Source organism: Sycon ciliatum, chromosome 2 (assembly GCF_964019385.1).
Source record: "Sycon ciliatum chromosome 2, ocSycCili1.1, whole genome shotgun sequence".
Lineage (NCBI taxonomy): Eukaryota > Metazoa > Porifera > Calcarea > Leucosolenida > Sycettidae > Sycon > Sycon ciliatum.
Window position 1 is genome coordinate 12,722,166 of NC_088644.1, and position 71,353 is coordinate 12,793,518.

At 48.4% G+C, this 71,353-nt stretch overlaps 3 protein-coding genes, 1 long non-coding RNA gene and 2 other non-coding genes across 7 annotated transcripts in view; 1 reads left to right on the forward strand and 5 right to left on the reverse strand.

Moving 5' to 3' along the window:
• Window positions 1–6,972: 6,972 nt before the first annotated feature.
• Window positions 6,973–40,855, reverse strand: LOC135808778 (DNA topoisomerase 3-like). 2 transcript variants are annotated; one of them, XM_065322006.1, is made up of 35 exons: window positions 40,512–40,855; window positions 38,333–38,392; window positions 38,088–38,161; window positions 37,048–37,123; window positions 36,839–36,947; window positions 35,343–35,394; window positions 33,170–33,261; window positions 32,517–32,600; window positions 30,993–31,033; window positions 30,404–30,452; window positions 30,068–30,113; window positions 27,930–27,984; window positions 26,757–26,831; window positions 25,994–26,076; window positions 25,401–25,498; window positions 24,993–25,105; window positions 24,166–24,225; window positions 23,323–23,502; window positions 22,698–22,776; window positions 22,150–22,263; window positions 21,630–21,699; window positions 17,670–17,698; window positions 17,341–17,399; window positions 15,747–15,813; window positions 15,195–15,363; window positions 14,463–14,562; window positions 13,429–13,505; window positions 12,954–13,054; window positions 11,584–12,303; window positions 10,650–10,781; window positions 9,727–9,751; window positions 9,341–9,448; window positions 8,344–8,555; window positions 8,110–8,313; window positions 6,973–7,790 (listed from the first exon to the last, which is right to left on the reverse strand). In XM_065322006.1, exons 1-35 carry the CDS (start codon window positions 40,590–40,592, stop codon window positions 7,747–7,749), a joined length of 3,738 nt encoding a protein of 1,245 aa, XP_065178078.1. In that variant the 5' UTR covers window positions 40,593–40,855; the 3' UTR covers window positions 6,973–7,746. The 2 variants fall into 2 exon arrangements, with proteins under 2 accessions (XP_065178078.1, XP_065178079.1); XM_065322007.1 differs by lacking the exons at window positions 35,343–35,394; window positions 36,839–36,947; window positions 37,048–37,123; ... (1 more) ...; window positions 38,333–38,392; window positions 40,512–40,855 and adding an exon at window positions 33,537–33,825.
• On the reverse strand, window positions 21,346–21,417 carry Trnah-gug (transfer RNA histidin (anticodon GUG)). The gene has a single exon. It is a non-coding gene; the product is annotated as a tRNA-His (tRNA).
• On the reverse strand, window positions 32,135–32,208 carry Trnai-aau (transfer RNA isoleucine (anticodon AAU)). The gene has a single exon. It is a non-coding gene; the product is annotated as a tRNA-Ile (tRNA).
• A 1,441-nt stretch (window positions 40,856–42,296) lies between the features above and the next one.
• On the reverse strand, window positions 42,297–44,410 carry LOC135808779 (histone H3.3A). Its single transcript, XM_065322008.1, has 2 exons — window positions 44,042–44,410; window positions 42,297–42,763 (listed from the first exon to the last, which is right to left on the reverse strand). The coding sequence occupies exons 1-2, from the start codon at window positions 44,321–44,323 to the stop codon at window positions 42,635–42,637; spliced, it is 411 nt and encodes a 136-aa protein (XP_065178080.1). The 5' UTR covers window positions 44,324–44,410; the 3' UTR covers window positions 42,297–42,634.
• A 2,056-nt stretch (window positions 44,411–46,466) lies between these two features.
• LOC135808780 (uncharacterized) lies at window positions 46,467–58,488 on the reverse strand. The gene is made up of 2 exons (XR_010552124.1): window positions 57,611–58,488; window positions 46,467–46,795 (listed from the first exon to the last, which is right to left on the reverse strand). It is a non-coding gene; the product is annotated as an uncharacterized LOC135808780 (long non-coding RNA).
• A 1,020-nt stretch (window positions 58,489–59,508) lies between these two features.
• LOC135808781 (ceramide kinase-like) overlaps window positions 59,509–71,353 on the forward strand; it is an 11,902-nt gene continuing 57 nt past the window's right edge. The window contains exons 1-12 of the mRNA XM_065322009.1: window positions 59,509–59,883; window positions 59,995–60,228; window positions 60,538–60,879; window positions 61,346–61,420; window positions 62,894–63,071; window positions 64,528–64,608; window positions 64,977–65,077; window positions 65,811–66,016; window positions 66,578–66,720; window positions 67,004–67,119; window positions 67,420–67,537; window positions 70,065–71,353. The exon at window positions 70,065–71,353 is cut by the window's right edge and continues 57 nt beyond it. Coding sequence (XP_065178081.1) covers window positions 59,760–59,883; window positions 59,995–60,228; window positions 60,538–60,879; window positions 61,346–61,420; window positions 62,894–63,071; window positions 64,528–64,608; window positions 64,977–65,077; window positions 65,811–66,016; window positions 66,578–66,720; window positions 67,004–67,119; window positions 67,420–67,537; window positions 70,065–70,179 — 1,833 coding nt within the window. The 5' untranslated portion in view covers window positions 59,509–59,759 and the 3' untranslated portion in view covers window positions 70,180–71,353. The remainder of the gene's footprint in view (window positions 59,884–59,994; window positions 60,229–60,537; window positions 60,880–61,345; window positions 61,421–62,893; window positions 63,072–64,527; window positions 64,609–64,976; window positions 65,078–65,810; window positions 66,017–66,577; window positions 66,721–67,003; window positions 67,120–67,419; window positions 67,538–70,064) is intronic.

Below are 71,353 nucleotides of genomic sequence, written 5' to 3' on the forward strand. Positions count from 1 at the left end.
ACGCCGTTTTTGACTTCTTTGAGGCCAAAGCTGATTGAAACTTGGCAAGGACACTAAAATTTGCAAGAATCCGTTGTCAACTGAGATTTGTGATGGATCACCATACATTTGGGTGGGTCAAAACTTATGGCCACGTGACCAAATTTTGCTCTACCGTACCGTACGGTTTCAAAAAAGTTGTCAGGCTGATGCACGTGCCGGGAAAGTTGAAAATCAACACTTGACTTCTCACTTCGAGAGTTTGCGATATCAAACTAACTTGATTATTTTGACGACGGAGATGGTATTTTCAGCCAATTTAGTGAACCGAGGTCAGATTAGCAAGGATGTGAGGGAAATGGTCGTGAAGCTGAGTGTTGACGGTCTCTTTTGGCGTGGTATCGCTCCTCTGTTGGATTTGAGTAATCCTACGATACGTAGAATTGTCAGGAAACAAAAATTGACTACATTTCACCACGATCAGACCGACCAAGAGAGACCAGTGCAAGACAAGATCGCCACCATATCATGAAGTCAATGGCGAATCGCCTCAAATCCGTCACTGCCTGCGAGCTGAGATGGTGAGCGACGGTGATAACGCGATTTCTGTGCGTTCTGTGAGACGCAAGTTGCAGAGAGCAGGCCTACGTGGCTGTATGGCCATCAAATGGCCCTTCATCAGTGCTGTGAATAAGGCGAAACGCCTTAAATTTGTATAGACGCACAAGGACTGGAGCAGTGATGACTGGTGGTAATTTCTGTGGACTGATGAGTCTAAAATCAACCTCAAGGGCTCTGGTGATGCAGTTTACGTCAGGAGGTGGACAGGATAGGCTCTGGCTGGCACATGCACCCGCAAAACTGTGAAGCGCCGCGACGGCAATATCAATGTATGGGAGCCATGGCCAGCAACGGCGTAGCGCGCATTTGCCGGGTGATGGATACGATGAATGTGGACCAGTACCTCGCATCATCCGAAAACATGTTGTTGCTGAGCATGATGCAGCTTGTGGGTGGTGTGGGTGGTGTCTTATGGCCGCAAACGCTCCGCAAACAGAACGGAGGCGCGGCGGACGGTGAACGGCATCACCGTCCTGACATGGCCCCTGCAGCCACCTGACCTCAATCCAACTGAGAATCTCTGCAAAATTGCTGGGCTGAAGCAGCACGATGTCGAAATCACCCCCAGAAACCAGTATGAGCTGTGGCGAGTGTGCCGGGAGGCATAGAAGTTGATTTCTCCTCACGAGCGCAAGAAGATCGTCGATTCAATGCGGCAGTGTATGCAAGCGATCATCAAGGCCAATGGAGGGGTTACAAAGTGGTGGATGTATCTGGAATAGGCCGGGACTGACTTCTAGACTTTAGTTTAGTTGAATACTTTTTAGAAATCACACTATTTCGTGTATCCTGTTGGCGGTTTATGATAGTGCGGGCGTTGGCCATAAGTTTTGACCCACCTTTTACATATACTTGACCACAGTAGTCCCCAGATGACTCCGTGTTTCAGCATTTTTCATTTCTACTTCACTATTCAGCCTGATTCAGAGGTCCTCAACCAAAAATTTAGTAGCTTACAGCCCAAACCTTCAGAATTCGAAAAATCTGCATGGTGGGTCAAAACTTTTGACCACCACTGTAGTAGGGCGCAGTCACCCAGTTTCGGTGGAAGTGCGCGAGTTCGATTGGGATTCAAGTAGGAAGGGAGCGTCTCAGCTTCCTCGGACCAAGACCATTCGACTCAGCACCCCGAAGACTACAACTGGTGAAATTTAAATTTTTGCCTTAACTTCCCCTTTAACATTTTACAGGTGATGTTATTATTACCAAGTTTTCCTCTTGTCTCTTGTTGTGTATTTTCCACAATATGGTGTTGAATGGTATTTGAAAAAAACAACGTCTGTGGTGCCACATTTTTACCACTATCAGTACCTATGGTGCACAGCAAGATCACTTCAGACAGAGGCTTCACGTGCAAGTTTTGTGGGAACATCCTCTTGGCCTGTTTCTTTGCTTGATTGTACATGTACCAATATTGCAACCGCGGGCTTATGCACTCAAGCAGACGCTAGGCCATTCAATCCTTAGGCTGTGTAGCTGTAAGTCTAACTTTCACGCATCTCAGAGATCATCAGACAGCGGTACTTGGCATTTGGCATTCACCAAATATCGCTGTCTGATGATCGCTGAAATGGGTGAAACTCCAAGTTACAGCTACACAGCCTTTCGCCGCTCTGTTGACAGTGTTGTACATTGTATGTGCAATGCCATTATTATTATTATTATTATTATTTAAAAATTCGACGAGGAGACAATAATTTTAATATGGCAATAAGTAGGACGAGCTGAAGCGACATGTGGACTACTTTATTAACAATGTAAGCGATGGAGACGATGCAAGAAACAACCTAAAGGGTAAGGAAAAATACATGTAAGAAGAAAAAGGGCAATGGAAAAAAAAAAGATGATTCGAACAAGTTTTCGTACAACACTCTTCAGGAATCACCGTTGTACTAAAGAACAAAATGAGAACAAAGGAAATAATATAGCAATCAAGGTAGGGTGACACGATACAATGACAGCACTAGAATATCGAGGTGCGATTTCTCACAAAAGTGTGCAGAAAACAAGGGTATACAAGTAAGAACTAAGCGTGACAAGTGTGTATCAGCAACAAAAAACAAAAAAAAGTGAGAACGAATGATAATAATAACAATAATAAACAAGAAGGTGACAAAACACATTTAGGCACAAGTGGCAACAACGTTGCCACACTACACAACAGAACATTATTTGAACAATTTTAAGGTAATAACACTATCTTTCTGGACACACAAATTCGGCTTATGAATGCGCTGACAAACAGCTTCCAAAACTTGTAACTGCAAAAGATAACCATGACGAGCACGGCACAAAACAGAAAAACAGGAATCAGAATAAGTACGACAACAGTCAGTACTAGAAACCAAATGATTGTATACTGAAGACTTGTTATTACGAGACGGACGCACACAATCTCGACTCACGCGCACACCCTCACACTCACTCTCACCCTCACTCAGCTCACCTTCTCCCTCACTGTCCGAATCAGAACCTGCTCCGTCATCCACCGCGGTTTGACTCTCCTCCTCACTTGCATCGTCCTGCGTCTCACCTTCACCACCCACGCCAACCCTGAATGCCGTTGCCTTCACGTCAGTCGTCGTCCTTTCCGATTGTTTCCTTTGTATTTTTACCGTGAATTCATAGGTCCGGTTGTAATCTGCTGTAGATCTCCGTGGTCTGTCATTTGCTGCTTTGTTTTGTGGATTAGTTGTTGTTGTTGTTGGATGTGAACCTGGTGTTGTTGTTGGATGTGCAGCTGGTGTTGTTGTTGCAGCCATGGTTGTTGGTCTTTCTGTTGGATCCAGCTCTGGTTCCGGTGGGACAAATCGACCGCCGCGGGTGCTCCCCACCAACACAGACCTCGAAGGAGGAGGGTCAGGGGGAGGCAGAGGTGCTGTCACCACTCGAGGCACAGCCCCATGCAAAGCACCCAGAGACACAGACTTAGGCACACCCGAGGGCTGCACCAATGGCGGTTCCGCACGCACCTCCAAAGAGCTGCCAAGCTCCAGCCCGTCCAACACAGATGTCAGAGGGGGAGCGGCAGACAGCGGCAGGGAACTATCCTGCCGTCTAGGTGATGGGTTTTTCCTAGGCCTCCCGCGTTTGGGCCTCTCAGATTGCGCACTGGGTGGAAGGATGTGAAGTGGAGTGTGTTGTTTGATACGTGCGTTCAGGTGCTGAACAGTCCTACCAACATACCGACTAGCACAATGTCGGCATTCGAAGTTGTAGATAACATGACTGAGGTGGAGGGTTGGTAGGACGTCCTTCCGCACCGTGAACGCACGCATTGTTGTGAAGACTGGCACAAAATGTACTGCATAATAAGTACGACGGACGATAGACTTGACTGCGTGACACACTTTGACCGATTCCTGCCCCTTCCATGGCAAACATAGATAGACGGGACAGCGAGGTGGACCAATCAGCACCGATTTCGGTTTCTGCTCCATGGACAGAAACTTACGCAACAAGAATTCCGGATAGCCATTCTTCAAGAAAACAGATCGAAGAAAATCGAGCTCGGCCTGCAGCTTACTGGGCGAACAAATACGTTCCGCACGGTCCACGAGGTTACGAACTAAGTTGACCTTGTATTGAGACGAACAATATGAATCGAAGGCAATGTACTGACCGGTGAACGTAGGCTTACGATACACAGAAGTCAACATTTCACAGCCAGTCTTCTCTACAAGCACGTCTAGAAATGACAACTTACTAGACTGCTCGTGCTCACAAGTAAAGCGGAGGGAAGGATGTAGGCTGTTGAGCACATCGAGAAACAATTCACTGCTCTCAACACTGTCAAAATGCGTGAACGAATCGTCAACAAAACGCACGTAGAACGCGGGCCAAAGCGACTCATCAATCTTGCACTCACAATAACCAACGAATATATTGGCGAGGACGGGACCAAGAGGAGATCCCATCGCCACACCATCTACTTGCTTGTACATCACATCGTTGAACGAAAATTCGACACCAGTTGTAACTGACAGCATCAAATGACGAAACGCCGCTTCCGATACCCATGGAGTATCAACATCATCGTTACGGTACAATACATCCATACAGATGTCAACAGTCTCATCAATAGGAACATTCGTAAAGAGACTTACAACATCGAAGGAACACATGTGTGCATTGAGAGGGACCGGACTATCACGAAGCCTCGCAACAAAGTCGAAGCTATCCTTCACAGTGCGTTTGCAATAGTAATCTTGAACAGGCTGTAGGTAGATGCACAGCCATTTCGAGATAGAGTATTGAGGGGAGGCGGTCATGGATACTATTGGTCTAACAGGGCATGTAGGTTTATGAATTTTAGGAAGGCCATAGAGTCTAGGACGAAGGGTACCAGTCGGTTTGATGCGATCGAATTCATGTTTTGATATTTGTTCTTCATTCTTTAGCTTCTTAAGGTAAGTTACAAGATCCTTTTCTACTTTTTCAGTTCGATCACAGGTCTTGACCGGACCAAGTGTACGGAACTTTGATGTGTCATTTAGGATAACGGACATCTTCTCGATGTAGTCAGTTTTATTCATTAAAACAGTTGCACGACCCTTATCAGGGCGCGTGACAATAATGTCTTTGTTATTGCGTAGCTCATGCAGGGCTTTGAGATGTTCGCGTTTCAATGAAAACGTTCTTCTATCCGGTAATGCATCAGCGTGTTCCTCGGCCTCTGCCCGGATCTTTGCGGCGCCAATGGACTGTTGTGACTCGGACACCGGTCTGAAGCGTAATAACTTGCGGTAAAAGAGCTCAAACTCGGTCATGATTACTTCCTTCTTGTTTGATTTTGGTGGAATCCCGAAATCGGTTCCACGACAGAGGAGCTCTTTCTGAAGAGTGGTCAACTCTAGTGATGTCATGTTAATTATGGTGGTATCAGGATCGATGGTGACATGTCCATATCTTTTCTGTCTTAGCCAATTGTAGGTCTTGTCATGTTTTGTGATTAGATGGATACGTTGTTTCTGGTCATTTTCCGAAAGGAGCATAGAGAATCTCAAGAAGTCGTGAGAGGAGAGAAAGCAGCGTGCACGATCATACAAATACCTAAACCGCGAACGTGACTTTGACAAAGTGTCGCAGGACCGGGCAATCTCGTCTTTCATGAATACGCGTTCGATGTTTAACGTGTGAGGGAGAAGGTGAGCTGAGTGAGGGTGAGAGTGAGTGTGAGGGTGTGCGCGTGAGTCGAGATTGTGTGCGTCCGTCTCGTAATAACAAGTCTTCAGTATACAATCATTTGGTTTCTAGTACTGACTGTTGTCGTACTTATTCTGATTCCTGTTTTTCTGTTTTGTGCCGTGCTCGTCATGGTTATCTTTTGCAGTTACAAGTTTTGGAAGCTGTTTGTCAGCGCATTCATAAGCCGAATTTGTGTGTCCAGAAAGATAGTGTTATTACCTTAAAATTGTTCAAATAATGTTCTGTTGTGTAGTGTGGCAACGTTGTTGCCACTTGTGCCTAAATGTGTTTTGTCACCTTCTTGTTTATTATTGTTATTATTATCATTCGTTCTCACTTTTTTTTGTTTTTTGTTGCTGATACACACTTGTCACGCTTAGTTCTTACTTGTATACCCTTGTTTTCTGCACACTTTTGTGAGAAATCGCACCTCGATATTCTAGTGCTGTCATTGTATCGTGTCACCCTACCTTGATTGCTATATTATTTCCTTTGTTCTCATTTTGTTCTTTAGTACAACGGTGATTCCTGAAGAGTGTTGTACGAAAACTTGTTCGAATCATCTTTTTTTTTCCATTGCCCTTTTTCTTCTTACATGTATTTTTCCTTACCCTTTAGGTTGTTTCTTGCATCGTCTCCATCGCTTACATTGTTAATAAAGTAGTCCACATGTCGCTTCAGCTCGTCCTACTTATTGCCATATTAAAATTATTATTATTATTATTATTTTTTTTTTTGCAAAGCATCAGTCTCAAGTGATGACATGAAAAGATGCTGATGTAAAGACCTCTAGCCTGATCAGAGCTGGATATCTTCACACGGAGCCTCACAACTGCTTTGTTTCAACTCGGAAGAAACTGCTGACACCCTCAATGCTAACAAGTAACAAGTACTAACAACCTCCTAAGGACATTAGGTATTAGCATTTGAAATGCCGAACCTCTCCACTATGAGAATAGATCCACCCTTGTTGCGATAAAAAAACTCACTGTGTAAGTTAGTGCTGCAGTGCTACTCCCACTAGCAAGAGAAAATAGTCAAAATAAGCTGCCTGGGAGCTTTTACTCTTCTTAACAGTTAGTACACGTAGTACTGTAGAAGTATAGAGGTTGAAAGTGACGTTGCCAAGAAGTCAACAAGTAACAACACTCTCCCGTTGTTCACATTCCATTCTTTGTGCATGCCACTAAGACCGAAGCGTCACGTTTTTTAAATGTTCCTTTTCTGGGAATCTGCTTGAGCAGGGCAAAAGATCTGCAATACGAGTCGGAGAAGAAGGCTTTTTGAATAAATTACAGTGAGTGTCTGCACAGCAGAAGAGGGCAGGGAGCACCACGAAAGACCGCCGTGTGCTCAATAACTGGAATATTGAATAGGGCTGAGCTGGCGCATAACAAGTTACATGTACACACACACGGACACGCACGCACGGACACACACACACACACGCGCATGCAAAAGTTCGAAAGAGCTGGAGCTGTGTGACCTTCTGAAAGGGACAGTGGGTCTTTACTATCAAGGCGCCGTAGATTCCAGTTTCGCGGAGAAAGCCACATGGAACAGGGGGAGTTGTGTGCAAATGATACCATGGACCAGCCTGCTGGATATGTTATAACCACTTACATGAGGATCAATCAAAGGTGCCGTAGGGCCAGATGGGGGAGTGCAGCAACGTATTACAAGACAAAAAACCGATGTGAACTAGGAATATTGCCAGTACTTGACTGCAGTATAAAAGTGAATATTTGGTACCTTGAGGAATGGCACGTGGCTATAGAAGTACGACAAACACATTCTAAAAAGTGACACACCCTGGGTATGGTACAAACTTAGCAGTGTAGGCAATCCGCTAGACAGAGCGGTGTGACATCATCATCATAGCAACTAGCGCTGGATGACAGCATGCGTACCGTTGTGCAATGGTGGAATGCGATCACACCTGTACCGCCTAGCTGACAATCATGAATACTGCTTGACCATGGGACAGGAGCGTTTGGTGTGTCCTGCAGGCCGTAATCACACACAAAAAGATGCCAACAGTCACTACACCACATATAGTACTTGTACACTGTACAATGATGAGATACTCAGTTTCTCAATTTCACCATAATGATGGAATACCCAACGCATGCTACGACTCCCAGATGCACATGTAAGCCAGCGCTTTCTACACAGAACAGTAGAATGCTGTGCTGCCACTCAGAGGCTCACATCAAATCACGATCATCAGGTATTGTACATAGTTACTTGCAAGTAGACTTCAGACAGTACTTGTAAGTCTCAACTACGGTGCTGTCGGCAGAGTTTGAATACAGCGCTTACCTGGCTTTCGGCACACACTGCACGCTGGTGGCTTGCGTTTCTTGGCAGTGCCAGCACCAGCACCGGTACCAGCACCACCTCCGGCACCAGCATACCCATCATCACCTGTTGATGATTGCATAGCGTATGCTCTCTTCTGACCGCGACCAGGAGCACCCAGCATACCCGGAGCACTGTTGTAACCAGATGAAGTGTTTGTTTGACCTCCTCCACCTCCACCTCCTCCACCTCCACCTCCTCCACCTCCACCTCCACCTCCCCATCCTCTTGTGCTGCTACTGCCAAAACCACCAGCGGATGTTGCTGCAGAGTTGGAGGTAGAGGATGCACCGTCCGTAGTGACTTCGTCGACCCACTTGAAGAACGAGCACTGGCTCTCCCGCTGTGCCTTGCCGCACTTGTAGAACAGGCGACCCTGGTTTGGACCTTCCTTCCTCACTGCATACCTGCAGACAAACACGCATGCACGCACACACACACACAGACACAGACACAGACACAGACACAGACACACACACGGACACACACACACACACGACAATACACTGGGTCCATCTAGAGATGATAGCATTTCCCAGAGTGTTCAAGTCACCAGCAGAATCAGGCGTCACGAGTCAAGTTCTGACGCTGCCGATATCTTCTGCAACAATGTCACACCACCCAAAATGAGGCCAACAGAAAGACTGGGCGGATGGCAGATGGCCAAACACCATCTACTTCGGCACTCGAGAACAGTCATCGGGAGCGAGGTGACCTATCTCCTCCAGACACACATACACAGACATGGACACAGACACGGTCACGCGCAGACACCAACACAGACACCCACACCTCAGACCTGCGCGTCGCGGAAGCGATGATAGCGAACAGCTATGTTAGACATAGCAACTTGTGCTGGGATTACACCATTCAACAGCTTGCAAGGCTGGTGAATTGACCGCCACTAATTTTAGCCTGGTATCCACCACACAGCTGATTGAAGTGGCTTTTTCTGGCCAGTGAATCCCTATTTTTCATTTTTTCATTTTTCTTCTTTTTTATACACCCACATGCCACACCACATACTCCGGCATACACTGGCTGTTGGTAACCACCCAGGAGAATGAAAGAAGAGCTAGGAGACACACACACACAACACACACACACAACACGCACACAACACACAAACTCCTCCAATTACCAGCATGTATTGCCAGTGCATACGCATAGTAAACCTCACACATTGACTTACTGGGCACACGCCAAGTCACAATTGCATCGTACAGTACCACCACCATCACCACCACCGCTGCCACCACCGCCGGCTTGATTGGAGTATCCGGAAACACCATCACTTGACCTGGAAGAAACCCGAATAGAGAACAACACAACAGCATAACGGCACACAGTCCACATTGAATACCAACTAATACCAACACATTGCATACCCACAAATAATTCCCAGTGTCAAGGCTGGGTATATTCTGGTGCCGAATACCACATACAAGAGTACTTAGAACTTAGTTAGAAGCACAAGCGGCGACACCACAGCCCTATGAACCATTGAAGGCCAAACACATGTGCACCAAGAAACCATCTCTTGTAGATTAAAAAAACCCCAGCTGTACTGGTACTTACCGGCGAGATTCGTACGATGTACCAGCTGTTATGAATTGGCAAATGGTGAGTTCACCAGACAAACACAGAGACAAAGCAAGAACAACAAGCCATTACATTCATACGCCAAGAACACATTCATACTCACTGTAGTGGTAGTAATGTTATGTGTGTACCCCCCCCCCCCCCCCGCCCCCCCCCCCCCCCCGCCCACACACACACATCACTCTGTTTGGCCAAATTCGAACCACGCACGGTATATTTCTATCGCACATTTCATATAAAGGGGTAAGCAGCAGCATTCGGCCCTGTACAGATTTTTCCATCAACCACCACACTATAACTGCACTTTCCAGCCGACCTCGACACATTGCTACAGCACACCACCAGCAAAGCCGGCAACACATCCATTGATACTGAATTCCTTCATACAGCAACGTGTCGAGGTCGGCTGCAGAGCGCAGTTATGGTGTGATGGTTGATGGAAAAAAATCTGCACATTTCACATCCTCAATATAATGCACACCTGGGATGTACGATACTCGTAAAAAAAATCCGGCCAATACTGCACATGGTAGTCGACTATGATGCATGTAGCATTGGCCGGATTTTTTTGGCAAATACCGTAAGTGCTGAGACAGTGCATTCAAAGTGCACTGTCTCGGCATACCGCTAGCCTGGCAGTGATCACACTCATCAAAGACCTAACCATCCAGCCAGTGACACACCGGGGTGTCAGAAACACCTCACCCCACAGCATACCCTAGAAACGTACAAGCATGCTGACGGTGATGTGTTCATGAAGACCGAGCATACACACAGTGTCACCAAGATTAGAGAGTACCGGTAGACATGATCACAAAGCATACCACTTCTGATTTGAAGTTCTGAATAGCTGCACACCACTAGAAGCCGGCTATTCCGTAAGGTTCCACGAGACTTACTGCCATTGCCTCGACCACCACCTCCTCCTCCGAAACCACCTCCACCTCCACCACTGGTAGCAGTATCATCGGCCCATTGAAAGAAGTCACAACCTTCCTTGTACGGCTTGGGGCAGCCGTAGAACTCCCGACCTGAGAGCAACAGCAAAGGGCACGGTGCAGAAAACTCACAAAAAGCTGCACAAGAAGTGTCACACAGTGAGTACACAGGCTAGACCGTGTTCTCTGCTGGGTACTACTTGTAGCACTAGTACATGTAGTACAGTTGCGCTCACTGAAATCCAATCCAAAGTGCAACGCTGGTGCCCTGGACCAGTTCCGGTTACATCACTGTATGTGTACATGTGTACGTCGGTCCTGCCGCATTCGTGCCACTTCCAGGGCATCAAGGGCCGTGCCAGGTGAGAGTGCCAGCTTTGCACTGTGGGTCGGATTTCAGTGAGCGCAACTGCAGTACTAGACAGAATCAGCAGTACTAAGTTTAGTGCAGTAAGACCCAGGGTACACACATACAGTGCTGCCAAACCGTCCGATTTTTGAGGGCTCTTCCGAAAACCGGTCCGAAAAAGGAAACGTCCGAAAAGCAGCCAAAAATATCAGGGATCAGTACTTTCCTATGCAGAAGTCCTGTATTTTCACTTTTCAGCGCAACTGAAGGCACAAATCACTGTACATGTGCTTCTAAAAAGGCTGGCGATGGGCTGTGAAACTAACTTGAAGTGCAAAGAAGTAACACGCCTGGATGGCATGTACACTGTACAGTGTGTGACCACATTCATACATTAGAAAACTCATGACAACTTCGGGGTGCACATAGCCAGCAAGACCCAGGGTACACTCAGCATACACAGGCCAGGACGACATGCTAATCAACCGTCATGTACATGCACACATACAAACACATACCCGTCACTACTGCACTGCCGCCACTGACCTTGATTGGGGCCTTCTTTACGCACAGTCTTGACAACCGCCCGTTGTTCACAGCGGCACAGCACTACGGGTGCCTCACCCGCTCCAGTGGACGTAGTGCCATCATCACCAAAGTCACCAATTCCCTCCAGCAACATCTCTTCGTCTAGTCCTTCAAAGCCATCACCACCAAATGAGTTAGACTGGTTGGATTCGCCCTGCTGACCTCTTGCTGTTGACGACAATGAGTGCTGTCCACCTGCTGCTGTAGTGCTGGAGTACGGGTTATGTGATGGCGGGTTGTAAGCGCCATTTGAGCTGCTCGATTGCGCTGGGCGGGCCGAAGATTGATGATGCCCGGCAGAGTAGGAATGATGTGATGATGACGTCATAGAGTGGTGTGATGACGTCGTGGCGGCGCCGTGATCAAAGACATGCGACTGGTTGTCATTAGAGAAAGCGCTAATGTGACGTTGTGCACCGCTGCCAGCAGCAGAAGCACCTTGAGCTGACCTACCGGCAGCTGAGCTGGAAACATGGCTGCCGCCGCCGGCGCCACCACTACCACCACCACCGCGTGTAGCAGATGAGCTCGATGAGAAGGTGCCACCACTCACGTTGCTAGATCGTGGGTGCTCTCTGCTGTTTGCACTATGTGTGTTGGCAGCTGCTGTGCTACTCGCCAGAGATTGAGCTGGTGCCGGCGGCCTGGATCCGGCCGACACACTGCTAGCGGCACCTCCTAAGAAACAATACAGGAATCATGGCAGCAACAATTCAGGCAAGAATGCCTTAAAACGCACAACCAAAGCAAGCAGGCAATGCCACCTCTGCTAAGCCACTATCACTACTCATCAACCTCTGCTAAGCCACTATCACTACTCATCAACCTCTGCTAAGCCACTATCACTACTCATCAACCTCTGCTAAGCCACTATCACTACTCATCAACCGATGCTGGCCCATGCACTACATGTAGTCTTTTGGACGATGAGTCGACTGGTTTTGGTCCGGAAAGGCTGCGATGCAGCGTTCGGCCCTTATTCCCAATCGAACACGGGTGAGTAAGCGGTCACGCGCTCGTGCGTACACCAGTCGCCTGGCCACCATGCCTGCAGGCTACAATTTTCACACCAAGGTTCAACTCGAGTGACAGGAACGCTGTAAAAGTTGTAGCCTGCGGGCACGGTGACCAGGTGACTGGTGTACGCATGAGCACGTGACCGCTTACTCACCCGTCTTTGATTGGGAATAAGGGCCGAACGCTGCATCGCAGCCTTTTCGGACCAAAACCAGTCGATTTAGCGTCCAAAAGACTACAACATATGGACCAATCGCGGTCATCCGTACATATACACGTACAAACACACACACAGTACCCAGTCAACAAACCTGTAGTGGCAGGACGGGACCTCGACAAATTGCGCATTCGATCAGTCAGCTTGAGTGCCGAGGCAAACATTGCATCGCAGCCTCGGTAGCAGCCTTCATAACTACGAAGAAAACACAAAACCACCCAAAAGTCACTCATGAGAGCTGCCGAAATCACTGGCTCACAGTAATAAGATCACCGATACAGAACATTGGACATGTTTTCCTTAGGTGAGGGTGGGGAGTTGAAGGGTGAAGGGTCTTTCGGATCACACACTGCAAGGGCAGTAGTATACACTGCTCGGGAGTACAATGTACTTTCAAAGTTGGTGCAGAGAGAAAGAGGTCAATGAATGGTGATATTACATTAAAAAAAGGTTGCCATGTTCAGTTGCTCCCATTGTCCATGGAGGGGTAAAATACATCCGGGGGAAGGAGGGGAAGGAATGGCGGATATACTCAGGGGAAGGGGAATGAACCCAATTTTCGTGCTCACCCCTGCTTCAATCCAGTTGGTGCACCACCTCTCTTGAACTTCACCTTCACCTTGAATACAGCACCAGGAGGTTTACACTGCACACAACACAATCAGAACATAACACAACACACCACATCACAACACATCACAACACAACACATCACATCACATCACATCAGAACACAGCACATCACACCACACCACACCACATCCTCGCACTAATGATAAGCTCAAGGCGACGACCATGGTCATCGTCAAGTAGCTAGCACTAGGCAATTACACTACTACAACTCCTGTCTAGTCTAGACTTTGTTGTTCATATAACTCCTGACGGAAGTTGATAACCCAAAACGAGTCGGTGCGGCTTACGCTACGATGGTGAAATACATGTAGACGGCGATACACCGGGTAGATAGACACCCTTAGCAAAAAACGTTATGTTGTAACGGTATTATCGTAAGGGGGAAAATACCGTGATTTGGTTTGGACCTTTAGCAAGATGCACGCTATTTTTAGTACGCTGTTGCCACGAGAATAGCTTTGATTTCGCGCGGTACAACCACTTTTGTCACCATATACGCGATACAAGGTGAAATGCGTACGGACTATGCAATATTTGGCCAAAACACGTACCGTTGGTCACAACGATAAATCAGCCCCCATAACGTTTATACGCTGCAGCTTCAACGCTATTTGGGTGATCAAGGTACGAGTACCGTAAAAAATAGCGTTACCGTTGTTTGCTAAGGGTGTCTGATGTCTGCATTTCGTGACTAAAAACTGGGTGCGGTTTACACTAGTACATGTATACTAGTACTCCAGTGCGGCTTATACTCCGGAAAATACGGTACTTGTCACCTGCAACGGAGGAGAGCGACCGCATCCAGTATGAAATCCCCCCCCCCCCCCCCACACACACACTGTCACACATACATGCCCCCCCCCCCCCCAACATGCATATGACCAGGGCAAAGATAGTAGAAACATCAGCAGCAGCAGCACTGCCATCGCTGACAGCAAAACTTCATTACATGCCAAGTAACTTAGCTCACCTGATCGCATTTCTTCTTTGCCGCTGTGAGCCCAGTGACGATCTCCGGGAAGAATATCGAGGCTCTACAACCAGGGTAACAGTTGCAGCCTATCATGAATCTGAATAGCATAGCAACAGCAGCAAACAGCACACACACATACGTTGATGGTGGGCTACTCTGAGTGATATGCTGACAGCTACACATATTCTGGTTTTCTGCCTCATCCACTCGACCAGCGTTCATCAGTACATGTACTTGGGAGGGGGGACATAAGCCAAAATTAGCAATGGTCTTACTTATACATAAACCAGACACACACACACACCTCAGACCTCATGCCCATCGCGGAAGCGATGATAGCGAACAGCTATGTTAGACATAGCAACTTGTGCTGGGATTACACCATTCAACAGCTTGCAAGGCTGATGAATTGACCGCCACTATTTTTAGCCTGGTATCCACCACACAGCTGTTTGAAGTGACTTTTTCTGGCCAGTGAATCCCTATTTTTCATTTTTCCATTTTTTTCTTTTCTTTTTTTCTACACACACCACACCACATACTCCGGCATACACTGGCTGTTGGTAACCACCCAGGAGAATGAAAAAAGTCAGGAAGAGTCTGAGAAAGAGAAGAAAGACGTGTGCGACCATAATCGTCGGGAATTGAACCCGCAACATATGAACACACACACACACACACACACACACACACACACACACACACACACACGCACACGCACACACTTACCCTCCAGCTTTTTTCTCACGGATGCACATCTGCCCAACACCGCACTGTGGACACGGCCCAGCCGGCTCTCCTGCATTAGGATTAGGGTGCAAACCACCGCCACCACCACCACCGCCGCCGTCAAACCCTCCACCACCACCACCACCTGGACCTCCTGGACCTCCACCACCTGCAAGACACCCCATGAGCCATGAGCCACATATTTTAATTTTTCAAACTAAAATCGTAATACGAACAGCAGAGAACTTACTAGCCTTACAACCATACACACATGCACAAGCACAATCACAAGTGACATGCACGCATACACATCCGAGGCACACGTATACACACACGTACACACAGACACACACACAAACACACACACACACACACATGTGCATGCACACAGACGTGGACACAGACACACACACATACACACACACACACAGACAGAGACACAGCCAGAGACACAGACACACACACACACATCCACTCTCAGTCCATGTGCTATATTTAAGATGTAATGAGGTTGTACAAATTGAAGACTTCAACAGCATGTATATAACATACCAGGTGGCGGAGGTTGGTTAGTCGGGTCTCCAAAGTACACTGAGAGAGCGTTCTCCAGAAGATTCTTCTGCAAAGGCCAGAGACAGCAATGTTCCAGCATGATGCTAACAACATAATGCTACTAAATTCTACGCACAATTAGGAATCGCCACAGAATGATCCCATAGCCGATTTTTCATAGCAAAGTAGTCTCCAATGCAGTAAACTAAAGTGATAAACGTACAGGCAATGCAAGGAAGTTCTAGTGCCCTAGTACCCTAGTGTCCTAGTACCCTAGTGTCCTAGTGCCCTAGTGTCCTAGTGCCCTAGTGTCCTAGTGCCCTAGTGTCCTAGTGCCCTAGTACCCTAGTGTCCTAGTGCCCTAGTGCCCTAGTGTCCTAGTGCCCTAGACAAGCTATACACCACTCTACAGATACACCCATCTTGTCATTGTGTGCCTTTCTTTAAAGGGGAAGCTCACCCTAAAAATGAATAGAATAGGCTAGATCTGGGAGGTCACAGAGAGACACTTTGGAAGTGGATGGGGGAATAACCAATTTCTTTCTTGTTTCTCTACAACAACGACCTTCTTGCGTGACCTTTTTTTCCAGTCGGGATACCGGTAAGGTGCCATACGTCTTCAAGAACTCTGTTCGAATGCTTTTTTTACCCGTAGTCCCTCTCCCTCAACATGAGGAGGGAGCAGCAACCTGCTCATCATTCCTGTGCACACCACTGCATCCTCAGCTAAGCGTATCAGTCATGCTGGAGCTATCCTGTGGAACCAGCGCCCACACACTTGAACAAAAAGTGCTCCACTTTGAAGTCACTAAGCTTGGCTTATCTATTAGGTAGTGCCCTCGACTTCAATTGTAGTACACATCTGATTCATCTCTCTCTCTAGATCCCTCCCTCTCACCCCCTCCCTCTCTCCCCTCCCCCTCAAGACCTTTCCAGCTGTGTATCGATTGTCGCAATGGACCTATTTCGAACGGAGTTATGGAAGTTTGCACCCTGATCTATGCCCTGCAATATACTGTGCAAATAAGTATAATGACGTCTATAGACGTCATTAGTCCTCTAGCGTATAGCGTGCATGATGTCTATGGACGTCATTAGCACGAAAAGGGTTAATGACGTTACCATGAAGTCACCAAATTTTGTGAAAACTTCCAGCTGTTGAAACTCCGGAAAGGCTGCTCCGATCGACCCGGGACCTTCACAATTGGAATCAATGCATTTTCACAAGTTCTGAAGTTTTCATTTAGGGTGAACTTCCCAACCAGGCTAAGCAGTAAGCTGCTGCATCAACAGCAAGTTCAGCAAAGTGTGCCCGCCACTGAATCATGTTATTGCCCGTTTGAGTGAGGTCACTGCACGGAGCAGATACTTGTAAGTCCAACTGAGAGGGCAAGACTTGGTTCGAAGATCTCAGCATTGTGCAGAGAACGTCAACTCCTCCATAGCATGGCACTGCCCATTACTGGTAGACTAGATAGCATTCACAATTACACATAAACTGCTGACACGGCCAGTCACCATATAGCACAGATTGAGTATAATATGACCAGTCACCATACGGCACAGATTGAGTATCCAGGACCAGTCACCATACCTGCGCTAATGCCTGTTCAAAGACATGGCGGTACCTCTGCAGCATATCCCTGACAACATCTAAACAAGAGAAACAACACCACACATCACCACACATCAGTGTACAACGCCCACACTCGCACAAGGCCAGTTAGTCAAACTCAGGGCGGAAGAGGGTAAGCAGGGCACATCGAACAGCCAAAGCATCATTCAGAAGAAGACATGTATCTGTCGAAATACTGCTATAATATCAGCACGGGACATGGTTGTAAGTTAGAGATATCAAACAGGACAAACAGTAAGCAGAGACTACTAATCACATGTTTTCAGAGAGAACACCATGTCTCTTACCATTCTTCTGCTTTCGCCTCTCACAAATTCTGAATGAAAAGAAAGGGAACATGACAAAACAAAACAACATAAGAACCCTACATAACCAATAGTACTCTTGACAATAGAGTCTGATTAGTTTTGCCCTCAATCTTGGCGACAAAATATGCGTGACGAGTACGTGACGTACGCAATACGCATCCTGTGGCAGGAGGAGCCATGCAGCTTCCGTCAGATGGACCAAGTGGAGGTGTCCTTCAGTTGGATGGCCAATTCAATGGCTGCACTGTTCGGGAGGCCCTGAAGATGAAGCACCCAGAGTCCACACCTCCTCACCCGGATGCCATCACAGGGCCTGCTGGAGAGCCGGGTCACGCGCCCGGCTGGGGAACTGCACGACCTGGCTGAACAGATAACACCGGGTCCAGTCTGACCCGGCCGAAAAATGTCTCAAACTGACAGAGGATTCCTAAAATACCGGTACTTTACGACTCGCAGACCCCATCTATCTGTTGCAAATTAATCTAGCGCAACCGTAGGTCTACACCCTGATCTACACACTACACTACACTACAGTCTATGAGCGACAGAAACTCGGCTAGGGTCAACTGGTCTGGGGTCAACAGGTCCGAGCGCGATCTGGCCAGCGGCGAGCAGGAAGTCAGGACATTCAAAGTCGATGGGGCAGGCAGTCAAAAGCGTAACTAACGTTACGTTGGCTATAGCTTTTGACACAGTTGCAAGTAAGTTAGTTTAGTTTTCAGCCGACTGGTGATTTGGACGATGGAGCCCGCAGCGAAGAGAAAAAGAACTCACGCTTTCCAAGACTCTTGGAAGAAAGGTCGACCTGGCTGGACTACGACCATGCCAGTCTATCCATGTCATGCGCTTTGTGCAAGACGCATTTCCAAAGGAAGACGAGCGGCGGTGGATTTGGTCGCGATGACGTTCCTGCCGTCGCCGACTTCAACTACGACAAGGCTATGGCTGCATGGCATTCTGAGGTGACTCGGCGCACTACGACTGCAACGTCAACCTCGTCTGAAAGAAGGGACCTGGCCCGCACATCCAGAGCAGCAGCGGCAGCAGCAACGCCAGCAGCAGCAGCAGCAGTTGCAACTCCACCAGTTCTCCAGTCTGCTGAAGCCTTTCAGCAGATGGTGCAGCAGATGCCAGTCGGCTTGGCCATGCGGGTGATGCAATGGCAGCAAGCAGCTACTCCACAAGGTGCTGCAGGCACCCCCCCCATGACATTGCCAACTGTGCACGCCGTCTTGCAAGTAGCCACGTCGACCCTGCATCCCTGGGTGCGTATGTGGCCAGTCGGCTGATCCCACTTGACAAGCGACCTGGGGTTCGACCAATAGGAGTTGGCGAAGTACTGCGGTGGATTGTTGGAAAGGCTATACTGTCCATCGTCGTCAGCGACATCCAGGAAGCAGCAGGCAGCTCGCAACTGCGTGCTGGGCAAGAATGTGGCATTGAATCCGCCATCCATGCCATGCGTGAAGTGTTCGACAACAGCGATCGCGAGTACACACCTCTTGGTGATGCAACGAATGCTTTCAACAGCATCAACAGAGAGGTTTGCCTACGCAATATCCAGCACCTTTGTCCAGCCCTGGCTCAGATTGCTATGGACTGCTACCGCGACCCATCTCATCTCTTTGTTGGCGGTGAATCCCTGTTTTCCAGCGAAAGAACCAAGCAAGATGACCATGATGACCCCATTGCCATGCCACTGTATGCCATCGCTGTCCTTCCGCTCAATCTCGCTGTTGCTACGGAGGGGTCCACCCAGGCACTGTATGCCGATGCTGCTGCATGGTGCTGGTGGCAAGGTTGCAAGCGTCCGCTGCTAGTGGGACGGTTTTACGAGTACTTGCAAGGGTCCGCAGTTTGGCAATCTCCCAAACCCGGCAAAGTCCGTTCTGCTTGCAAAGCCAGATCATGCAGAGGAAGGCAAGAATTTGAATGTGGCGTGTCTTTCTCGATTAGAGAGCGAACAAATGCCTGCTCCAGATTGGGAAAATTTGAATGCACCAGCCTAATGGCCACAGCCAAAAAAAAGCTGAGAGACATCACAGCAAGCCTCCTGAAGAAGGTCATTACCAATGTAGCCATTGAGCCTGGCTTCCAACATGTCATTGGGGAACACTTTGCCCACCGCACTGCTATCGCCGATGAGCAGACCCAGCTGCACATAGCCGTCAACAGCATTTGGGCTGGTCGATTTGAGCGCACTGCCATAGATGTAGGACAGTAAGAGTATTTGACCATCATGCGTCCTCAAATCGTACCGCCTCACTTGCCTTGGCCTACGTCCGCCAGAAAAAGGAGTAGCGGCGAAAAGTATGAGCTACGGGTTCGGGACATCGAACATGCCTCATTTGTGCCAGCAGTTTTCTCTACTACTGGAGACATGGGTCACCACTGCAGCTCTGCCCTCTACATACGCATCGCCACCTTGACAGCTGAGAAGACCTGTGAGCCGTACAGCGTAGTCATGGCCTGAGCTAGGTGCCGCCTCAGTTTGGCTCTCCTGAGGTCGAGCATCATGTGTATTCGTGGTGCCCGCAACCTTCGATCCTGCGGTGATCCTCTCTCGCAGTAGTAGCAGAGGAAGCCATCCAGCAGCTGTAGAGACAGTGTAGCACATCCCCATGCTTATTAGTATTATTATTGCTAACGGATGGGACAGAGGCATTGTACAGACCCCGTGCATTTAGCACTTATCATCGACCATGAGCTACAAACCTATCGTCGTTGTCTGTTATTCTTGTTTTATTTTTTTGATCTTTCGAATAGATCCCGTGCATTGAGCACCTATCATCGAACATGAGTTATGTGCCTGTCGCCTGCTGTCTTACATTTATTTTGTACTCTTGTTTATTTTTGTTTTCCTCCCTGCCCACTCTGCCTGTCTTCTGGCACATGCGAATACGTGGACTTACTGTTGACGTAAACGCGGACGTGCGTATAATAATAATAATAATTGCTATTGTTTGTTTCAATATTTGCTCAGAGGTGGCTCCCCCCCCCCCACACCTTTTCATTAAGACAATAAAACCCGTATATGCCGTACTACGCATCCTAGTATTATTATTATTATTATGGTGTCCGGATTGCAAAAAAGGGCGCAACTCATCACGAGTAGACGGTATTCAAAGTTTCAAACCCTTAGCCTGGTGTGCACAGTGATGGTACAGCCTTACTGGTGTCATGCAGCAATGTACCAAAAGGTCCCAAACATGTGTTCCCTCCTCAATGATCTCTGAGCCTGGTAGATGTACAGTGCTGCTCAATGAAATCCAGTCGCGTCACTCAGTTTGCGCCTAGCATCATTTCGTAGCCCAGTGTTCGTAGGTCTAGAGCTGTGCAACGCCCGGCGCGGACTTGAGTGATACGACTGGATTTCATAGTGCGCACTACGCACTATTTGGCCAAAAACGTACCGTTTGTGACAACGATAAATCAGCCCCCATAACGGTTTTACGCTACAGCTTCAACGCTACGTGGGTGATCAAGGTACGAGTACTGTAAAAAATAAATAGCACTACCGTTGTATGCTAAGGGTGTCTAATTATAATTTGAGCTGAAAACTCGTGTTCTCACGTACCTTTTCTAACAGCATGAAACAAACGGAAGTGCAGTGCTCCTCTGTAGCTCGGGTTATGATGAAAAAAGGGAAAAAGTGTGCTGTGACCAGGATTCGAACCTGGGTTACTACGGCCACAACGTAGGGTCCTAACCACTAGACGATCACAGCATGCTACAGAGGCACACGATCCTAGGTGAAAACACCGGAGGTTATGAGAGAGTTACCAATGTACCTGTACGACAAAGCGTACAAACAAGAGTATAGCTCCCAAGAGTGTGCAGCTGTCATCACAAAAAGACTAAACACACAGAACAAGCAGTGCCGTGCCAGCAACCTGCTGCATCAAGACTACAGACTACAGATAGCATGCGATAACATACGATTTCAGATCGGACTCGAGCTCAGCCCGCAGGTCTGGCTTGGACATCTGAAAGCCCATGCTGTCATAACCTGGAAGCATACCATAAGAGAAGGAAGTGAAAAAGTAACAACACTAACAGTTAGTTCAACACGTGATAAAAATAACCCAAGCACAACAGAGAAGAGTCGTGAAGACTACCGAGAGAGAGCAAGGACAGTCGGCCATGCACACCGAATTGGAATCACAACAGGAGATGGCTGCAGTAGTGATTCTTTAAGCTTCACGGCTAGCCTATCAACACTCAGTGCTTTATGGGCTGTTGTTCCTTTGACCTATGCTCCGACACCAGGTCTATCACAGCATTTTTTGTGCCGTTTTTTGTTGTTGTTGTTGTCGAAAAGCTAAGTTTAGTGACTCTAGAAGGATCAGAAAAGTGCCCAGCAGACGGGAGTGCCCGCGTTCGGGGAGCTTTACTGCATTACACAGTACACACTCACTGCAAGAAAGACTATGGTCTTAAAAGAAAGCCGGTAACGTACCATCGACAAGACCCATGCCAAGTTCTCCAGGAACAAATGAGCCATCTGGCTGGACACCCACATAGAGCCGGTTCTTGATTGTCTCAATGTGCTCAGCGTGGGTTGCATCAGTGCCTAGAACAGAACAACATAAGATGGAAGAAGGAGAGACAGAACAAGCTGACTTGGATGAGCAAATATCCTTTCGTCAAAGCGAGTACTCACGTCGACTAGCATTCGTCCTTGGCTAAGGATGAGACGAGTATCCTACACAGCAACGGTGCATAATGAATGTGTGATAACGTGTGCACAGTACTACAACAGCACAGGTACCTACGGAATACTAACATTATTAATGTGTGCAAGTTCCACTGCAGCCACTTTATAAGCAAGGAAAACCCCACACCATCACCAATCCAAGTGGCCTCTTTGCTGCAAAATTAGATTGAAATTACGAATTTGTGCAGCAAAAGAGACAACGTGCGCCGGTGATGGCGTGGGGTTTCCGTGTTCTTAATACTAACGTTAAAGCAGTTTTAAAAGCTCTGAGCTAATTCTTCATCACTGACCGATGCCGTGTTTGTCCATAAGAGCGATCAAGTCAGCTTCCTTCAGCAACGGCGGTGCACTTGTCTCACCCTCGATCAGCTAAAACACACACACACACACACGCACGCACACACACACACACACACACGCGCACACACACACACAACAAAAGCAAACGGATGGGAGGGGCGGCATGGTCAAGAAACAGGCTGGTATGCAGGTTTACATTGACCGCAGAAAACACCACAGAGACGACACCGTCACCACCTTTGCCGTGTACTGTGGACACGGCCATATACAGTGAATATGGGAAAGAACGACATACTGCCTCTGTAACAACATTTCGCTGATGGCGACATTCCTTCATGCCCACAATTCTATGATACTGTGTATACAAATATGTGTGGATCTAACGACAACTTGGATAACGACAGTTCGAGAACGTCGACCCACTTTCGGAGCTCCGCTGTCTAGTTAGCATCCTGTGCTCACAAGGGACAATGCTGGGTGTGCTGTTGCAGAAGCAGTGTGGCATTTCGAGCAGGGTGATTGTCACTGGAGCGCCGTTCTACGCAATATTCACTAATTGAAGCGACTACAATCATGTACATGTACACCAAAGAGTAATAACAAAGTATAACGTACGTCTATGCTGGTCGGCTGAAAGGTGTCGTTGACTTCAAAGTGCTGCGGCATGATTCGATCACTCCACCGCTCGTACGGGTAAACGTCAAGGAAGTGCCGCTGCAGAATCTCCAGACCCTTCGCTGTGAACTTCTCCTCGGCGATCTCAATCTCGACGTTGGTCTCATGTCCTTGTGCGTCCTACAAATGCATACGCAAAAACAGCATACAAGCCGACATATGTATGCGTATTGCTAAAAGACGGGATCTGTGATCTGTGGCATAGTGGCACAGTGGTGACTTGCCAAGAACCTCAAGGCAGAATAAGTAAGCACACTTGTGCTGTACTTAAGTACTAAAACGTGCCATGGTTAGTAGAAGTATTCTAGTTCAACATACACACAACCATACACACCACCATACACACCACCATACACACCACCATGCACACCAATATGCACACTACATGCTGTGCCTCTCTGTCCAGTGCCCTGCCTTATGACTACGAGTACAACGACATGACAACACATTAATTCCTATGTAACACTGCTAAACAGTGCAAGAGAGACTATTAAAGTAAGGGCAATGCTGATGTTCTTATTCGTAGTAGTGCAATATCTGAATCTGAATGCAACGGAGTGAAGGAAGCAACTCTGTGTACTTCCGAAGTACTAAGGTCAGGCCAACATTGTTTTGGAACCCCTATCGAATTAGGTATCTATGGAAAGCTCAGGACGTCAGTACTCTAAAATTGGGGCTAAATGGGGAGGGGGCACACGTTGGTGTGTGTGCATGGGTGAGATATAGGAATTTTGAAGAAGTCACTTGGTACATGCGAGAAATGACAGACATACATGCAAGTACCTTTGACACGCATGCCAGGAAGTGACGCACCACAAACTCATACACCGTCTTTTCATTGCCCTGCAGCACAGCACACAGCACACAGCAGGCAGCACAATATAACCAAAACCAGCCAAAGGACAGAAGAGTAACAGCTAAAATCCAACACAGCTGATCTTCACAAATCCTATCACACTGTTGCACTAAGTCTTGCTTGGTTCTCATGAACTCTGGACATGCACAGTATAGACAAGCACACACGATGTACATGTACCAAACTGAAGTCAGACTGAAGAACAGAACATCTTTTGGTCCCTAGGAAACTACTTACTAGTAATAGTTTCCTAGGAGACCAAAATACGTTCTGCTCTTCAGTCTGTGGCATTTGATAAACTTTATCAAATCGGCGCAAAGTATGCCTGTCAAGGTTTGTGCAAAGCTTTCGAATTTAGTGGTCACGCCCGTACTAACTTTCGGGCAGGTACCAACTTTCGGGCACGAACTAACTTTCGGACCTGACTTGTATGCAGTAGAGAAGTCATCTTTCAAGTAGATATACATGTACATGCTACACGCTGCATGTGTGAAGCGCACCGGTACTTATTTCGGGCAGTATGTTTATCAGACCTAACTTGACTTCAGCAGAAGGAGTCAAAAGAATGAAGGGGTATTTACTATTTATTTTGGGCAGGTACTTATTTACGGACGTTTACGGTAGTTTGGTTTGTGGGTGCACTTATACCAACTAGGTGTGGGTGTGTTGCTGTGCAGGCGGGTGTGCGCAACCACCAGTAGAGCCACACACCCACACGTAGTGAGGACCAGGCTAGAACATTACAACGACGTACTGCCAAAGTGTTGGTGAACTTGGTTGGGTGAATGGGAGGATGGGCGTTGTCAGACTTGCGACCGTTGCGCGCATTAGGGCCGCCGTATACATTGAGGATGCGCTGCGCAAACTCTAAGCACAAAAACGAGAAAAAGAAACAGAGGAGTAGATACCAGTGCTGCATTGCACAGTGAGCATTTCAGTTATGTGTGCACGGGGAAAGGCTCTTCATTCCACACTCAATCCTCTAGTTGTATCACATGCCAGATGCGGTCAGTAAGTGTGTGAGGACAAGGTGCAGAAAAAGGATTGACGGCATCAGGGTATCCGTCCCGGGATCAAACTGCATTTACTGGTACCCCATGCCCCAGTGAAGGTAATACTTGCACACGCACACACATACACGCACGCAGCACAGGGCCTGTACCTCCCCACTGGTGATCCTGCGTCTGCATTTCCACAAGAGGCGTCAGGTTGAGTGACTTTGGAAAGATGTTTGTCTCGGTACGGGGATAGCTGATGAACCTGACACAAGCAAACATCAAAAACAGCGTCAGCACTCCTCTTCAACTTCAGGTACAGAACAACACAAAGTTACAAACACAAATAATCAACCATATCTGCACAGCATGTAAAAAGACTCAGTCTCTCTCGAATGTATAGCACAAAATCATCCTAGCCATAACAATAAGAACACGAGCCATGTCCAATGTAGTGTCACTAAACGTACTGCAGTTGTGGCAACCCAAATCTGACCTCACAAATAGAATAGAACAGGCCGGGGGGGGGGGGGGGGGAGGGGAGGGGAGGGGAGAGGAGTACATAACCAAGAGTGTGTAACTCGACGATCCCCCAGCCCGAGGTGGTTATGTACTCTCGAGGATATGCAACACTGAACACCAAGGCTGAGCCATGAATGCTGCATTGCTGCTGCAGTCACAAAATCGGAATCGTCTCCTAGTAGTAGCAGTGCACTAGTAGTGTATCATACATGTACATAGAGACCTCAGGCAATCTCACCCTGAAGTGTAGAGCTTCTCAGCCACGCGCATGGCCTCCTTGGCGTTGATACGCAGCTTGCGTGATGCCAGCTTCTCAAATTCCTACCCAAGCAGAATGTGTAATTGGCACGAAAACAGCAGAAACATTAGCTTAGATCACGGATAGATCTACCAGTCGCGGTACATGTACATGCACATGTACCGTATTTTCCGGAGTACAAACCGCACTGGAGGTGAACTACAGGCGTTTAAAGTGCGGCTTATACTCCGGAAAAATACGGTATACGGCTGCAGTCACATACACATCTACACTGGTATAGGTGAGTCCAGGTCACACAAGTACAATTATCACACTAGTACTTCACGTACAAAGATGTGGTACAGGGGATATCCCATATCCATGGGGTGTACTGAATATTCAGATGCACAGTTCTGGGTTCAATACTCTGGATAAGAAGTCTTACGTATGTATGGCATCACAGTGTACCCTGAGAGGTTCAAGTTTAAGTTGAATAATGAAGTACATGTATTGAATTACTGGTACATGTAGAGCGCACTGCACCCCCAGGGAGGAGAGTAAAACCTGGTGTAAGCGACCTCTGGGTTTAGCGACCACCTGCTCTTAATGACCGTTTTTCCATGCACCGACAGTTCTACACAGACACATGTGGGACCTGGCTCTAAAGACCACCTGGCTGAGAACGACCGCTTTTGCTTGCACAGTGGGGTGGTTGCTTAAACCAGGTTTTACTGTACTGCATAGTACTGCGTAGTGTACTCACCACTGTATCCAGAGCTACTGGCCGGTACTTGGTCGTATTGGACCCACGCACCGATGTCACTTTGGCTGTGGGTTGCTGCACATTCAGCATGGCAGGGAACACACACACACACACACACACACACACACACACACACACACACACACACACACACACACACACACACACACACACACACACAAAGATGACCTTCACTACCACAGTAGCTACAGAGCTGACAGGAATATTGCACAACTAATTACTTTCACAACCATCAAGAGTGGGCAGCCGTAGATAGGGTGTACGGCAGCAAAGTTTCAAAAAATCACGATGCATTTAATTTACAGCTACACCATAGCTCACTGGTTAGACGATCGCTGGCCTCAAGCAAAGGCCCCTGGTTCGAGTCCTGGTGGTGACAGTCTGTTCTGCGGCAGCTAGACACCAAACTGATGGAGCACCGAGACACTCGACGACCTCATACCTACATGTAACTCCAGCACATCTCTCATGTGCAAACCAACAGCCTTCCAACGTGCGCTGAAATTACCTTCCCCGAGACACTCCGACAGTTGTACTGTAGACCTGACAACAGCTCATGCACTTGATGCACACAATGTCATCCCACAGGTTAACCCTAGTTGCCCAAGTCACTAAAGCTATACCATACAGATAGCTATACCATACAGATAGCTATACCATACAGATAGCTATACCACACAGATAGCTATACCATACAGATAGCTATACCATACAGATAGCTATACCATACAGATAGCTATACCATACAGATAGCTATACCATACAGATAGCTATACCATACAGATAGCTATACCATACAGATAGCTATACCATACAGATAGCTATACCATACAGATAGCTATACCATACAGATAGCTATACCATACAGATAGCTATACCATACAGATAGCTATACCATACAGATAGCTATACCATACAGATAGCTATACCATACAGATAGCTATACCATACAGATAGCTATACCATACAGATAGCTATACCATACAGATAGCTATACCATACAGATAGCTATACCATACAGATAGCTATACCATACAGATAGCTATACCATACAGATAGCTATACCATACAGATAGCTATACCATACAGATAGCTATACCATACAGATAGCTATACCATACAGATAGCTATACCATACAGATAATATCTTACCTCCTGACAGAGTCCCAGGATGATTTCCGCCGGCAAGCGATGGAAGACACGAAAACTGCCAAAAACGCAGACACATACACAAGCACACAGGGCAAAGACCAACAGACAGATAGTGTCCAATAATACTCATAAAAAAGGACACACTTCAGGCTCTTTACGAACATCTTGTGCATCTCAGCATAGTGTCCAATGCTTGCACTTTCGTCACGAGAAGCATTCAGTGATATATACACACACTCACGCATACCCCCCAAACACCCACCCACCCGTCACAATGACCATTCCTTCCATTTACTTGCCATGTACTAGCATTGCGTGTTACTATTTTGGCATACTGTAAATAGAGAGCGTGTGTGGGCAGGCGTGTTTTTACCGCCATATCGCCAGGTGTGTCTTTACCACCATATTTATCAACCATAAGTACAGCTGCAGTGGTGTCTTCAACTTCATTCTCCCGAGTCAAGCTCCGTATGAAGACATCCAAGAAGAAGATTGCCTGATGAGTCCAGCGGGGACGAACGTACGTCGCAATCGAGCTATGTCGTTGCTGTGTCATCTTCTATGTGCCATGCGCTACTTGATGTACCAGCCTGCTATACCGGATACCACCAACCATGCATCGACCAGGCGCCAGGCGCAAACTGATGGTGGTGGTGGTGAGAAGGAGAGCTCTGTGCCAGAACTTTGCAGCCTAGAGAGCGTGTGTGGGCAGGCGTGTTTTTACCACCATATTGCCAGGTGTGTCTTTACCACCATATTTATCAACAATACTGTAAATAAGTATATGTTATCGCATGGTTGCAAGGGCCTTATGGCATATTATTGCCCCGAGAGGTTAGCCCGAGGGCCGTAGGCCCGAGGGCTAACCTCGAGGGGCAATAATATGCCATAAGGCCCGCAGCAACCATGCGATAACAAATTTATCACATGGCCCACAGAGCAGACCATTGGGCTGCTGTTGAAATTAGCCCAAATGCCAACACATTATGACCACAATGTATATTGATGTGCTATCATTATCAAAACAGGAAAAATGAAGATATTTCTCCTACACCCTAACAAAAGGTCTGCTACGGGCCATCAGAGAGTATACAGTACTGAAAGACGGAGACAGAAAAAAAGTGCCGGCACCGCATCGTCATAGCAATAGACATGGCAACGACAATAAAATACAGCAGAATCATAATTTCAGTTGAAAAATTAAGAGTGCTACCACAAAGAGTTTCTTCATGTTTACATGTGTATCAGGAAGTTGTCAAATACAGTACTGCAACAAGTGCAAGGATTTGTCGACTCCCTGGTGTGTAATTCTGAGGACAATTTTTCTTCTTTTTTTCAGCTCCAGATATAGCTGTATTTTTCATTGCAAAACATTCCTGAATTGTTGTGTTTGTTGTTCAAGCAAAGGTGAAGGCAGAGGACAGATGAGCCTGGTAAGAGTTTTGCGTGGCACATGAAGACCACACACAGGCAGTGACTTTGCGAGGATTTGAAAACGCACGACGCTGAGTTGAATTTGTGTTATTTCAAATAATTGTTTGTGATCACAGTACCACTTCGAGCAGAACTGAATCTTATCCACAAGCTTACCGACGGTCAGGCTGCCAACATGACTGAACAAATGATCCCTGCAAGCACCACACGGCAGACGTCCGAGGCCATGTCCATTGCCGGGATGTCCATCTCCATCTTCGTCTCAATGCTACACTGCGACTCGTCGTAGAGTCGTACAGTCTACAGAGTCGTCGTAGTCACGCGATCACTGAAATAAACTATTTTTTTGCGGGCAATATCGCATATTATTGCCCGCGGCGCGAAAGGTGCTGATTCGCTGGAGTACGGGCAACAATCACGTGCCATGTGATAATACTAAAATTAATAATAATACAAAATTTCGGCATCTCACGGTTTTTGACATATCAGCAAGTATTTATTTTCGGCACGGGTTTAGTACATCACCAAAGCCGATGTGAACAATTTCATCTGTGTTTTATTTTCGGCACTTTGGGTCGGTGCCGAATATAGCCGAAATAATAGCTGCCGAAATTTTGTATATTGACAGTAGTATCCAGATAGTGTGTGAGCAACGGGTACACTGATCAGTCAGCTTAATTTACCCAATCTACTGATCTACTTACCGCTTCCAGGCAAACTCCATGCGCCCTCCTTCAGTCTCGTATGTCACTGCAACGCACGGTGGCGGGACAGAATGGAGCAGGCCACACGAGACAAACAGATGAGCAAAGGCACACACAGGGGCTGGGACGCAACGCACGCATCTACAGTGCTAGCAATGGAAAATAAATCCAACCCCATGAATATACTTCAAAAGAGTAACGTCCCGGAACTGAGATGCAGATGCAGCGCTGCACTGGGCTTGTGTGCATACATGTGTATGTGCCCGGATGGGTTTTAAAGTGACACATGCATGCACCGATCCCCTTCCATGACAGAAACCAACAAAAACCTCTCACCTTTTAGCTTGAAGAAACCTTCTGGTATGAATGCCTGCACTTGCTTGTACTACGCAGAAGAAAACGAATGCAGAAAGGGAAATGGTCACAAAAACAAAGTTCACTGCAAAGTACGTTGAGGTAGTCTACAGCAATGTACAATGCGGTACACACAGTAACCATGGTAACAGAGCTTGCTTGGCTGTGCACTGCTATCCAGTACAGTAGGTATCGGAGATGGCGTGGGTGTCGAAAACGGCTTTTATTCCTTCAGTATTTCCAATATTTCTTACACACGATAAATCAAGTGTGACATAATTATCACATGCAATGTTCCCTCGAAAAATGTTATGATTACGAAAATATGACAGTTCATTCTTGAAGGCAGTATATTCTTTTACACGACCACACTATAACCGATACACACTGTTACTACATGTGCGTGTGCGTGTGTGTGTATGTATGTGTGTGTATGTGTATGTGTATTGTGTGTGTGTGCGTGTGTGTTCTTCGTACGCAATGCGATACTGGCTTGTACTGTAAACCAACAGAATTGCAGCTCAGTAAATATTTGCCACGGGGCACTAATGGGCATTTCAGCACCACTCACCCTGTCAACAACGAATCCAAGAGTTGGAAATTGACACGGGCCTGCCAGAAATGCACAGAAGAAAAGTGGATAGGCCAAGCAGATACAAACAGGAAAACAGATGGAAATAGAAAGAGAGAGAGAGAGAGAGAGAGAGAGAGAGAGAGAGAGAGAGAGAGAGAGAGAGAGAGAGAGAGAGAGAGAGAGAGAGAGAGAGAGAGAGAGAGAGAGAGAGAGAGAGAGAGAGAGAGAGAGAGAGAGAGAGAGAGAGAGAGAGATTCAGATGTGTATCAGACACGTCAGGCAGACATGTGTGTGTGCGTGCATGTGTGTGTGTGAGTGAAAATTGAAAAAGCCCAAGGTCCAGCCACACAAGGGAAGTGCCTCACTCGCGTACGGGTCTACCTGTGTGTATTTGACATTGCGCGGAGCATTTTTTTCCTCTGTGTTGTGTACATGTTGCTGAGCAAAATGCAAAATACAGTACGGACGGGCACTGAAGAACGATGTGCCGAAGAAAGAACAGGCTAGAAATTTGCCAGTCACATGATACCTGCCTGTACATGGTGGCTCAGCCATGTATAGAGATTTTTAGATGAAGAATTTAGAACGGCCTAGGCCATGACTCTGAACCCCCAGTTCTTTGGCACCAGACTTTAAGGGGTAGTCGCAAAAGCTTTTTGTCGTTCCTGAAACTAACAGCGTTCATTTCGTACTCGGACCCCTCCCTCCCTCTGAAATGAACGCAGCGTGCTATGCTGGACATAATACAAAACGTGCAACCCGTGTGACGTGTTCACTTGGGTACACAGCTACACGCGCTCACGTTCACGTCAAATAAAAAAGCACACTTTCCCTATGCTTGGAAACTAACTTTCAGATTGAAGTGAAGTTAGTGCGTCCACAATTCACGGATCCTACTTAGATTCGGAATCAAGCCAAACCAGGTGTGTTGGTATGAGAGATCGTGGTGCTTCAGCGCATGAGTACAGTTGTGACGCAAACAAGTGACATTATATTGAAGTATTGAAGGCGACGTGCAGTGAGCTGAACCAAAATCACAGTTGCATACTCTTGATTCGGCACTATTTGCCTATGAACTCTTGCTACAATAGGCACAGTACGGTGCTCCTGTGTAAAAAAAAGAAAAGAAAAAAAGAGCGTGCTCCCAGCAGGGCTCGAACCTGCGACATTCGCGTTATTAGCACGACGCTCTAACCGACTGAGCTATGGGAGCTCACGTGAGCAATTTGAAACAAGACATTCTATCATCAAGAACAACTGCATAGCAAGTGTGTGTGCATGCGTGCGTGTGTATGCATGTGTGTGTGTGTGTGTGTGTGTGTGTGTGTGTGTGTGTGTGTGTGTGTGTGTGTGTGTGTGTGTGTGTGTGTGTGTGTGTGTGTGTGTGTGTGTGTGTGTGTGTGTGTGTGTGTGTGTGTGTGTGTGTGTGTGTGTGTGTGTGTGTGTGTGTGTGTGTGTGTGTGTGTGTGTGTGTGTGCAGACAGCATTTTATCTTCGACAGATAAAAGGCAGGTTGCTCACCATAGCTGATGACTTTTTGATGTCCGAGAGTGCCCGCAAACACACGTTTCAAGTGCATAGTTTGGAAGCGTGTGAAAGCGCAGCCTGTTAGCAGAAACACGACAGAGACATGACACACACACACCAGCCAAGTATGATAGGAAAAGAGGGTGGATGGAAGGTGAAAAAAAGATAAAGTATCTGCTATCCGAAGTTGCACACTTTTCTGCAGTTTCGTATCATTCATTTTGTATCATTTTGTATCAGCCTCGGAAATGATGTTTCCTCATTTATATAAGACAGTGTTTTCGCCCAGACCCCTGTACAAGACAACCCGTTATAAGACCATTTTTTTCTCCATCAGATCCCCTTTATAAGACAACATGAAACAGCGATCAAGCTATCAATGGCTATTTGCGTTGTATTGTAATAAGGGAATCGAACCTGTAGGACAGCTAAAGGTGAAGTTCTAACGATGCCTAGAAACGAATTATCTCTTATCCAGACCTGCATGTAGGACTACGCAATGCATTTCGTCTGGGGATTTTGGATGGTTGTCTACTAATGAGGTATGTCTTGTAACCGATGTCGTCCTAACGAGGGTAGACCTGTGTAAGGCAGTAGCCCAGTTTAAAGTTTAGCCAGGAACAAACTTTCATCGGCACGGCACGTACCGATACGAAAGTCCAGTTCTTGCCTAGCCTCCACGGCCTGTGCCATGTCATCATCAATGCGACCGAGCTCACGGCAAGCTCGCTGGATGGACCTGCAAGTGTGCAGCAGTCAAAATGTGCACGTACACAAAGACACACACACACACACACACACACACGCACGCACAAACACACATACACACACAGGGTGCACGAGTGAAATTAGTTCAGCGTTGTAGAATCAGCATCCATGGTTCAAGATAGCACCCTATGCCATGGCTGCATACATACCTGTAGTGTCCAGTAGCAAATAGAAATAGTACAACGCCTAGACGCTTACAGCAGTATGGTAGCACACATACGACACATAGCTCAAAGGAATACATACCGGTAGACCCTTGGGCCCTTCCTTGCATGTGCCCAGACAATAGAGGCTCCAGAAAAGAACAAGCTTCAACCTTCTCACAAGCAACATTTTCGAATTTTTTCCACAAGTACTTTTGACACCTCCCCATCAGGCGGAACACAAACAAAAAAGAAATTGAACGGCACAATGAATGTTATACAGCAGAGAGGTGATGGAAACAGCGCAAAGGAAAGTAGCCAGAAACAACACGGTAAATCATACCCAAATACACATACAAATAGAAGGTCCACTGGTCGCCTATTGTTGTCGCAATACATCACACGATTGTTAGGTGTCTTCACACTTGCACCCTTTTGTCATTCCTTCTATGTGTAGAGGGGACGGCTCGATACCGGGACGCTTTGACAGCCAAATTTGTATAGACCCAAACCGATCATCAGCGTTGATTTTTCACTCGAAATATGTTTGTGGAAGGAAACTGGCATGTTGAAGTTTGCTCTGGGGCCAGAGTCAATCGAACTGAGCCACTCCTTTGTGTTGACCCATTGCCTCCAAGTTGCCCAATTTTTCGCTTCAAAAAAGTTCAAATCAGAGGTGGCTCCAAACCGGACACGTTTTAGAGTGCACGTCAAATTCACTCTGGGTCTGAAATTAGGTAATTGCTATCGCTCCACGACGGCCAGTACAGAATAACAATAAGCCTTGTGTGTGCTTCCATTAGTTTTGATTGGTATGCGGTGCTTTATTAGCGAGAGGCGAGCCGCTGTTTACCTGCGACAAGAAGTTGATTTTTCGAAAGTCGTAAAACTCAAGTCGCAGTGCGAAGCAACACGTCAAAAACTCACCTGCTTGGTATGGCGCTTCTGGTCATCACAGAGCCATGAAATTTTGGCTCGGAGTATAACACATCGTAGTCTCACTGTGACATATGTTTTCTAATCAAAATACCAAGAGAGAAAGTGAATATTGAGTCCGTTCCGGTTTGCAACCTGTGTCCTATTTGAAACCGTCCCCTCTACAAGGTTACATAATACCATGTTGTTTCAGGCTACTCTTCTCTGCGCTGTTTCTATCACGTCTCTGCTGTATAAGATTTCATTGTGCTTGCTCAATTCCCTTTTTGCTTGTATTCCACCTGATGAGAAGGAATCGAAAGTACTTCTTGAAAATTTCAAAAAAGGTTGCTTGTGAGGAGCCTGAAGCTTGTTCAGTTCTTGAGTGCGATTGTATTTTAGCCTCCTAGAAGAGGCTGCTGTTCATTATGTCCAGGCCGAGGCCTAAACGCATCATGCTGCTATGTTAGTACATGGACTGGAATGCAGCTCTGTGGTGCACAAGGCCCACAATGAACAGTTTACTGGTCTCTAGTGACATGTACTGTAAAACGGCAAATTTTAGCGACTTCAGCGAAAGGAGTGTTTTCGCCAATGTTTTACCGCACCAATCGAAAATGTGCATGTACAGTACAGTACAAGTCATCCTTCTTTTCAAAGTCTCAAACTCGGATCGCAAAAATATTTCATCGTGAATTGGTACAGATTCAGAAAACGCTAAACATTTTACCCGCTAAAATTAGCCGCTCTACAGTAATCTAAACAGGTAAGAATGCATGTTGCATTCCATCATTGATCCAAAGATGCACCCATGCTGAATGCAATTGAAATTGGCAGCCTAGGAGCAAACCCCACATCATTCCAAGTTCCACTTGCCTGTGTTCTCTACCTAGATACTACAACTTCCTGCCGGTTTGCCACCACTCTGACATATTGGTGTTTCTTGTAATTCACTACTCATAACGGTCATTGGAGCTGGTAATCAGCTACTTACACTGGAGTTATTTCGGAGAAGCGAGCCCGGTACACGTCAATGTTTCGTTTAGCTAAAGACAGAAATCCAGAATGAGAAACAGGCAGCCAACAACAAATCGAACCAACATCGCGTGTGCCGGGTGTACAAAGACAGACGTCTGTACAGTGTAGCAAGTCAGCATACAATAAAAGGCTATAGCAGTGCTTTCACTGACTTGGAACATGAGAACCAGTGTCATCCACGACTGCTAGTTATTCATTCAGTCCAGCTATACATGTACACTATAATGAACGACACAGAGTATTAGCTGTCTGATGATTGCCTATGGGCATGAACCTTACAATGAATGATGCGTGGTGCTCTGTGTCGTGTGTAAGATAGTTCTATTCGAATGAATATTGAGCACTCTACTGATCCGGAGGACTCTCATTAATTTGTACACTATAATGCACGGTTGCACGGTCCGTCTAACATGGTATAACCTACAGCAGCACTTCCCGATTATCAATGCAAGTACCAAAAAGTACTAAGAGAGCGCTGCAACACCAATATCTCGTATTTTAGGCGAGGAGCGGGTGGCTGTAGGCCACATATGTGCACTCAATCTGCACGCATTTCACCTTCGAGCGATCGCAAACATCGCACAAGAAGAGTGGACTCGAATGGCACCATCATGGCGCCGTGTCTCCCCCTAGGGCACCCTTGTGTTCCTCATCGTATGGCCATAGTTGCACTCATATTGTCATTTCCCTGCCTGTAAAAAAAAAGGTGGGATGTGCTGAAGGTACTTTACGGCACAAGCAGCAACGTACAGACGTGAAGCACAAAACAAATTCAATCACCATACCATGGCCGTGCACCTGGCATTTGAAAATGAGTAAGGGTTCGGAAAGGTTAGTTAGTAACACTTTGTCAAAGAGAGAAAACGGCGAGTCACAATGAGACTCCCTCAACAAGCATCTATTTCCCTACATATATTGCATCACAGGACATGGGGGTATTTCCCTACATAGGCATCACCAGAAATTGGCGTACTAGTACCGTAAAATCCCTCCAGAGCGCTCCGTCTCTCCCATCCGCCCCTCCCTGACTTCTTGTCAGGGAAGTGATTGGTTGTATCCTCGTATAACTCTGTGATGCCGTACTGTACTGCAGACGCGTGCTCGACCCCGTTGGAAATATATGCAACAGTGCCCACCCTCTTGGCCAGGGATCGCACAAACCCTGAGTTTTGATGGGTTTGTACGACTCCTGGCTCTTGACCTTTGGTCGGTGTACGAGATGCACGAACAGTATTCGTAGGGTGAGTACTTTTTCATGTAGTACTGAATGCGGTAAGTAGGACTCGCCCATCCGCCCCTCCCCATCTGGACCTACACACACACACACACACACACACACACACACGAGCGCGCGCACACACACACACGCGCGCGCGCGCACACACACACACACACACACACACACACACACGTGACACACACACACAGAGTATTGCAGCAGGACACACATACCTGCCTTGCACACCGAGGCAATCTCAAACGCAATGTTCTCGCCTTCCCTATCACCGTCAGTCCACAGTACAAGACAAGTACACCGCTTGATCTCCTGCTCCAGGGTTTGCTAAGGTACACATGGACAAACAGATGTGCATCGATACAGAGATAGGTTACAATTCTCTCTCCCTCTCTCTCTCTCTCTCACTCAACCCACACACACTTACTTTTATCCCCTTCATATTCTCTGGAACATACTTCGTGATCGGGCAGTCAAACAGATTCAGAGGCTGGCATCCATGCCTACAAAAAAAGAGCAAGAAAAATCGAATCAAATTAAAAGGTCGTTTGAACTCATTTCGCCATTAGGAAACAACACCATAAACAGCTACGGTGTTAACTTAGAAGTTGCGACTTCGGCGGTAATAGTCATGAAGTTGATCGTTCCAACTAGGAACAATCAGCTACGGTGTTGTTTCCTTTAGTGTAGAGGCTCGCTGCTGCTGCTGCGACAGCTCGAATCATTGAGAAGGCATCCATTGTATGGTCACAGCATACTCGTTGAAAGAATACACAAAAGAATACACAGAACAGAGAGTGAAACTACCGGAGACTGAGCCCATGGTGAAGCCTATTCGTTCAGGTGATAGTGATTCTGACTCCTCTTTGCTGCAGCTCACACCGCCTTACTTGGCTATCTTGCCGTATCACCTAGGCAATTTCCATCGAGCATGTTGCTGCTTGTCGTACAAGAGGCAAACATACCCATGTAGTTCCCGCTATCACCTTAGTCATACTGTAAGTCAACTAATATCCGGCCCATATCTATTTTTGACTATTTTCTGCATGGGCATTTTTGGCAGAAAAATTTGTTGCGGCTGAAATTTTGCTCTGGAAGGTTCAGTGTGACAGTGTATACATGTATACAGGCAGCAGTAGTACAGGCCGAAAAGTGTTTTGACTTTTATCCCTGGGTGGCTGACATTTGAAGGTGCCGAAAGTGTGTAGACGTACAGTATGGTGATTTAGCACTACAACTATGGTGTGAAAAGGTATCCTACAATTCATGATGACCTAAACAAGAAACAACTTTGCCCTGGGAGTCGTTTTACTCAGGATACATGTGGAGTAGCATACTCTGGTTTATGTTCTCATTTTTTCTTCATTATAGGCATAAACCTGGCCGCTTGTACTGAAGGTGATGTACAGCTTAAGTTTACGGTAGTAATGCTGACAACACGGAAGCAATGTTTATACGTTTACCCACCATTGGCGGAAAGCGCCGGCAAACTCCATTTCCATGAGATGTCCAGAGACTGAGGTCATCACCATGTCACAATCCTGCATGAGCAGTGCGCAGCACAGACACACAGACACAGACACACACACACCATGGTTGACGGTGAGCGGCTGCAGGAAACGGCACTCATTCCCTGGCACACACAGTGAGCTAAGGAGACACAATGTTGAGGCTCCTGAGTATTACAATGGTTTGGAATACGGTTTACTTGCCTCATTCAACAAGCGCATCTGCCATTCATAGATTTTGTTGTATTTAGAGCGCCCTTCTCTCTGTCACGGACAACCAAGGACACACAGGCGGGCAAACACGAGCGTGAACATACACACACACACACACACACACACACACACACACACACACACACACACATGCACACACAAACACACACACATGAGAACACACAAACTTGCTCACTGTCAGAAACTGGTCTCGGGTGTCCTCAGGAGAGGGGAGAGATTCAAAATCTTGGAAAGAGGAATCAATTGGTCATTGAACCGCCCAAAGGTCAACGCCCCTGTGGATAGGTGTGCATTGCAGGCGCGTAGCTGGCAGTGTTTCCAGGTTGCCCGGAAACCCCCTCCGCGGTTTTCAGCGCAGACGCCGAAACCTTTGAAAACTACAGTGAAACTCTCCTGAGTGCATGCATATACAGTCACCGGATGTAGAAAGTGACAGTGCGGTGCATGCTGCACGCATGCACTTGACTTGAGTGAGGCGTGAAATTATGTTACTATCACGAGTGCTTCGTCCGCACCAGCTACATGTACTGGTAGCTGGACAACTACGGTCGTTGTAAAAGTTCTCTTTCTTGTTGAGAATTTTAGAGGTTGTCCAGAATTTTCGCAAAATTAAAAAATCCAAAAATCCGTCCTCAAGCAAAAAGGTGGGTGGGTGGTCAAGAACGCTGGCGGAATTATTTTTTTCATTTCTCATACACTTGTTGCACTGACTGTATAGTGTACTGTAGTGTAGGGTCGATTGTCGCAAACACCAGTATGATGTAGTTGTAGGACGTGCATGGACTTTGGTAGACCTACTATACTACAGCCCTGTCGGCCGCCGAAGAACTGGGGGGTCAGGGCTCTAGCCTAGCCCGTTCTTATTTTTAACGAACACAGCAGTTTCGTTCTTATTCGATGGTACAGTCTTACATGTACATTTATGCAGAGTTATACGTCTGAGTGTACATGATAGTGTATATTACGGTTTCCGTGCAATATCTGCAAAATATCCAGCCTACGCCGTTCTTAAAATTAGTGAAATTCTAGCCTGGCCGTTCTTCGGCGGTCTGTTCTTCGGCGGCCGACAGTACTGTACTACTAGCACTTGACACAGGTGCAGTCAGTGAACCTGGGGTGAGGTGTTCTTGTTTTCTAGCTGGGCATTGGGAAAAATCAAAAAATTAATGGGAAAAAGGGTGGGGGGGGGATGGGTGGTGGGGGTCAGAGACAATTTAATATCCACGAGGACGGATTTTTTAATCTTTCCATAATTACGGACGACCCCTTCATACAAAAATCTTAGATGCGAATGAAGTCAATGAACCACAACACATTGACAATACACGTACTTCAGTAGTAATGTAAAGTCCCAGATTGGGCCTCTCAGAAGCTTGGAATCTGAAGATACCCTAAAGCTTTCAAGGGGACAGATACCCCATGTCCCATTTTTCCACTTTCCAATATTGTCTTGCCACGCTAAATGCAAGGTATGGGGCGAATCCCCGACTTCGCCCCAGACATTTGTGCCTTTATGAACCATCCAATCGTGACTTACGACTGCATTTTCATGAAAAACATTTTTCACAGGGGGCGCGCAAACAAAGTAGGGGGGGGGGGGGGGAGGGGCTGTGCTCCCCTACCCCCTTTGGCTAGAACCCTGCATATATGTGTGTGTGTTGTGTGTGTGGCATATGTGTGCGTGTGTGTGTATGTGTGCACAAGTTGCTATGTCTAACATAGCCGTGTTCGCTATCATCGCTTCCGAGATGGGCAAGTCTGAGGTATGTTGTGCGTGACATGCGTGTGTGTGTGTTGTTGTTGTGTGTGACATGTGTGTGTGTGTGTGTGGGGGGGGGGGGGGGGTGTACGTGTGCAGATGTTCAGAATTTAGTCACTACAATGTAACTTGGCCAGGAAATGTATCCGAAGAGCTGATCCAAGTTCATTTGGGTAAAAATGGATGTTTGAACAGCATTAAAACCACGATACATGTATCTTGTGGCTCAAACTGAGCTCAATCCCGAATGCAGTGAGATTTTTCCTCGGTCAGAACTTTGCCAAAGTTGAAAAAATCTGCACTCTGAAAGAACAGATGAATGGCTTAGAGGAATCAACTCGAACCAGCTCAAGGGCCTACTTTCCAGGGGTTTTTCTTAATTTATCTTACACGTCGTGATCGTCCGGCTCCCATGACATTAGCAAGTGCCTTGGCCGCGTCATTTTTCTCAGCCACATTCAACACTTTCATGTTGAAATCTGCTAATGGTATTCTTTCTTCAAAGTACTTGCATGCATTGTGAGCGCGATGCCAATGGCAATGGTTCCGAAGGCTCTCATATCCCGCAGCTCGTGTTCCGCGTACGCACTTCCAAATGAACAAGACAAATTATACTGTCTGTATCAGGATCTATTAAACTAAAGTCTTTAAAATCAAGCAAGACCCTTGTCTTTCTTTCAGTTTTCGGGCACCAAGATTTTTCAATCTTGTAGTTGTAGTAGTAACTTTTTTTTACTTGTACTCTTGCAGTTTGTTCCGTGAACCAGTTACCTGCAGTGCAAAGCTTATGCACGTGTCGAACAGTTGAATGCTTCGAAAAAGAACACTCTCCCGCCAAAAAGCTACACATGACGTAATAAATGTACCGATTATCGCGGTGAGCTGAGACGGACCGATCGCCGGCCGACCCAACTAGTACCAGTACGGACGGTACGCGGTAGGTCTACGTATGAACTACTGAGTACTGTATCAGGCCAGCGACGACAGTCCGACGGAGGACTCTGCTGCGAACACTGCCTGGCCTGCACTGCATGCACTATAAATATGATGGTCTATCTATGATCTATGTCACAGATAGGATAGAAGACAAAATTCAACAAAATTGCATAATGATTGGGTATGACTCTACGAGACGTTCAAGACGAGTTTGAGCTAGCTCCACAGATTACCGTAATCCAGCAGATCACCGGGACACTAGCAGGTGACTGCACTGTCTTAGCCCCCCCCCCCCCCCCCTACAAATGCATGCCATGGCAGGAGTAAAGTAAAGAAGTAACAGAATGGCTCAGACCACGCAGTGGTTGCCAGCTATTCTGGATTATGCTGATGAATGTGATGTCGAACATATCAATTCGCGGCCGCATCACCTGATGTGTTTAGGAACACATCAAGCAAAATACATTCACGTCGGCAGGCCACCACTTCGCCCATATATCCTCAGCGTCAAACGCAGACCTCACAAGTGAGTCAGGGGAGAGAGTCTTTCAACAAATGAGTGGCACAATAATTCACACTTCACAGAAATAATTGCCAAAAGCTATCACAAATGCAAACAGCACTGTGGGCTCCATTCTTCGGTGCCTGGCAGAATATGGCATGCACGGCCCGTTTTTGTCCTGTAAGCATGCAACTCAAGGACTCTCCCCACCCCACCTTTTCTACAGATGGGATAATGGTGACAAGTACCGTAAAAGCCCCTGTATACGCCCACCCTCCGTGTACATGCCCAGTCAGGGGAAGACAACACTTTTGTTTCAAAATAGCACCCATGCCCATGTATACGCCCAGGTATGCGGAAACACCAGTACATGTACAGGTACTGATACCCAATACTTACTGCTACAGTCAGACCTCGCATAACCGCACACATCCGTTTTCCACAAATATATCCGGATAGGCGAGGGAACGGGATAATCGAACACACATACTGTATGTAAGCATGGCATATGCTGTACATTTGTAACCAACTATTTTCTTCCGGATGGCGAGGGATCCGGATAAGCGAGGTCTGACTGTATCCCTATTCCAAAATAACGCCCGTGCCCTTGTATGCCCAGCAAATCGAGGCTGCTATTCTATACGCGGGGGGGGGGGGGGGGGGGGGGGGCTATACACGGGCTTTTACGGTATGGGACACCCACTAAAAATAACCATCCAACAGTGACAAGAACACAATTGTGGTATACGACTGACCAACTCAACTATGGATCTTTTTCATTGATCAGTAGAAAAACAAAGACATGGATCAATCACATGAGCACTGTAAAAGTTGAAAAATATTTTATATCAGATAATTATGATGGACTCGAAAGCATGCTAGTGTGTCCAGGTTGGGGCGTGATGCGCTACCACTCAAGTACGCGACCAAAGTTGCATGATGTAGATGTGACACACCGAAAATCTATCATTAGAACCTACCCGTACAAGGTCCAGGAAGCACGCTACATGCATACGGGTGTACGGGTATAAGCAGCAGATATTTATTGCATGAATATCAGTAAGCCACGAGCAGCTTATGCCCGCTCGCCACGGATGCGACGTGCCAGCTGGATGTCCTTGGGCATGATAGTGACACGCTTAGCATGGATGGCACACAAGTTGGTGTCCTCGAAGAGGCCGACCAGGTAGGCCTCGCTTGCCTCCTGCATTGCAAAAAGCACAAGAGAAGGACACAGATCAGGGAGTGCACAGAAAAAAGAAGAAGAAAATCACCAAATATGTGCCAAATCCCATGACCTGAAGAGGCCGATGTCCACCACAGATAACGCGACTGGGGTGGTAACGGTGGATATAAGTTCAACGTTGCTTTTTCCGTTTCCTTTCTTGCTGAGCGATGCTGTATGATTGTGTGCGTGTTCTGAACATCAGGTTCATGTGCAATTTGATGCTGTCTTCACATGGATGTGACCGCTCAACATTTTCGTTGCATGTCTTTCGTACACTACCTGACACACATCATCCAATAGGGAACTGCTTCTCAGCAAGTACCTAACATTTCCGTTCATTTAGCCAGATCTTTTGCCCTCATAGTCATACCAAATTGAGTACCTACAATATTTTGAGTACTTCTTGTGAACAATTAAACCAAGAGTACATAACCACTCTTTCTACTGTACTGTGATTAGCACTGCTAGTACAAGTACTTGAGGTGGAACTCTCTCTTTGCCACTTACACAGTTGCGCAGCCCACGCACAACTGCTGACACCCACAAGTACGAAAGTAGTATATCAAGAGAACACAACCACCCTCCCCCCCCCCCCCACGATGTGTAGAAGGCAAAGGACGTGGGCCACGTCATTGGTACATGACGATGATTATGTACATGATGTGACATGATGTTATGTACTCTTCATAGCATGTATGGAAGACTACGTGTGATTGTACAAAGAGCAGAGCGATGCCCAGGAGAGTCGGAGCAGTCAATACTCTACAAACTACAGATACAAGTAAACACTGACTACTGTGAGGGTGATAAAGCGGGGTTCTGCTCTACGGCACTCCACAGATGAAGTGAATAGGGATTGGCATACACGGACAAGAATGGTATTCACTCAATCTGTGGACAGAACTGGGTGGACTCCTAAGAGTCATAGTGATACGGGCAGCATAGACAAAATGAGGCCGAAAATGACGGGAATAATATTTTCACAACCAGTTTAAACTATAATGTAGGCCCAATCGTACTGGTATTTTATAATCCCCAAAAGCTACGCAAAAGACGTTATTATGCAAGCTCAGCAAAAGACTTTACGATCAGAAGCGTCAGGCGATGGCCAGTGTCCACAGCGCTATATTACTAGTACATGTATGTAGTCTTGTAGAACCAAGAGTTTACTCGTGTGCAAATTACAGTATCTTCGTCAAAGTATAAGAAAGCGAGCACAGCCTTTGAAACAAAGACTTAGACGATCAGACTAACCTGAAGAGCACCAATGGCTGCCGACTGAAAACGAAGGTCAGTCTTGAAGTCCTGAGCGATTTCGCGAACAAGACGCTGGAAGGGCAGCTTGCGGATAAGAAGCTCAGTGGATTTCTGGTAACGACGAATCTCACGAAGAGCGACAGTACCAGGACGGTATCTGTGAGGCTTCTTCACTCCACCAGTTGACGGAGCACTCTTACGAGCAGCCTTGGTGGCAAGCTGCTTCCTTGGAGCTTTTCCTCCAGTTGACTTACGGGCAGTTTGCTTTGTTCTAGCCATGATGACACAGAAACAGCTTTCAGAATTTGCTTTTTGAACCTCTCAACGACTTCAGCAATGAACAACTAACCAAAGTGTACTGTACACACAACACAAACGTCGAAACGAGCCGGCCTACGCAAGCTGGCAAAATGATTTCGCTCACGTGGAAATGATTGATTTTCAAGACCTCTGATTGGTCAAATCTCACCATTTACGCTGGAAGGTTGCTGATTGGCCAAAATGTGTCACGCAAAATCTCATTTTTCTGATGAAGCTCTGCAACAGAATCAAGCAGGGAGTAGTCAAGTACCGGTATTTTACTACTCCCCTCCAATCGAGAAGTGGCAAAAGAACTACGCATGCGCATGACATCATGCACATCTTTCCATTACATCACACACTTCATGCCGCGCAGAAATGCCCGCGCGGCGCGCGCCGCGGAAGCTAGCGGCAGGCGCATTTACCGCGTACCGACGGTACGCGCGGTACGAGTACGATCGAGGGGATGGGACGCGTACGATCGTACGACGTACATTACATGCACAACAATTAAAAAAGGGAACTCCACGAAAAAATGAAAATTTGATAGCCTGTAGAGTTCCGGGCGCGGCGCTGAGTCGAATGGTCTTGGTCCGAAGTCTCTACGAGAAAGCGTTCTTGAGATATTTCAATTTTAGCCACGCCCCATACCAATGTATGTGTGACGTCATTGTGGCAATGTGCGAAAATACTTGGATTTTGAATCTCACTTTCTTCAGGACGAAAGTCACTTCAGAAAGTAGTTTGCCAAGTCGTCTGAGCCGCTGCAATGCCAAATTGTTGTGTTGTTGATTGTGCCAGTATCACATCATCCTCCTGGGGTTAGTTTTCTCAAATTCCCAAAGGATGGAGACCTGGCAAAGCGCCGAGATGTTGCAATGCGTCGTGAAAATTTCAAGCCTATTTTCGCAGCACGAGCTATGTTTGCTCGCTGCATTTATGATCCAGAGGGACTTGAGAGCTGAGTTTTGACGAGTACGCCGTCCAGGAAAGCCCTCATCAGTGTACCAGTGCCCTCCGAACCGTGAGCCTCCAGCAAAGCGAACTCAACAAGCTGCAACTGAGAAAGCAGGGCGAGATACGTCCCATCAGGATCAGAAGAGTACATCACCCCATCAACTCCGACTGCAGCTAGCTGATGAACGATATTACCCCAGTAACTTTGCGCATACCAGTACTCAAACTGTGCACATCTGTCATCAACTGGGACGCAAACAGACAGACCCCCAGCAAGTACGAAGGTTACAGAACTGTTTGCTTGCGATGTGCAGGCAGCATGCACGACGAACTGTCTCACCAATCCTGCCAAACTGAACCAGTGTAAGTTGATTGCGTGGATATGTCTCTATTTATAACAGCTACCCTACTTCTAGGCATGGTTGCATGAATACCATATCACTCAGAGCAGTTGTTAGAAGTCTGGACAGCCTTGGAATAGTGCAAGTAAAGTGAAACAAAAATATATTACACTCCGAGTTCCACGCTTGCGGGATCACCAGGCCAAAAAAAATCTAATTTCGAACAAGGAATGGGTTCTGGTTGTATGCGAAAGAAAAGTAAGTGAAGACCTATTGTGCAAGGAATACAGTGGGAACTACACATATTATACACATGCACTCACACCATCACGCGCGTGCGTGTGCGTGCACACACACAAACACAACAACACACACACATACGCACCCACATACTCAAACTCACTCGCACGCACGCTAGCCTAAGGATAGTACATATCCTGTAGTAGTGGTATACTTAGTGAAATGACTATGTGTACATCTAATGACGCCGCCACTCCACGCCAGAAGATAACAAACATCTGCTGCAACATTTTTGCTCCCGTCTCTTATGGGCAACACAGGGAATGAAACGAACAATGCAATTGAGAACAAGAGTCGTCCTGTACGGTGAAGTTTCCATTTTCTCATACAGCAGTATATTGTCTAAGCAAGTGTGTTTTCTCCACATTCTTTTTGCCATGCAGGTATATCACAGTGTCATGCCAAACTACATTCTCAAACGCATTCGTTTCTCAATTCTGGGGATGATTGGACACGCACATCTCGCAGCTCTTGACGACGTCAATGTCAACCGTCGCCACAGCACAACCAAAAAGACCGCGATAGGAAGGTATAAAGTCCAGTTCTCAAAGCATAAAGAAGACTGTGGCCAAATAGAAAATTATACGACAGAAAGAGCTATGAGTATGTTGACAAGCTCATGTGTGAGGTGGTAGCGGTTGCAAATGGCAACCTCCATGTTCCTGCCTTGGAGAAGCGTGTTTCCCTGCCAAATTCCAGGTGGAAGCCTCCTGAGAAGGCTGAGGTGGTGCAGGATTTGGATATCTTTGCCTGATGGTATTCACAACGCAGGCTGGAAGACGACAACGAACGTGCTTGCCCAATTTGCCGTGTACATAGTGTGTACTGCCTGTGTGCCGCATAGCGTAGAGATCTACACAAACACAGAATGTCATATGGAATGTGTATGATGAGTGCTTGTACACATACCACATTGCTGTACCGTAATAATTATTATAGTCAAATACTCATTTACTCTACATATGCGCTGTATTGCACCTACCGGTACCTACCTGCACTTTCAGTGCGCGCGCCATACTAATTTAGTGTCCACTGGTACAAAGATGGAGGGTCTTGTAGAATTTACCATAATTGCTGATTTCAAATTGAATTCCAATGATCTGGGGGATGAATACTGATTAGGACGCGTTCGATTACCTACTAGTACAGAGATGTCTTGGTCAGAAAGTACAGATTTCTTACTCTCCTGCCAGAATTTGTGCATTATTTTGGTGTACGCTTTCTTGACCCCACGCTTGTACGTTGCATGCCATGGTATACTAGAAAACGAGTTTATTGACAAAGTCTATCGCTTGAAACGATTAAGTATGGGTTCGGGTGTGATCAAAATTAATGCACCCATGGTGCTCATAAACTGTGTGCAGTGCTCTCTTCACCAACAGAACACTACCTACCATACTTTGTAGATCTTGTACCAATCCAAGGGAAAATGACAAAGACAAATGTGAGTCATGCATGAAAACTTGTGATAGCACGGTCTATAGTACAGAACAACGTTGTTCGTGCTATGCCTGACAACAATAATTAGTTACACATGTCATGGCCCTGTATAGATAGTACTACTCACCAATACCACTATAGTACTGCACACATTCACTATCAGCCTGGCGCCTACCTCTACCGCAGCCCCTCATCAATGCCCATTAGAGTATTGTTCTCTTCCTTTTGATTACGATAAGCTAACCTCTCTGTCGCCGGACCTAGACTATCCATTACCATAGAACTGTCGTCTATTGCCTCTGTTGCCGGTCCGCTGGTCTGCTGTTCCGCTTTGCTACTCCAATTCCTCATTAGCAATAGTTAGTTTAGCGCAGCTCACAGCTCGTTCGCTGCTATCACTACCCTACCTTCCAATTCCCCGATCTCTATTCTTTCCTTTACTCTCTTTTACTATATTAGAACCTGCTTTCCCTTTTAGTCCTTGAGAGAGAGTTTGACCCAACTGAGTGAGCGCAACATCCTTCCTCACTATTGAACCTGAACTGAATCCACAACTAACTGCTTGTGCTTTGTGTTGTCCGTTACGCTTGGGTTTGGGGCTAAGAAGTGCACATATATTTTGTGCCAACGGACTTCGGGTTACGGAGTTACGTAGGGACGACACTCAGCCTTAGGCCACTACACTTGGTGCTGTGACCAGGATCCTTCTTGGTCCCCGTCCGAAGGCAGTTCAGCTTCTCTCTCTCCCTCACTCTCGACGACCATGAGTGAGGTACGCCAAGCGTTGGAGGATGGGGCCAACGCCCTGCAGGCCATGCGCCGCACTAGCTCTGCCAGAGCTTTACGCCGTCTCCGGGACGACCTGTCGTTTCTGGAACGAATTTTGGTACGCTTCCTGCGGAAGAACGTGGACGAAGAGCTGCGGGCGGCAGCCGTTGTTGAGGATGAGATTCGTGGCCACACTCGGACACCGCATCTGGGGCATGGCGCACAACCCGGTCGTCCTCCTCGTCAGCGCCCTGGCCAGCGCAACAACTCCAGAGCTGCTTCGAGGAATCGCTCTAGGAGCAGGAGCCCGCTGGCACGGCGCGGAAACGACAGCGCTGAAGCCCGTCCCGCCTCAGTGGCCGAGCCGAAGGACACGGGCACTACGGATGTCGCCGACCGGTCAGCCAGTGACCCACTGGCGCTGGAAGCGGAAATGCCCGCAGAACTCGTGTAACTGTTACTCACGTTTTGCCCACTGCTCTGGCCACTGCTCTGGCCACTGCTCTGTACGCCTAACCTGCTGGCTGCAATACTTACGCTGAGAATACTTCGCTGACTACATCATAGTCTTTACCGTTTACGCCGCTACATTTTCCATGCTATGTCTTGCATGCGTCAAAATGCCAGCTAGCTATCTCTCAACTCTCATGGTAAAATAATTTACGCTTTGTGACGATACCGGGTCAGAATCACGGCCTGCCTGAACCAGAATACTGTGTTCTGTTGTGTGTGTACGCCTAGCCTGGACTCTACTCTTGGCATCCGGTACATGGTAGATCTACATCAGTACATGGTAGACTACGGGTCTTGCATGACGCTGTGAACAGTCAGTCCTCAAACATTCCGTGGTTACAGTGCACTCTGGGGCACCAGTTCGAAGTAACGTTTGAGTTCTGCTTCTAGTTCTGAGCACGGAATGACATCCGGTGTGCATGTTCCACCGGCATTACGCTAAACAATAACAGTCGCGAACTGTTCTGGTACGAATATTATTATGGAAGAATCACGCACGCAACTACATCTGGGACAGTGATAAATGTTGCATGATTATTACGCTGCGCTCGAGCCATCTGCTCAGGATGCGCCGAGACTTTGGTAGTCCAATACAATGTATTGTCCGCCTCTGATATCGAGTGAGGTAACGCTGAGATCGATGCTCCTTGCACGCACTGTACCAAGGGTGCGTCTCGCCCACTTGATTCTTACTGTCCACGTAGATCTACGTGCTCGCTTTGCGGGCGGAAGCACGCCACCGATTATGATTGGGTTACGTTGGAAGAGTGTGCCGTCAGGTACGCTGTGGTCTTCCGCCACCATGGCACTCCTATTGATTAGTAGGGCCGACCACGAACGCTGATCACCCGGCTTCCGCCGATGTCGTTTTCCCCCTTTGGCGCTTCTGGTTTCTGATTGTCAGGAGCCCTATTGTATGCATGGTATCGTACTCGTATTACGCTGTTGTGATTGACAGGCGCCTGGCGCTGCCTCCGTCCTATTCACGTTTCGTTTCAGTTTCCGCTGATGATTGTCCTTTGTCCCGCGTGGCGATTGAGTTTCGCCTGGGTTACGCTTCGTCTGGTCTGATACGCCTTTGGCGATGTGGTTCCGCCTGGTGCAAGAGAATGATTGTGCGCACGATTGGTGCGGTGCGGATCGTCACTGGAGAAGTTCCTGGTCTCGTGACTGGATCCAAGATCGGAGTAGAGAGAAAAAGCTCCGATGGCTCGCGGTTTGTGGTTGCGCTAATTGCCCGTCGTTGTATTGCTGCCGAGTGCTGGCGACGGAATTGAAGCCTGATCTGACCGTGGAGTGGTTAGTGTTGTGAAATGCGTAGCCGGCTACGTGACACGCGGCGAAAGGCCGCTGTGGTGCTCGGGAGCTCGCGTCCGACTGATCACCGGAGAGCGGAGCTGGCCAGGTAAGAGCATGGATATATGCACGCGATCAGACCGTTGTCCTTGTCTTCCGAAGTTGTCCGCGGAAGGATCCAGAAGGGTTCCTGCTAGCAAGTGTTGCTGTGTTGGTGGTATTGCCGAAGTTGCCACGTAAGTTACGATCGTTGATCGTTGCTATTGAAATATTGTCCTCTATTGCATGTGTTTCCGTTGCAGTGTCTGGGGAGTTCCCATTGTTAGGTTGTCGTAGGGCGATTGTTGCAGTGCCTGTTCACTGAGTCTTTTGAAGTTCTGTTATACTGTTGTGTTGAAGGGAAGGCTATTGTAGCACCCCTTACTTACGATAGGTTTCCAGGTTTTGTGTTATTCCGTTTGTAGTTCCATTGTGTATTGTTTTCAGCTGCACGAACGTGCACTCCGCCGCCCTGTGGGCCCTCCTCTGAGCTTGTCGTTCATTTCCGCCGAGTCGTAGACTCCTGTATTCACCGTGGGTTGTCCCACGCTTCGTTGTTTGTCTGTCAGAGACCTACACGCATTAGTAGACTTGACGTACGCTGTAGATCTTCGTCAGTGAACGACCTCGAGATGGCTCAACCTGCCCGAGCCGCAGCCGCTGCTGGTGCCCCAGCGCCGGCTGCTGCCGCCGTTGCAGCTCCTGCTGCTCCCGTTCCCGCCGCCGCCGCAGCCCCTGCTGCCGCTGCCAATCCACTGATTCCACGCCCTGCTGTTATGCCTGAGGCATATGACGGTAGTGATGACTGGGTAGAGTACCACCAGTATTACGATAATTGTGCTCTCGTCAATGGGTGGGCAGACGCCCAGAAGGCCCAGTTCTTGGGAGTACGCCTACGTGGCGCTGCACAGCGCTTCTACGTTACTCTGCCCGTTGCTCGCCGCGCTAACTGGCAGCATATCTGTGCCGATCTGGCACAACGTTTCGCACCCGCCGCCAATGTGCGATTGTTCAAGGCCCAGTTCAAGGCCCGCCGACGCCAGCCTGGTGAAGACCTGGCCCACATTGCCGATGATCTTCGGCGCATGGTTGTCCGTGCATACCCACAGATGGCTGATCATGACAGGGAGGAATTGGTCAGGGACCAATTCATTGAGTGCCTCACGCCGCTCGTGCTCCGCCTCCGCCTGCAGGAAAATCCGCCTGCTACCGTACAGGCTGCCGTGGAAACGGCTTTGCATCTAGAACGCATATGGGGCAATGAGCCATCCAGAGGTGACCTCTCTCGTACCACCGGTCAACCCGACCTTGCTCAGCCGTCCTTGCTTGTGGCTGCGACGGGTGCTCCTATTGCCGCTCCTGGCTCACTTCATGCTGCGCAGCCCGCAGCCGATCCCCTGTCCGCACTAGCCGCTGCCCTTGGGTCGCTGAATAGCAAACTTGACCGCCTTGCCATGCCCTCCGGGGGCCCTCGACCTCCACGGGACAGCCGTCCCCTCTCCCAGTCTTCCGCCCGCACGCCGAGTGGGTGCTGGAACTGTGGCCGCCGCGGTCACCGCAGGGCTGATTGCCATCTGCCACCCGTCCCAGAATACCCGCGTGAGAATGCTTGGAAACCGCCTAAGTCTGCTCCTCGCTATCCTTCGGGAAACGGTCACTGACCGGAGCGACGGGCCACGCCTCCGGTCCACCACGTGATGGTCCCTCCCTCATGACGCACGCTTCGCCAGGTCTCACTCCGCCGTCCCCGGACATGATGGTCCTGGGTACTCTCAATGGTCGCACTGTTAAGTTTCTGGTTGACACTGGCGCCGCTGTGAGCCTCCTCTCCTTGCCACTTGCCACGGAGCTAGGACTTCGTGAGGAATGTCTATTGCCACCGCCGCCCCTTCGTCTCTGCGGCGCTGATGTTTCGGACCTCACTATCTGCGGGACATCCGTTGTCCGCATCGCTGTAGGTGCTAGTACCTGCCTCCATGACATCTATGTGGTTCGCCAACTGCATCACCCTTGTATTCTAGGTCGTGACGTGTTGTCACACATCCCCTGTACCATCCAGTCTGATGGTGCAGGCCTCCGCTTTTCCGCTGCTGAGTCTTCTGTGTCCACAGTTGACCCCACTCGTATTGCCCTCTGCTTGTCCGGGCGCGCTACGGTGCCCCCACACCATGAGGTGTTCGCCTGGGCTGTTCTTGATGATCCCACGGAGGATGATTCGCCGCTCCTGCTGGAGCCTGACCGCCCACTTGCTGAAGAGCATAGTGTATTTGTCGCTCGTGCTTTGGTCAATCCATCTCAGGGCAAAGTGCCTGTTCGCCTGCTCAATTGTAGCGACCATCCGATTACACTTCGCCAATCCCAGCACGTGGGTGCTGCCTATGCCATTAACGCTGTACATACCGCTGAGAATGATGAGTTGACCCATGACTTATGGGATGATCCGCCACCACATACCCAGCTCTGGGATGCGCTCCGCGTTGACCATTCCGCCCTCTCTGCTGATGAGCTCGCCGAGCTTCAGAAGTTACTTTCCCAGTATCGTGACGTCTTTGCCCTTAGCTCCCAGGAGCTCGGCCGTACTCGCCTCATGAGTCACTCAATCGACACTGGGACGACTCATCCCGTTTCTCTGCCTGCCCGCAGGCTGCCTTGGGCGTCACGCGAGACGGCGCGCCGTATTGTGTCGGACATGCTTGACCAAGGGGTCATTGAGGAGTCCACCAGTCCTTGGTCAGCTCCAATAGTCCTGGTTGCCAAGAAGGACGGTTCGATGCGCTTTTGCGTAGACTATCGCCGGCTGAACGATGTCACGGTCAAGGATCCGTACCCATTGCCCCGGGTCGATGATACGTTGGATGCTCTAGGTGGGGCCCGGTACTTCTCCACGCTTGACCTTTGCTCTGGCTACCATCAGTTGCCCATGAACGACGCTGACCGCGAGAAAACTGCTTTCTCCACGCCTGACGGTCACTATCACTTTAACGTCATGCCGTTCGGGGTCTGCAACGGACCGAGTTCTTTCCAGCGCCTCATGGGTGCTGTACTCCGTGGGTTGCAATGGCAGATATGTCTCGTCTATCTTGATGACATTATCGTGTTTGCAAGGACCTTTACTGAGCACCTCTGCCGGCTCCGCCAGGTGTTCTCCCGGCTGCGTTCTGCTAACCTCCGCCTGAAGCCATCGAAGTGCTTCCTGTTCCGCCCCGAGGTTGAATTCCTCGGCCATGTGGTGTCCGACAAGGGCGTACACACCGATCCCGCCAAGGTCGCCAAGATTGTGTCTTGGTCGGAGCCGCAGTCCAAGCCTGAGGTCCGCGCATTCTTGGGTTTCTGCGGGTACTACCGCCGCTTTGTACGTGACTTTGCTTCCGTGTCGAAGCCCTTGACCACTCTTACGCGTGATGATGTGTCATTCTCTTGGACACCCCAGTGTACTGACGCCTTCCGTCACTTGAAGACCGCCCTGTCTTCCGCTCCTGTTCTGTTGTATCCCCGCTTCCAGCCGGATGCACCCCGTTTCGTGTTAGATGTTGATGCCAGTGGTGTTGGTTTGGGAGCTGTGCTCTCCCAGGCCGATGAAGAAGGTCGTGAAAGGCCCATTGCTTTCGCCAGCCGTTTGCTCTCTTCCACTGAACGTCGCTATTCCGCCACTAAGCTTGAGCTGCTTGGTGTTGTCTGGGCTTTCGGCCACTTCCGCTGTTACCTCTTGGGCCGCCCGTTCTTGGTTCGCACTGACCATCGTGCCCTTCAGCACCTCTCTACGTTTAAAGACCCATCTGCCATCATTGCTCGGTGGTTGGAATTCCTCAGTGAGTTCACCTATGAAGTGAACTACCGCCAGGGTCGTGCTCATGCAAACGCTGATGCTCTGTCCCGTCAGAGTGCTCCTCGTCAGTGTGTTGCCTCTGTTGCAGAGCCCCCCGTGCCTCTGCCTACGCCGTTTGTTCAGCGTCGCCGCTGGGCACCCGCTGACTGGGCTGCCGCTCAGTCCGTCGATGAGGACTTGGTTCTCTTCCAGTCCTGGCTCAGGATACACCCGCCTCAGTGCCTGCCTTCCTTCAATGGAGTCAGTCCTGACCTGCATGCCTACTGGCGTGCCCGAGACCAGTTCTTCATTGAGCATGGTGTGTTGTGTCGCCGGTTTGAGGATGACAACCCATGTTCTGAGCCGCTTACGCAGATCCTTGTGCCTCGGCACCTCCGTCCTGAGATCCTCCAGGAGTACCACGACTACGCCGGTCATGCTGGTGTACACCGCACATGTGGTCAACTCCGCCGACGCTTTCACTGGTACGGGTTGAAACGGGACGCTGAAGATTGGGTTGCGAGTTGTGAGTCCTGCAGCAAGAGAAAGAAACCAGTGCACAGAGGACGCGGCGCCCCGCTCCAGGTCACCTGGGCAGGCTCCCCGTTCGAACGAATCGCGATGGACCTGATCCCAGGTCTCCCAGAAACGGCTGGTGGGAATCGACATATCCTTGTGGTTGTTGATTACTTTACCAAGTGGGTGGAGGCGTACCCTTTGAAACGCATGGACGCTAACACCATTGCTTCGGTTTTCGTAAGTGAGTTCGTGGCGCGCTTTGGTGCTCCACAATCTTTGCATACGGATCAAGGCCGAAACTTTGATTCCGCGGTCTTCAAAGAGGTGTGTGCCCTCTTGGGGATCAAGAAAACGCGCACCACGGCTTACCATCCTGCCGGTGATGGTCTGGTCGAACGCTTCAACCAAACGCTGGAGGCCTTGCTCTCCCACTACGTGGCCAGTCACCAACGTGATTGGGACACGCAGCTGCCAGCCATGCTCATGGCCTACCGTGCCACCCCGCAGTCGAGTACGGGTTATACACCTGCTTACCTGCTCTTTGGGCGCGAGTTGTGTTTACCACAAGATGTGGCCTATGGCTTGCCTTCCGCTGACGCCGCTCGTGACGAGCCGTCCTATGTACAGACTCTCCGCCAGAAACTTGCGCATGCGCATTCCTGTGTGCGTAAGAAGCTCGCCTCAGTTCATAAGCACCAAGCCCGTCTTCACGACGCTGGCGCCGTCCCGGTGCGCTTCGCTCCTGGTGACCTCGTTTGGTTGCTGGTCCCCGCCGTCCCGGTCGGTACAGCACCGAAACTGTCCAAACTGTGGCGTGGACCCTTTACGGTACGAGACCGCCTATCGGATGTTGTCTACCGCATCCACACTACGTCTGGTTCTCGTGAGTGCTTCCAGGTGGTCCACGTGAACCGCCTGAAACGCTGCCATGTTCGTCCAGAGCGCTTGGCGACCATCGCTGAGATGGCCGAAGACAACACGTCTACTGAGGCGGCGGGCGATCTGCCGTCTCACTCCGTCCCTCCAGCCTGCCGTGCGTGGGGCACTTCTGCCACACGCCGCACTATGGCTGCTGGCCCCCGTGCTCGCCCACCGACCTCACCATCGTATGCGACAGATGCGACCGATCGTCTATATCATGATGACGTCGATGATAGCCTTGAGTCATTCCCGGAGCCTCGGCTCATGCCAGCCATTCCACAGCCACTGCCGCTTGCTGCCAATGTACCAGCAAGACCGTATCGCATCCGTCGCCCACCGGGTCACCTCGCAAATTTCGTCTGGGGTGCACGCTTTTGAGCTTCACCCAACAGCTAGTAGCTCTGTCAGTATCTGTTAACTAAGCCTCTGTCTCGTCATCAGTTTCCTGCACCAATCTCCCATCTCCTACTGCTACCTGCCTTCGAGTCATTGGCTCTGCTGTTCTACCACTACATCTCATCATTTCATCATACCATGCTGATACCATCACTCACCTATAGTACGATGACATGAACACCAGGACTCCATTCCGTGGCCTGCTGAGCCTCACCAAGTACCCGTCTTACCCAGCCATTGCCACCAGTTACTGGAGTATCAATATTTCTGCTATGTCTTCGTTGTCCGTCCACCCTGCCACTATAGCCGATTCCGTTTAGTGCTGCACTTACACTAGTACTGCTATGATGTCGTCTGTTCTCTACTACCCTGAGTGCACTGTTCCAGTCTACCATCTTGTACTGCCGCCATCTGCTATAGTGTCTACCGTCGAAGTACTGTCTTCCATGTGCCAAATAGTGTCTGCTTAACCATCGTCATGAGTACCGCCCGCACTGATCTCTGTCTGCTACCTGATGTCACCGAGTAAGACTGTCTATGTACGAACAATTGTGCCCTGTATCGTTAGTTCTCTACGTCTGACTTTGCTCCTAAGCCCACCTCTCAAGTACCTACTGAAAACTGTTACTCCGGTTCCTGTGCCTCGGGCACTGAACAATTACATAGTTTGTAGTTCCTCCTTATCTACCGGATGCTTAGCTTCTGATTGCTTCATGGCACTACTAAAAACTAAATAAAAATGTGCCAGTGGTTAGCCCCTTGACCATTCTTTTCTGTTTAGGCATAGCTCATCAGCACTCTTCCTGTCTTGCTGTTTTGATTCTGCTTCGTGCCTGTTTGCATTGCACATTTTTTTTTCTTTCTTTCCCTTTTTTTTCCCCCACAACATTAGAACCTGTTCGGAATGCCCCAGGTTGGTGCGAACATAGCCTACGAACTGTATTCCCCACTGTTAGTTGCAGCTTTAGCTTCCCCAGTTTAGTTTTGGTTCGCAGTCTGACGCTTTGTTCCCTTCTGCTCACACCCTCTTTGGAACTACTGCGATGTTTAGTTTTCTCTTATTTTAGCCCTTTTAAGTTGCTCTCTTGTGTTGTTTCTTCCCGTCACGAGGACGTGACCCTTTTCTTTGTAGCCGAGGGAGATGTCATGGCCCTGTATAGATAGTACTACTCACCAATACCACTATAGTACTGCACACATTCACTATCAGCCTGGCGCCTACCTCTACCGCAGCCCCTCATCAATGCCCATTAGAGTATTGTTCTCTTCCTTTTGATTACGATAAGCTAACCTCTCTGTCGCCGGACCTAGACTATCCATTACCATAGAACTGTCGTCTATTGCCTCTGTTGCCGGTCCGCTGGTCTGCTGTTCCGCTTTGCTACTCCAATTCCTCATTAGCAATAGTTAGTTTAGCGCAGCTCACAGCTCGTTCGCTGCTATCACTACCCTACCTTCCAATTCCCCGATCTCTATTCTTTCCTTTACTCTCTTTTACTATATTAGAACCTGCTTTCCCTTTTAGTCCTTGAGAGAGAGTTTGACCCAACTGAGTGAGCGCAACATCCTTCCTCACTATTGAACCTGAACTGAATCCACAACTAACTGCTTGTGCTTTGTGTTGTCCGTTACGCTTGGGTTTGGGGCTAAGAAGTGCACATATATTTTGTGCCAACGGACTTCGGGTTACGGAGTTACGTAGGGACGACACTCAGCCTTAGGCCACTACACACACAAAACATTACGCGCATCGATCCTCACAAGATAAGTCAAGACATACTCGGAGCAAAGAGAAATTTGTTTGTGTCATGCATGAAACTTGTGATAACTACCAGTACAATGTCTTTCTTGTGCGACGCCTACTGTAGTGCGCCTGACAACAATAAATTTCCCCCAAAAAATAAGAATAAGTGTATCATGCTGATACGCGATCCTCATAAGACAAGTCAAGGCAAACTAATTGAGGCTTACCTAATGTCAGACTCTTCTGTCACTGGCATTGGCGGCTTCTGCATGTCGAGATAACCTCGAAGAGCAGTGATGAGCACAGCCTAATGCAAGGATACGATCTCGTAATCTGCGAGGTCCGCTACGCAAGAAACCTTGGGCCGTCTCAGTGTCGACAGCGACGGCAGCATCCTACCAGCAAAATCATTCCCGCGGGCTGGGCATGGCTATACACTTTTGTCCACGCTCGCACCAGTCGGAGTCCCAAACGAATCGAGATTCTGGTGGCCAAGCTACTCGTCTTCTGTCGGACGCAGCTGCTGACGCATCTTCTTCCTCCACATTTGTTACACGCGATGGCAGCTCCTCAGCAGAGTATCTGGGCTCCCTGCCCCAACCATACGCGGCGGTGGGCTGTTGGTCGTCCTCACTGGCCTCAGCATCGCTGCCTTCATTGCTGGGGACAGAGGATTGTTCGGAATCGCCCATCTTCCCTTGAAATACCAACTAAAATTAGTGCTTGTAGACTGGCGAAGAGAAACGACTTTGCCACAATGACGTAGGCAGCCCGTGATGATGTAACCAAATGGCCGCATGACGTCAGGGCGCGGCCCCCGTTTTTGCAATTTCAAAGTGAAATATCTCAAGAACGCTTCGTCGTAGAGACTTCGGACCAAGACCATTCGACTCAGCGCCCGAAACTCTACAGGCTATCAAAGTTTCATTTTTTCGTGGAGTTCCCCTTTAACTGCAACAAGACTGCATGCACTGAGTCTGATGCCGAGTGATGGCTTTCTCAGCTCTTTTTGTTGTCTTGAAATCAGCGTCTGGTCGAAGTAGAGATTCCTTGCACTCCGTGTTGAAGTGGGACATCACGCGTAGATCGTGCTGAACAAGTAGCGTTGCCATCAGTCGTATCAAGAGTACATGTTATGTACTCTTGGTTATGTACTCTTGGTCGTATCAGTCACATAGTATTAGTAGTCACAAGAGTACAATGTACATGTACTCTTGGTAGTCATTATAATCACACAGGACACGACAAAAAAATCGGTTATCTACATAAAAAAAAATCACAAGACACGTGTACGTGTAGATCTACGTACAGTACTCGTAGATGTGCAGTTGTGCATGCAGTGAACATGGTGAATGCCCTGCAGGCCTGGCTAGAGCTACAAAACTCACCCACACATGAAAGGCTGCTGAGTGCTGTTGAGTGTTGTACATGTAGCGCCTGCATACGTCGTACGCGTCGTAGGTCTACGTCGTAGATCTACAAAGTACAAGTAAAATTAATACTACAATAGTGTATCTACAATAATAGTTACTTGGCCAGTACTCAATCTGCGGACAGCATGCTGTTTCGTTCTTTTTGAACTCATCAGCGCAGCACAGAGGAAATGAGGCCGAACCTGATAGCAATGGAAATAAAAATTTCCAATCAGGCCCGAACGTACCTTGCCAGAGTGCTCAAACTGACAAGTCAGTGAGCTCTGCATAACGCAAACAGCAAAGGCACTACCCCACCCAAGAGTGCTCAACTGCTACAACAGACAGTACACTACAAGTTAACTACAAGAGCAGGAGCGAAATGTAGATCTACAGAGTAGATCTACAGGTAGGTGTAGCCAGTGGCAGTAGCTACGTAGATCTACGTGGGTGTGTGTACCATGGATGATGGTGTGCGAGCAGGGAGTCGTAAAATACCACGACTCCCTGTGTGCGAGTAATATTCGGAGTATGCCCATCTCAGCTTGCTAGCGCTAGCTAGCTGTGCATGTGCAGTATGCTAGCATGCAAGCAGCTAGCATACATAATACACCACCCGCACGTAGATCTACCGACCGACGCGACGGCGACCGTCCGTCGACGCGACCATGCACCACACTTTTTTGAATGCAAGAATTTTTGCGTTTCCTTGCTGATCCATTTCGCTGAACATGAACACTTTTGATTTTTATTATTCGCATTCGATATTCTTCTTCGGTTGCGAGCAAAAGAAATTAGAACATTTAGAGCCTATAATTGATCCGTTGTCTATCCTATTGAGGAGAGAACCACTATGAAGCTGATATCTGGAGTTTCTCGCTGTCAGAGCTAAATAACCCAACGGAAGCCAGTTTTTTTGGCGTTGCTGCTCACGAACTATGTCAGTGGCGTCAGTGGTGCATAGATGACGGAGTGTGCTTCTCCCCGTGAAGTATTCACTGCACGGGCTAGAGTTAATGGTAAAGACTGTCAGATTTGCCATGAGCGGACATGGTTTGGCTGGAATAGGGTGTCGCGAGGGCAATCAGGTCAGTATTGCGATTCTTTTTATTTTATTTTTCTTATGTCTTGATTTTGTTTTGCACTACGGTTGCAGATTTTTTCAAATTGACGTTATCTGGGTGTTGTTGTCTGCACAGGACACTATGAGGATGTAGCAGAGCTGGTAGATGTTCTGGCCGTGCTGCCCACGCGTAGAGGCGGGTGTTTGGACATAGCTAACCGGACGTGTCCGAGTGGCCACACTGAAATTACCCTGTACCATGGTAGAAAAAAGCCTAAGCACCAACGCACTCTGCAGACCATCGTGGTGGAATTCAGTGATCCCCAGGAGTGCATACAGTGGTCCCTTCGGCTTCAGTCCTCGGTTGCAGGTACTGCTCCCAATCTCATGGCTCACATGTCTGATGCTTAGGAGGTTTTGCAGCTGTGTCTATTTTGCAGATTGCGTGGCGTAAATGTATGACTTCACTACAGAGTACAGTGACAGGTGCCCACACTTTCACGCACATATGCCTGCACACAGGTTCACTGGCTTAATGTCACGTACAATGCTGCCGTCAGCAGTGCTTGGCGCACTAAGTAACCGTATTCAATCTCGTGTTTGTTTGCCATGGGCACGTGTGTATGTGTGGGTGTGGGTGTGCACATTGTGTGTCTGTGTCCGCACGTGGGGTGTGCAGAAGTCCGAGGGCGTCCTCGCAACGTGCATGTTTTCATTAACCCGGTCGGCGGCAGAAAGCGAGCGCCGGCAATCTACCAGAACCAGGTAGCACCTCTGCTGCACATAGCCGACGTGAATGCAACGGTCACGGTGACAGAACGGGCCAATCATGCCCTGGAGGCACTGCAGGAGATGCAGCTGACCGGTGTGGATGGCCTGATCTGTGTCGGTGGTGATGGCATGTTTCACGAAGTGCTGAACGGCCTGCTATTGCGAGCGCAGCGTGATGCTGGCGTCAACGTCGACCGCGCTCGCTTCCTGCCCGTCCGGCCACGCATCACCATTGGTATCATTCCGGCAGGTGAGTTGAACCCTGCATCTACTCTGTAGAGTTGCTACAGCAGCAACCCTTTCCTTTGAACCATAGATCTCATTTTGTGTGCTCAGCACCTTTTTTGTTATGCATGTAGATACACAATCTCCGGACATCATTCTGTTTTAACCTTATTAGGTTTCCTCAGCGGAGCTCGAGTTACTGGCTGAACCGATTGCTATGATTTGTTGTTCACTACCAACCGAAATTATGGTTGCAGTCAAGGCAAGGGGCAAAACAGCTTACCCACATCCCGTATCGACTGGATTCAATGCTATGACTGCATATCGACTGACATTGCCATCATGCATGAACACAAATACAGCACCACCATCTTTCACTGCCAGTTTCCACTTTGGTTATGTTCTTTTGTTCACTCCCTGTATCTGCTTCATTAATCTGGTGACCGCTGCTGGTTTCTCTTGTTTCTGCTCGTGTTGTGTTGTTCATCTAGGTTCTACTGATGCTGTTGTGTTTGGCACAACTGGTACAGTTGATCCTATCACCTCCACTATTCAAATCATATTAGGTGAGTGTTATGTGTGCCCGTGTGTGTGTGTGTGTAATTTTCCGGAACTCGGGTCTATCGCTTGGAATCCGACGTCAGGTCTACCAGGCCGTGATTCTTACAGTGCTGCTGTATGGTTCTGAGACATGGACGCTGAAGGCACCCCTCCTGCGCAGGTTGGACACGTTCCATCGACAGTGTGTTCGCACGATCCTGAGTGTTACCCGAGACCAGCTGTGGCAGGAACACCTGTCAAGTGAAGACTTGGCGAAGCGCAGCGGCATGCCAGCCTCGCTGGAGGAGGCCATTCGTGCGAATCGCCTGCGATGGCTTGGTCACCTCGCAAGGATGGACGACACCAGGTTGCCAAAGCAGATCCTGTTTGCGGAGGGCACTAACACGCGGCCCCGCCATGGACCCAAGCGTCGTTGGAGAGATGTGGCAGCTTCAGACCTGCGTGCGACCGGTATCCCGGAGGCGCAATGGTACCACCTTGCTCAGGACCGTAGGGACTGGCGCGAACGTAGCCGTCGGAAGCCACCAAGCCAGCCCCAACCAAGAGTGTTCGTCTGTGTCTGCGGCCGCGACTTTCGCCGTCCGAATGATTTATCCCGACACAAGAACTACTGCCTCGCCTAATAGCTATCATCGCCTTCGGCGATGGGCTTTCCAAAGGTCCAAAGGTGTGTGCGTGGCATGTGTGTGTGTGTGCGTGGCATGTGTGTGTGTGTGCGTGGCATGTGTGGCATGTGTGTGTGGTGGAGGTGGTGTGTGGTGGAGGTGGTGTGTGTGTCGGTGTGTGTGTGTATGTGTGTGTGTGTGGGTGTGTGTGTGCATATCGATCTCCCTCTCTAATTCTCGCCCCGTCTCTCTCTCTTTCTCTGTGAGTGTGTAGCTGACTCCCTCTCTCTCTCTCTCTCTCTCTCTCTCTCTCTCTCTCTCTCTCTCTCTCTCTCTCTCTCTCTCTCTCTCTCTCTCTCTCTCTCTCTCTCTCTCTCTCTCCTTTCTCTCTCTCTTTCTCTGTGAGTGTGTGGCTGCCCCTCTCTCTCTCTCTCTCTCTCTCTCTCTCTCTCTCTCTCTCTCTCTCTCTCTCTCTCTCTCTCTCTCTCTCTCTCTCTCTCTCTCTCTCTCTCTCTCTCTCTCTCTTTCGCTGTGAGTGTGTGGCTGGCCCTCTCTCTCTCTCTCTCTCTCTCTCTCTCTCTCTCTCTCTCTCTCTCTCTCTCTCTCTCTCTCTCTCCCTCTCTCTCTCTCTCCCTCTCTCTCTCTCTCTCTCTCTCTCTCTCTCTCTCTCTCTCTCTCTCTCTCTCTCTCTCTCTCTCTCTCTCTCTCTCTCTCTCTCTCTCTCTCTCTCTCTCTCTCACACACACACACACACACACACACACACGCACACACATGCACGCACGAACAGTTACTATGCTGTGGGTGATGTGTTACACTTTTAAAAGTCAATGCGCGATAATGTCTTGTTTTGCTGGCGTTGGTTGCTAACAGGCGAATCTCAGGCTATGGACATCGCATCCATTGAATCCAGCGGCTGCTTGCTGAGATTTGCATCACTGGCATGTAGCTACGGGTTTCTTGGCGACACACTAGAGCACAGTGAAACAATGCGATGGATGGGACCACGGCGCTATGACATCGCAGGCACGCGCTGTTTCCTCAAGAATAAGTAAGCTCGTGGTCCGGTGCGGTTCTCCTTTCTCTTTTTTTGAGTTGTGTCGCTTCTTTGTTATGCACTGTACCGGTTTTGCGTGAGTCTGGATTAATTGTGGGCCTAATTAATTGAGCTCTAAAAACAGATCTGTGCAGCACTAAAGCTGGTCAGAGGTAATGCAACAAAAGACATTACATAATTTGCAACACACAGTGTACACTCCTGGGAATTCTCTCATTTGTGTCTTGATTCAACTGTGAGATGGGCACTGTGCTGCTGCTCTGGTTCGCTCTTTCTATGGCATGAATACTCTTGGCACAATCATTGTGCCAAGAGTGCATAACCCCAAGAGTGTGCAACTGCGTGCACAACCTCCATATGGTTTAAGCGACCACCCCACGGTGCAAGCAAAAGCGGTCGTTAAAGGGGAAGTATACCCTAAAATCAAATTTTCACCAGTTGTAGTCTTCTGGGTGCTGAGTCGAATGGTCTTGGTCCGAGGAAGCTGCGACGCTCCCTTCCTACTTGAATCCCAATCAAACTCGCGCACTTCCACCGAAACTGGGTGACTGCGCCCTACTAGATGGGGATTTGTATGCAAAATGTCACTAAAAGCGCCATTTCGTTCTTATAAAAGCACGGATGACCGCGATTGGCCCATATGTTGTAGTCTTTTGGACGCTGAGTCGACTGGTTTTGGTCCGAAAAGGCTGCGATGCAGCGTTCCTCCTTTATTCCCAATCGAACATGGTTGAACAAGCGGTCACGTGCTCCTACGTACACCAGTCACCTGGTCACCGTGCCTGCAGGGTACAACTTACTAGCCTGTTTGACCTTTTTTGGGTGCAGTCCTGTCACTCGAGTTGAACTCGAGTTGAACCTTGGTGTGAAAGTTGTCACCTGCTGGCGCGGTGACCAGGTGATTTGGGCACCCAGGAGCACGTGACCGCTTGTTCAACCATGTTCGATTGGGAATAAAGGAGGAACGCTGCATCGCAGCCTTTTCGGACCAAAACCAGTCGACTCAGCGTCCAAAAGACTACAACATATGGGCCAATCGCGGTCATCCGTGCTTTTATAAGAACGAAATGGCGCTTTTAGTGACATTTTGCATACAAATCCCCATCTAGTAGGGCGCAGTCACCCAGTTTCGGTGGAAGTGCGCGAGTTCGATTGGGATTCAAGTAGGAAGGGAGCGTCGCAGCTTCCTCGGACCAAGACCATTCGACTCAGCGCCCAGAAGACTACAACTGGTGAAAATTTGATTTTAGGGTATACTTCCCCTTTAAAGCCAGGTGGGCTTTAGAACCAGGTCCCACAGTGTCTGTGTAGAACTGTCGGTGCATGGAGAAACGGTCGTTAAGAGCAGGTGGTCGCTAAACCCAGAGGTCGCTTACACCAGTTTTTACTGTAGCTTGCAGCAAGCGGTTGCTGACTTGGGGCCTTTCTGTGCTGTTTCTAACACTAACAGGGGTTATGGCTGCAAGATCAGATACTTGCCCAGTCAAGACGAGGAGAGTCACCCACTCGACAAGTCCTCCTGTTTCACAAAGTAAGGGTGATCCTGCCTATTGGTCAATGGTCGATGCTCCGTTGACCAGTCTGTATGTTGCTGCAGTGCCCACGCGTGAACGTCCTTAAGCATAATGTGCGGCTGAAACAAGCTGTTTGGCGCGGTACACCTCGAACAATGTCTTTGAGGCCTTTGTCTGCGTCTTCCACGTGCTCGCTTTGTGTGCTAAATGGTCACTACTAACTTACTTACGATCACTGATGTGCGGAATACTCTACTTGTAGCACTGGTCCTTTTCTGGAATTTTCCTTTACGAGTATATAAGCAGAATACCGTGCAACCTCTTCTCACTTCATCATTTTCTTTGAGACTTGTGACTTTCTCGTCTCTCTTTTCCCGCTCTCCAGTTGTCCAGTGTGCAATAAAAGCACGGACGAAACTGGAACTAACCGGGAGTTTGAGAAGGGAGCGTCAGCGTTGGCCACGAATGAAGAAGTTGCTGATGCAAGTAAGTAGTATTGACTGTCATCTGTCCTTGGCCTGATATAGCTGCAGTATTCACTTTCCTTGGCCTGATGTAGCTGCCGGAGCACTTGTTTCTATTTTTCTACTTCCATATGCCAGTGGCCATGGTTTTGGTAGAACATACAGACCTGCTATGCTACCCAGGTGGCTATGCTGTTCATGGATGCACGAAAGTGTTGCCGACGGGACATGTCGGAGTTGTTGTGTTGTGTGACAAAGCACCCTTTAGTCCGGCAATCCAGATGCGTGCTATTTGCACCCCGCTCCCTCTCATGCACTTTGGCGCGTGGCTGGCCTCCATCTGTGTAGCCACGGCGTACCGGTATTTAAGGGTTTAGTGTGAGGCTTAGCTAGAGTCTTGTCTTGGGACCTGATACTTCCCGCAATGCCTAGTGTTCTGCTTGTGAGTAGTGGTTTTGCCGGTGGTGCTATTCCATTGGCCTTGTATCTTTATCTTGTATCTTCATGAGCGGAAGCAGGGTGCAAAGCACACAGGGAGGATTGCTGGGCTCACGCATGTGCATGTGTTTGCGTACGGGCGAGTCTTCTCCTACTCACACGTGCGCCATGGTAGTGTTGGGACATCATATGTCTTGTAGGCTGATGGTGTGTTTGGGTTCTTTAATACTCACAACAGAGCTCTGGTTTGTCAGGAGCTCCATGCTGCACACTTGGTTGCTATGTTCACTTTGGGCTTTTCTGCTCCTGCTTTTTAGCTGACTCTTCAATCTGGCAAAGCCTGGAGGGCCGCTTCTCAAGCGTTGTCGCGTGCCTCAGTGCTTGTGCCTCGCCTCGATCTAAAGCCGGTCTCTCACCATCCGCTCACTTCGGCGATGGCTGCTTGGATCTGCTGATAGTTCGGCATGGCTCGCGCCTGAATACATTACGTCAGCTTGTCCGAGTGGCAAGGCAGGGTTCACCTGTAAGGCTCTGCTGGTGCTTCATGCTCGTTTGAATTGTTTCCCGGGTGATAAGTGACTGCAGGGACTGATCCGGAAATCATTGCTTGTAATAAACTATATTCTTTATGACCAGTAATCTTTTCTTAATGTGCGCAAGCTCCACTGACCAGTAATCTGTTCAGACTAAATGGCGTTGTCCGGCAGGGTAATGATGCATTGGGGCCAATGGGGGTACGTTTGTGATGGACTGTGACTTGTACGTGTGCTTGTTCTTGACAACGTGACTGTTGCTCTTGAGAATGTGATATTGGTTTTGCAGTATGACATTGGACTTGGGAGAGAGAGAGAGACACAGAGAAAGACAGAGACAGCCACACACTCACAGAGAGAGAGAGAGAGAGAGCGCGCGCACGCGCGCTCGACGGAAACAGACAGCCAAGCACTGTCTGCCAGCCTTTATCAACTGGTACCTGGCCCAGTCTAGCATTGCAGTTCTGCTCCCCAGCCATTTCCTTTGCACCGTGAGCAGAATATAATGTGCTGCTATCCATGCGTGTGTGGCGTGTACCTGTCTTGTGTAGCTAACATTGCCATTTGTTGAAGTCCGCCGCTGCAAGGAGATTCAGTTTCGTCCTATCCTGCCACCTGATCTGGAAGATGGACTGAGAACTCGTTCGGAGGCCTCGTCTGTCCTGCAGCTGTCGCGATCTTCCTCGGACAATCGGTATGTTTGCTGGCCTGCTACGTTTCCCTGAATTGTTTCCATTCGCTTCCGTATAATTGGGCGATATCGCCCGTTTGGTTCTGCGAATTCAAATAAAAACGTACCTGCCTACCTGATCAGTGTTTGCTCGGACTAGCATAGGCTAACAATATTCTAGCCAGGAAGCTTTTGGTGTGTTTTGCTCATACATGACCAGTTAGGTGGCAAGCTTGTCCTGAGAAGCCCAGGTAATTTTGTTTGCTGTGTCTGGCGTGTGCATGTGATTGCTTTGTTGCCCATCCAGTCTTGCAGCAAATGGTCGCTCTGGGCACTCACTGAGTACGGGTGGGAACACAGTGGCAGATGCATCATCCACCACCGGCTTAACTGAAACCAACAACGGAACACCGCGTACACCAGGTAATAGCTCATCTTTGAAAATACTCTAATTTCCGAAATTTTACCAAGTAGATGCTCGAAAATTTAGGTACAATTACATGTACTTGTAAAGTTGTATGAAAGAGATGCACCGATAATACCCAAAATTGACAGTATATGTACACCGAAAATTTGTGAAATTCCAGTACTCGGCAGGTGTACTTGCCGCATCTTGTGTGCAGAAAGGAGTGGGTAGGAGCTGATGATTGTTTTCTCGTTTTTTTCCTTCGTTTTGCATGATTGTTTTTTTGGTATTGTTTCCACGGTGTTTTGTTACATCAGAGCCACCATCGCCATCTGAAGTTGTTAGCAGTGCTGAGAGAGCTGCAAGGCTGCGGGACCACGTCAGCATATGGAATGTGGATGGTGAAATTGTGTCTCAGGCCGGCATCGACGTACGGTAAGTTGTCGACAGTCCATTCAGCGGAATTCAGGGCTCACAGTCGGTATGCAGGATCGACAAAAGCGTCGTGCGAGGGCGGGTTTGGTGCACGTGAGTCGCGTGACCCCACGAGAGCACAGATCGTGTACATCCTACGCATCCCAACAGAACAAAGAAGAGAAAGAACCTTGGCTTGAGTTGTAGCCTGTTCTTGTCTTGTAGAGCCGATGTTCGCGATATTTTGGTCGGACCTGTCCTTTCCTCGCTTCTCTTGGCATGCAGTGTCAAACCATTCTCGTTTCCGTTCGTCTCGATCTTGTGCTTTTACGATCGTGCATACTCCAGTGGAAATAGTTTGCTTTATTATTTGCACTGGGAATTGCACCGCAACACTGAACAGTTACTGCCAGCCCTCGGCAACGACTTGCCTTTCACTGTGCCTTGTAGAATTTGTCCACCGAAGGAGAAGGCGAAATGCAACCTGTGCTAGTCCCAGGAAATTCATGTCATGTAGCCGCTGTTCGACCAAATGCTGATGCTACAATGAGCGATCGCGATGTTCCACAGGTAAGAAGACAAACAAACGAGTCAGAGCTCGCCAGGCAGGTAACGCCTAGAACATACTACACGGAGCTGCTGATCGGATGGAGGCGAACGGGACCAGCAAATCCGCCAGGCGTTAGTTGAGGGCCACTAAAGGCCAGGTTTCCAGAGGTACCAGTTCCTTCATGATGGCGAAATGCGCTGCCACAAGAACTCCAGCGAGAACGAAAGTACAGCAACCAACTCCGCGGGCGAACTGAGGAGAAAACACTGAAAAATCTGTGCGCAATGATTTTCTGTTCGACGGCACGCGTTGCTGTTCCGCTGCATGCATGCGTTTTTCTTGTTGTTTGATCTGGTGCTGGTTTTGCACTTTTGGCGTTCTGCGCGCTGAGTGGCACTCACTCAAAAATGTCCACTACATCTCATTCTTGGTGGATTTTGATCATCTATGGCTTATTTTTTTCAGCGTGGAATTCTCCAGACATTTACCGATCACTTTTCCGATTGCTGCACCGAAATTGAAGCCAAAACGACCAGACTTTGGCTAATCCGTGCCGGAAAACTGGAGGGGAAATGGTGAAACGCTGCGGTAGATCACTGAGTTTGGGGTTTTTGAATCAGCACAGCGAATACCAGCTTCGTGGACATCAGGGCCGATGTAGTGGACTAGATCAAAGATTTGAGAACGAGAGAGCTTTGAAGCTCAGGGCCCTGCGCTATGCTTGTTGCCTAGCTCATCGTGCATGTTGTTAGAACTGATGAAAATGCTTTTTCCTTTGATTAGCTACATCATTGTATTGCAAAAACGTTTCAATGAGATACTGAAGTAACGCCTTCTGCATAGCTGACCCTGCCGATCACGGGCGTTCTGAAGTGGACGGGATGTCTGTCCTGACGTTTCCTGGGACCGGCGCTGACTCTGCCGATCACGGGCGTTCTTCTTCTTATCATTACTATACTGACGGCAACTAACATCCATTCTGATTGCATTTACTCGTCTCCCTACTTCGTATTTTTTTCCAGAAAATCTCCCCATACAGCAGGGAGTCGTTTACATATTATGACTCCCTGCTATACATCTACATGACTGTATATACGTTATAATTATTATGGTATCGGCGTACATGCGATTCCCGGGCTGGTCGACAGGCGGCCCAGCCAGCCTGCTAGTGGGATCTCGGCCTCGCACACAAATCCACACAAAATGTTACTGCACTGAATGCATTCCCCCGATACACTTCGCATATATACTCATTCCCTTCATGGTACCGTACTCTTGATGGTACGGGACAGGTACGGGATAGCGCCAGACATGTCGATGGCACAAACAAACAAAAATATTGTGGCCAGCTGTCTTTGCTGGTACGGTACAGTACGGGACAGATACGGGATAGCGCCAGGCGTGACACAAACAAACAAACACACAAACAAACACCAAATTAAAGCTGTGTGGACCCTGGCTAGCGCCAGACGTTACTGAAGTAACGTCTTCTGCATAGCTACGGGAATAAAGGAGAATAGAGGCCTGTGATTGGTCAGTTGTCATCACGTGACATCCGCGCAAAGCCGTGCGCGACTCCACGCTTTTGTATTGGACTGTGAGCCCTGGAATTGAGGATCAAAAACCCACTCTCGAAAATCTGGGTTTGTGATCTGCTTCTCCATACATTTTGCCATGGCATACCTAGCTGAATATCTATTTCCCTGTTCTTCGACTTTTTTGGCCTCAAATGTGGCAAGGAGTAATTACACGGGTCACACAATGCAGGATGTGCTGTTGTTTTCACGATATCTACAACTATGTGCGCGGGAGACACCAAAAAGTTCGGGTGGCAGTTTCCAATGAATGTACTGATGATGGGGTGGTGTTGCTATGGCTTCTCTCCTTCAGTCATCCACGGTGATAGTAGTACAGTGGTGTGATGCTCCTGCTTGTCTGCTTTGTTTTAGTTTGCTCTCTCCTATATGTGTGTGTGTATCCATGTGTCCACATGTGTAGTGTTCATCGTCAACTGATCACACTCTACTGCAGCGGCATATCAGCGCCTGTCGACACTGACCGTACTGGCTGCTTTGGTGGTGCCAACAGCCGATCAAGTCCCTCTCGGCCGTAGCTCCGTCAAAAGTTCCAGTTCTGGTCTTGGTCTTGTTGGTGATATGTTTCTGTTCCGGTCAGCTTGGCCCCGCGGCTACAGCTGGTCCTGTGTTGGTGATGTGTTTCTTTTTCCGACAGCGTGACTCTACGGCTGTAGCTGGTGCTGTGTTGGTGATGTGTTTCTGTTCCGACAGCTTGGCCCCGTGGCTGCAGCCTGTGCTGTGATGCGTTCTCGACTGCCACAGTCTGTGTGTGCTGCTGCTCGTCCCTATATCTGCTTCCATTAATGGCTTATGCGTTCCTTGACGAAACAACTTCAGATGTGTACCTTTTTCTGTCCCCGGTGGTGATGTGTTGTAGCGTAGCTGTCTTCTTTGGAGTTCAGTGACACGGCTGACAAATGGGTGCCAACTTCACTCAGGATGACACTGTTGTATGCTCAGCTGCGGAGATATAATCGAGATATGTGATTAGTAATTTAAATTGTGTTGGTGGTGACTGTATCGTTGTTGTTGTTGTTGTGTGTGTGTGTGTGTGTTTTATCGTCCTGCTGTTTCGCATCAGAGTAAGTTATGTGAGCTATGTGTTGCATGCTCAATGCCCCCCCCCCCCCCCCCCCCCACTTTACTCAGACTCCTTTATCCATGTGTTGATTCATATTTCAAAATTATATTCAGAGGCTTTTCTTCATTTTTTACTAATCCTTGGATCACAGACTTATAGTTACGGCTTGTCTCCTGTTTTGCTGCGTTGCGCCTGTCGTTTCATGCGCGCTGTGTAGAAATGAGCGAAACCCCTCGCATCTCCTTATCCTCTGCAGGCAGTGTGTCGAGTGTGTCCCGCTCTCAGGCTTCGCCGTTTGGCAACGCTCCTTTTCCTGTACTAGCTCTAGTCTGTTCTGTATCGGCATCGGTGTCTTTTTTTGTAAGGGATGGCTAGCTCTTATGGCTGTGTGCTTCTTGGCGACACCATGCCGCTACATCATGTTCTCTGTCCTATTAATGCTAGGCCGTAGAAGTTTAATTGTTAGTACTTTTTAACCTTTCTCTCTCTCTTGGTTTTTTTCCGGATCTCTGTAGACAATGTGCCACCACTGTGGATTTTTATTTTTGTTCAACTCTCCGGTGAGCTAAGACTAACATAATGTAAACGTTGCTACTGTGCTGGATCCAAGTAACACAACTGGCTGCGTT

Excerpts from the sequence above, each read along its gene's own strand:
- LOC135808778 (XM_065322006.1), bottom strand. The coding sequence starts at position 40,592 with ATGAAAGTGTTGAATGTGGCTGAGAAAAATGACGCGGCCAAGGCACTT. Across the intron at positions 37,124-38,087 it reads GCCGGCGCTTTCCGCCAATG|GCATGGATGCCAGCCTCTGA; the intron begins GTGGGTAAACGT and ends CTTTTTTTGTAG. Across the intron at positions 24,226-24,992 it reads AGTTCACCAACACTTTGGCA|GGCAATGAAAAGACGGTGTA; the intron begins GTACGTCGTTGT and ends GCTGTGCTGCAG.
- LOC135808779 (XM_065322008.1), bottom strand. The coding sequence starts at position 44,323 with ATGGCTAGAACAAAGCAAACTGCCCGTAAGTCAACTGGAGGAAAAGCT. Across the intron at positions 42,764-44,041 it reads CAGCCATTGGTGCTCTTCAG|GAGGCAAGCGAGGCCTACCT; the intron begins GTTAGTCTGATC and ends TTTGCAATGCAG.